The sequence below is a fragment of the Muscardinus avellanarius genome (assembly GCF_963383645.1).
Source record: "Muscardinus avellanarius genome assembly, chromosome: 7".
NCBI classification, from domain to species: domain Eukaryota; kingdom Metazoa; phylum Chordata; class Mammalia; order Rodentia; family Gliridae; genus Muscardinus; species Muscardinus avellanarius.
This window is the reverse complement of record NC_137793.1, coordinates 27,869,623-27,941,711: the sequence shown is the minus strand read 5'-3', so window position 1 is coordinate 27,941,711 and position 72,089 is coordinate 27,869,623. Positions and strand designations below refer to the sequence as shown.

At 47.2% G+C, this 72,089-nt stretch overlaps 3 protein-coding genes across 4 annotated transcripts; 2 read left to right on the top strand and 1 right to left on the bottom strand.

The window, feature by feature from the left end:
* Positions 1-17,319: 17,319 nt before the first annotated feature.
* Positions 17,320-54,976, bottom strand: SNAP47 (synaptosome associated protein 47; the record flags this gene model as incomplete). Its single annotated transcript, XM_080698663.1, has 4 exons — positions 17,320-17,469; positions 36,458-36,582; positions 44,733-45,223; positions 54,477-54,976. The coding sequence occupies 4 exons, from the start codon at positions 54,974-54,976 to the stop codon at positions 17,320-17,322; spliced, it is 1,266 nt and encodes a 421-aa protein (XP_080554789.1).
* LOC308265233 (speckle-type POZ protein-like) lies at positions 50,911-52,002 on the top strand (the record flags this gene model as incomplete). Its single annotated transcript, XM_080698830.1, has 1 exon — positions 50,911-52,002. One exon carries the CDS (start codon positions 50,911-50,913, stop codon positions 52,000-52,002), a length of 1,092 nt encoding a protein of 363 aa, XP_080554956.1.
* Positions 54,977-66,026: 11,050 nt separating the features above from the next.
* On the top strand, positions 66,027-71,275 carry JMJD4 (jumonji domain containing 4; the record flags this gene model as incomplete). 2 transcript variants are annotated; one of them, XM_080698829.1, is made up of 6 exons in its annotated part: positions 66,027-66,291; positions 66,857-67,022; positions 69,875-70,009; positions 70,185-70,416; positions 70,738-70,884; positions 70,976-71,275. In XM_080698829.1, 6 exons carry the CDS (start codon positions 66,027-66,029, stop codon positions 71,273-71,275), a joined length of 1,245 nt encoding a protein of 414 aa, XP_080554955.1. The 2 variants fall into 2 exon arrangements, with proteins under 2 accessions (XP_080554955.1, XP_080554954.1); XM_080698828.1 differs by having other exon boundaries at positions 70,149-70,416.
* Between the last annotated feature and the right edge of the window lie 814 nt (positions 71,276-72,089).

Sequence of the window (72,089 nt, the reverse complement as noted above, 5' to 3'; positions counted from 1 at the left end):
TGCTGTAGGAAAAGTGTTATGCAGGTGGGCTTCATCCTCCAAGTGGACATGAGATAGGCAGAGGGTCTGGGCGGGCTGTGCTGACCTCCCAGCCACTGGTTGGCACCTGTTCACTGCCAGAGGCCCTGCTGAACCTCCCTGCATCCAGCGAGGCAGGCAGGACCGGTAGGGCAATTCCCATAGGGCAATTTGTCAATCTCCAACAGCCACTGTGGCTGAAGTTCTTGGCTTCTGGTCCTCGGCTCACAGAGGGGCCATTTGGCTGTCCTGTCCCCTCCCTGCCCTACCAGTGACCACTGTCCCCCAAGGGCTGCACAGTGACATCGCCCCACCCCAGTCAGGGCTCCCGGTGAGCAGCAGGAGGAAGGGCTTGGTGGCCTGAAGACCTGGGCCAGAGGAACGCCCGCCAGCGCAGGTCAGCCAGAGGCCTCCTGGGCGGGACTGTTCCCAGCCTGGGGAGGAGGGCGGGCAACCAGCATGCTCGGAATGTTCCCCAGCATCCTGCCGCACCCCCAGCCCGGCAGGTCAGCCCCTAAAGGCCAGGCTCTCCCCAAGGGGACCCCAGGCAGGCGAGGCTGGCTCCTGTTGATGCTTGGTGAAGAATGCACTGGGGTTTTCCCAGGACAGCAGAGCTGGGATGGTGTGGAATGTGCAAAAGGAAATGCCCAACAGCCCCGCCACATGCTCAGGTGCTCGGCACACACACATGGGCACAGGTAGGAAGAGATTGAGCACGCACCTGTGCAGGTGGTGTGACGTGCTCAGTGATCATCCCTGACAATGATCTCTTTAGCACAGAGACCATTTCTGCACTGTTGTAGATGGAGCATCCAGCACTGTGCTCATGCCCCCCCACCCCACCCCATCACCACCACCACTGCACTGTGCCCGCAGTCCTGGTCCTTCCTCTCCTTCCCCTTCCTCCTCCTTCTCCTCCTCCTCCTCCTCCTCCTCCTCCTCCTCCTCCTCCTCCTGTCTTCCTCCTGCTGCATTGTGCCTGCAGCCCTGCTCCTCTCTCCTCTTCCTCCTGCTGCACCCCTGCACTGTGCCCACCTGGCTGGCTGTGGATTTTTCAGATATTGGACTTATTGGCAGTTTGATTTCATAATTTTGGGGGGAAGTCTGTTTCACAGCCAAAGCTAATGACGTGTAGCTTCTAAGCCGCAGGAGCTGGGTTTGAGATGTCTGTCACTAGACGGCCTTTGTGGGCTTCATTTTGGCATCAGGACCATCTGCGTCCTCTCATTGCCTCTGCCCTAGACGCCTCTGGTGCTGCTGGGTGAAGTTCCCCATTGTGGGGCTCACCTTGTTTGCCACAAACAGCATGTAGCTGCTGGACCTGGGCATCATTCTCTGTGTACTTAGCATGTCCAGGGGCACAGTAACGACCCCCTCCAGAGCCAGGCCAGCGGGTTGCTGCTCTCCCCTGCATCACGCTCCCTAGTTCTGGGCTCAGTGGACAGGGACAGGAAGGGGCCCAGGACCTGCAGGGTAACTAGTGTCTCCCAGAGGAGGACTCTGGACACGGGGGTGGGGAGGAGACAGTCCACAACCCGGCCTCAGTTTCCTCGTTGTAACCTGAGAGGACACAGTGGGTCTTCCCTGGGGAGGTCACGTGAGCCGGGACCATGTGGTCTTGTTCCCACAGATGCATCCCGCATGCCCCAGCACAAGGGGCATCTGGTCCTAATTATAGGGGCTCAGCTCTCCCTGGTCAAGTGAGCTTGTCAGGCAGAAGAGGAAACACGATCCCAGGCCCTTATCCCACATTCCAGCCCCCTACAGGAACAGGTAGTGGCTCCTCATTCTCCCTGGCCCTGAGGACAGGGGTCTCCCAGGAAGTGGTGGAGTGGGCCTCCCAGCAGGAGAGCAGTTTCTGGAGCTGTCCCACGGGCCCTGGGCTGGCCTGGCTTCCAGGGCCACTGGCACCTGGCTCCGGCCTCAGGAGGACGGGGCACTGCACTTCAAGAGCCCCTGATCCTAGCCCAGCAGGCTCTGAGGGATGCCTAAAATCTGCCACCCATTCCCTGGCCCTCCAGGACTTAACCTTCCCAATCCCCATGAGGGCCTGCCCAGCAGAAAGAGAGGGAGAATCCCCTACAACCTCTCTGCTCTGTCCTGGCCATGCACAGGGCGAACTCCTAGTGGTAAATGGTTGGTCTCTTTGGCTGGAGGCCTCACCTAGAATAATGAGGGCCCAGTGCCAACACCCATCCTGGTGCCCTGCCTGCCTCCTGTCTCCTCCCCACAGCCCTGTTGCGCCTTGACATCCTACAGGTAAAGTTAGGAGACATGGGAGAGACGTGCCCTCTGGCAGGCTGTTCCTGGACTGTGCCAGAGTCAGGCCCGTGCCATGTGCAGGCGTGAACCCTGTGTGTGTGTCAACTGCATGCGCAGTGGGGCAGGGCCTGTGCCTTTCCTAGGGGTGCCACAAGGGGACCAGGCCTACCAGGATCCCATCACAGACCTTACCTCATCCTAACTCCCTTCCAAAGGGCCCCTTCTACACACCACAATTGATTAAACTTCCACCTTCTTCAAGCCTCTCCCTTGGCATCAAATTCAACATAGGAGGCCTTGGAGGAAGCTCGAAGCACTTCCAAACCACGGCAGGGCCCACACCAGGGCTGGAGCTGTCAACAGCACTGATGTCCAGCACTGGGTCACACGGGGCCTCTGGATACAGGTGCCAGACAACGGCTCCTGCCCAAGCCAGCAGTGATGGCCCGTCTAAAGTCCAGCAGTGGCACAGGAGTGAGCTGGAGGTGGGGTGTGGGTGGGAGGCCCACCACATGTGGACCCAAAGTGTCAGGATCTTTTGTGACAATGGTCTTAGACCCCCAGGTGGGGAGGAGTGGCTGTAAGGCCAAGAGCTGGGACTCAGAAGGGCAGCTGTACCATGGAAACTTCCAGGAAAAGGAGGATTTCTGTACAGGTGGGCTCTGAACTCACGTGAGGGGCGGGAGCTGCCAGTGTGGGCTCCTGTTGATGAGCTGACAGGCACACTGTGTCCCTGAGACTGGATGGAACCATCCATTTACAAGGTTCTTTAAGGGCACAGTTTGGGAAACATAGTCCTGGGCCCCCCAGGACTGTCCTGGTTTTAGTACTAAAGTCCCACATCCTCGGAAACCCTTCTGGGTTGTGAAAAAGTCCACTGTGTGGGGATGAGTGCAGAAGACTGGGAAAAAGGAAAATAGTCCAAACAAGGGGCTGAGCAGTGCAGGTTTTAGCATTCAATAGACCTGGACTCACATACGCATGTAGACACACACATCCCAGTGTATGCACCTACCCGGCACACACACTGGCACTACAGCAGCATAGACATGCAAACACACACACCAGCAAACACCCGAGGACACATACAGCACAGCAGCACCGAGCACACACTTGCACACCCACACACAACTCACACCCTGGCCTATGCTCACCTTGTGGCTGAACACAGTCCCCTCCCAAGAGCGGCTTAAAGCCCTCTGGTGCTTTACCTGGCCACACCTCCTTTGCCCCCGGAGACAGCGCCCTGGGTGGGGCTTTGCGTGTCAGTGGAGTTGCCTGCGCAGACTCGCAGCAGGGCCCCGCAGGGGTGGGCTCCCTCCACCCAAGCCTCCGCCCTGGGCTGGGTTCCCCGGGGGTGGTCGGTCCGCCCCCTATCCGGCGGGAGCACCGCGCCGATCCCGCTCTGCTTCCCTGCCTATCCTCAGTACCCGCTCCCTCCCTCTGCACACTGAGCCAGGGCTGCCTGCCAGAGAGGGGGTCCCTGCGCTACGGAGGAGCCCGAACCCTGGCTGCCCACCGCCCACGGCGCGGCGTCCACTGGCCCTTGCTCCCCACAGCCCAAAGCCGTGCTGTCTCCCTGGGGGTGAGGGTTTGTGCAGGCCCTTGCATCTCTGAGCCAGTGTTGAGCCAGTGTAGGAGCAGACGCCTCCCCACAAAGAACTCGCCGAATCCTTCCCCATTTGCACATCCGGGCTGGGCTGTGTTTACATGGGCCTCGTTTTTTTTTTTTTTTTTTTTTTTAATCAGGCTCCAAACATAAGGAAGGAATTAATCTCTGAAGGAGGCATGGTTTCCAAATCTAAAGATTTTTGATTTGGATACAGAAAGGCGATGCTGACCGGCTCTTTTGAAATTGCGGACGCATTTATTTATTTGCTCAGGTTGCGTGCTGGCTGGGCGGCCTCTGGAGATGAACATCTGCTCCTGGTGAGAGCGGGGCTGGTGGTGCCCTGCGCGGGGGCGCTGCCTACGTACTGCGTTGCGCCCGGCAGTCTGGAGGTCTGTCTGTAGCGCTCGCTACTGGAACACTGTGGAATTGCAGCCTCACAGGCTTGCTGGGCCGGAGCCCCTTTTATTATGGTTTCCAGCTCTGCAGTTTTAGTGGACCAGTCTCTGGAAACGTGTGTGTGTGTGTGTGTGTGTGTGTGTGTGTGTGTGTGTGTGTGTGTGTGTGTGTGTGTGTGTGTGAGAGAGAGAGAGAGAAAGAGAGAGAGAGAGAGAGAGAGAGAGAGAGAGAGAGAAAGAAACTGAGGATGGAATCCAGTGCTCTATCTCCATCCTACATCTCCAGCCCTTTTTATTTTGAAACGGGGTCTCACTGAGTTGCTGAGGCTGGCCTTGAATCTGTGATCCTCCTGTCTAACCCTTCCAAGTACTGGGATTACAGGCAGGTGCCACGGCGCCCAGCTTATCTGAAAGTATTAAATGGGAACTTCAGAAGTGATTCTCAAATCTTAACTGCGCTCTTCTGAGTGGTGTGTTGTCCTGCCACCCTGGGGCAGGAGTCTCCCTCTGCAATATTCATGCCATATATGGAACCCACCTCCTAAGTCAAGTAGGAGCTGGTTATCAGATCACCCAGCAGGGTGTGTGTAAGATAAGCTAAAGAGAAGCCACAGAGTGCTTCCTTTAATTGAAAAGGTGGAAATATTTCAATTTAATAAGCAAAGGAAAAGCATGGGATATGAAATTGCTAAGATCTATCTAGGTTTTATTTTCTTCATCTGATTTATAAACTAAACATCATAGCATGTATGGGAGAACAGTCAGGCTAGGGTTTGGTACTATCTGAAATTTCAGGCATCTACTGGGGGTGTTGGAACATATCCCCTGCTGATAAGGGGGTATACTGTGGGGCGTTTCATAGCTAAGGAAAGCTAGCCTGGCAGGGAGCATCCCTGCCCCAGCTCCTCAAGTCTCCCCACCACATATGCACACCTCCGGGACACAGGGGAGCTTTTTCTTCCCCCAGACAGTCATCCTCCCTCTCCCAAATATAGCCAGGGACCTGGCCTCCTCCTGCCCTGGCCTGGCTCCTCCTTCATACAGCATGAGGGAGGTTGTGTCCAGTTCCTTCCTTACTGCTCTCCAACTATGCAGTGTGCGGAGAGCTGGGGCCAGGTGTGGATCCAAGTCCCTTGGTGCGGGAAGAGCCTGTGGGGTGGGCAGGGTGAGCTTACAGGGGCCTGGCCCTTCGTGTCTCCACCCCATCCCTGCTTCCTCTTCCCTTGGGACTGATGTGCCCACCAGGCAACCACACTCCTGCCCAGTGGGCCAAGCATGATGTCCTTTCTTGAACCAGCCTGCGTGTCGGGCAGGATTCCTGGCCCATAGCACAATCCCTCTGTCGCTTGCTGACTTGAGTGCTGTAAACACCATCTACCACAATATAAACCATTAAATTAAAAACATGCCTAACATGTGGAACAAATCCTGATGTCTCTGGATGGGCCATGTGTCCACCCGGCCCTTTTCAGTGTCAGTCAGCAGAGCAGGAAAGCCCTTCCTGTGTCTGGCACGAAGCACTGGCCCACTCTAGGTTGCTGGGCTGGCCACCATACTGCAGTCACCCAGAGCTCAGCTCCAAGGGAGGTGTGGTCAACTCATGGCAGGCTGAAGGGAGGGTTCACTGTGCTCACTGTGAACCTGCCATGATGGAGACAGAGGACATTTCTGAGCCCACCACCTCTGAGCAGCTCCCAAGACAGGAGCAGCCTTCAGGAAGGAAATAAAGATGAGGTTTTACCAGCACCTTTGTTGAAAAGCCTATCTTTTCACTTTTGTGTTGTCTCTGTATGTTCACCAAAGATCAGTTTACTGTATTCATATGGGTCTATTTCTAGACTCTTTATGATCCACTGCTCTATTATTTCATCAGTACTCCACTGTCCTGATTACTGTAGTTTTTTAGTAAATATTGAAGTTGGGTAGTGTCAGTCCTCCAACTTTGTGCTTCCTTAATATTGTGTTGGCTATTTTGGGTCTTTTGCCTTTCCATAAAAAATTAAAACTCCATATGTTGATCCTCAAAACCAACTTTCTCAATTTTTATTCAGATTGTATTGGGTGCATAGATCAAGTTGACAATATTGAGTCTTCCTATCCATGCCATATGTTTAGAGCTACTTTGAGTACCTCCATCAGTTTTGTAGTTTTCCTCATAAATATCATATATGCACTTGGCTAGGTTTATAGGTGAGTTTGAAGTGTTAATGTAAATGGCATTGTGCTTTTGACTAAATTTCCAATTTTCCATTGCTGGCATAGAGGAAAGTAATTGACTATTTTATATTAAGCTTATATGCTAAAATTTTATTAGTTTTTTTTTTTTTTGGTGTGTGTGTGTGTGTGTGTGTGTTACTAGGGGATTAAACCCAGGGGCTCTCTACCACTGAGCTACACATCAGCCCTTTTTATTTTTATTTTGGAACAGTGTCTTGCAAAGTTGTGATGGCCTTATAGATTGAGCTTCCCTCTGATTCTATCTTCTGGAAAAGATTACAGAATATTGGTATAATTTATTTATTAAATGTTTGGTAGAAGTCACCAGTGAACTTATCTGTACATGGTACTTTGTCATTGGGGAGGTTATTATTTATTCAATTTCTTTAATTAGATATAGGCCTATTCAAATTGTCTATTTGTTCTTAAGTGAGTTTTGGACAACTGTGTATTTTAAGCTATTGGTCTCTTTCATATAGGTTCTCATATAGGTTATCAGACTTAGAGCTGCTATGTGTGTGTGTGTGTGTGTGTGTGTATGTATATATATATATATATATATATATATATATATATATATATATATATATATTGGTATTGGGGATTGAACAAAGAGGCATTCTACCTCCAAGTTATACCCCCAACTCAATTTTATTTCTTATTTGGTAACAGGGTCTTACTAAATTGTGAAGGGCCTCACTAAATTGATGAGGCTGGCTTCAAATCTGCAATTCTCCTATTTCAGCGTCCCAAATACTGGGATTTCAAATGTATACCATCCACGCCCAGCTTATATTTTTAATATAAATATATTTATATTAAATTTATATTTATATTTATATTGGCTAGAGATTTATCAATTTTATTAATATTTCTTTCAAAAACCAGCTTTTGAGTTTGTTGACTTTCTATACTGATGTACATACCATTTCACTGATTTCTGCTCTAATTTTTACTATTTCTTTTCTTCTTTAATTTGGTATTAATTTGTTCTTTTTTCTGCTTTCCTAAGGTAGAATCTAATACTGTTTATTTATTTTTGCAGTACTGGGGATGGAACCCATGGGCATTCTACCTCTGAGCTACACCCCTAGCCCTATTTTTTATTTTGAAAAAAGGTCTCATGAAGTTGCAGGAGGCCTCACTAAGTAGCTGAGGCTGGCTGCAAACCGCAGTGCTTCTGCCCTAGCCCCTCAAGTACTGGAATTACACGCATGCACCACCACACCCAGCTATATTGTTGGTTTTAGATCTTCTCAAATACAATGCTATAAATTTTCCCTCTAAGCACTGCTTTTGCTAAATCCCACAAATTTTGATCAGGTATATTTTTATTTGTTTAATTCAAAAGTTTTACATTTCTCTTGAGAATTCTTTTTTTACTTGTATGTCATTTGAAAATATGTTGTTTAACCTTGAGGCAAGGCCGGTACTAGGGCCTCCGAAGCCAGGATAAGAGCCTGCCGAGGGGTTAGGCCGGTGCTGGGGCCAGCGAGGCTGGCATTGGAGCCTGCCGTGAGGCAAGGCCAGCATCGGAGCCTGCCGTGAGGCATGGCCAGTGCTGGGGCCTCCTAGGCCGGGAGCGGAAACTGCCGAGGGGTTAGGCCGGTGCTGGGGCCAACGAGGCCGGCATTGGAGCCTGCCGTGAGGCTAGGCCAGTGCTGGGGCCTCCGAGGCCGGGACTGGAATCCTGCTAAGGGGTTAGGCCGGTGCAGGGGCCAATGGCCAGCATCGGAGCCTGCCATGAGGCAAGGCCACTCCTGCGGCCTCCAAGGCCGGGACCGAAGCCAGCTGAGGGGCTAGGCCGGTGTAGGGGCCAGCGAGACCAGAACCGGGACCTCCCATGAGGCAAGGCCGCTGCTTGAGCCAGCGAGGTCTGGATCAGTCCACTGAGTAGCCAGGCCACTACTGGGGCCGTCAAGAGTGGGATCGGTACTTGCAACGCAGCATGCACAGAGAAATATTGCAGAAAATATAAATCAGACACTTCTCTTAATCAGCAATAACTAGGAGGAAAGGGGCAACAGGAAGAGGTTGAGCTATAGAAAGGGCCCTATAGTGAAGCAACTAATGTGACCAGAGGGTATGTAATAGTGGAGGGCGGAGCCTCTTTAAAACGCAGGAGGTGCATAAACAAATGTATCAAAGTTAATCACCAAAGAAGCGTGGGATGGAGGGAGGGGGGGATGGGATGGGGGCTGGAGGGCTAATTGGATAATGAGTGCTTGTATATCCTCTCAAGTCTTGTACTCCAATGTGATTGATATATGACTACAATGCACCAATTTAAAAAATAAATTAATTAATAAAAAAAGAAAATATGTTGTTTAATATCCAACCATTTTTGAACTTTCCAACTACCTTTGTTATTGATTTCTAATTTAATTCTATTGTGGTCTGAAAGCAGAAATTGTGAGTCTATTTTTTTCAATTTGTTGTGTTTTATGGTCCAGAATGTGGTCTGTCTTGGAGAATTCCATGTGAGCTAAAAAAAAAAAAAAGTAAAATCTGCTATTGTTGGATAAAGTTGTGGATAGATATAAAAAATCATATCCTGTTGCTGGGTGGTGCTATTCAGCTCAAATAAGTCCTTACTGTTTTTTGTCTGCTGGATCTGTCCATTTCTTTCTTTCTTTGTTTCTTTCTTTCTTTTTTTTTTTTTTTTTTTTTGGCAGTACTGGGGTCCCTGGAAGCCCTTCTACCTCCGGGCTACACTCCCAGACCTATTTTTATATTTTTTATTTGGAAACAGGGTCTCCTAAGCCAGCGCGTGTGGCTGGCTTCAAACCTGCGCGATCCTCCTGTCTCTGCCTCCCAAGCGTGGGGATTACAAGCGTGCTCCACCACGCCTGGCTGGATCTGTCCACTTCTGAAAGAAGATATTTAAGTCTTCTATTGTGATGCTGGATCCATTTATTTCTCTTTGCAGTTCTAGCTTCAGATATTTTAACACTCTATTGTTAGGCATATTTACATTACGGTTTGTTACATCTTCTTGGAGAATTGACCCCTTCATCATTCTGTAATTCCCCTCTATATCCCTTATCCCTTATAATGGTCCTTCTCTGAAGCCTGCTTTGTGTGAAATGAATAAAACTCCTTCTTTCTTCTGGCTAGTGCTATCATAGGGCATCATTATTCATTTGCTCTTAATCTATGCATGTCATTTTTAAAGTGGGCTTCTTGCAGGCAACATATAGTTGGGTATATTTTTAAATTCAATCTGACAATCTCTTAATGTATTTAGACTTATATTCAAAATGGTTATTGAATTTTTGTCATTGCTAAATTAGATTTACTTTTTTACAAAACAAACACTTTGCTTAAAGTCTGTTTCTGGTGAGCTTGCAAACATGGAACATAAAAGTCTTTTGAAATAGGTTCTTGGGAAGCCGGGCGTGGTGGCGCACGCTTGTAATCCCTGCGCTTGAGAGGCTGAGACAGGAGGATGGCACAGGTTCGAAGCCAGCCTCAGCTACTTAGTGAGGCTCTTGGCAACTTAGTGAGACCCTGTTTCCAAATAAAATATAAAATAGGTCTGGGAGTGTAGCCTGGAGGTAGAAGGCTTCTGGGTTCCACCCCCAGTACCACCAAAAAAAAAAAAAAAAGAAGAAAGAAATAGGTTCTTGGGTATAATAAAAAGTAGAAGACAAAAATTCCAAATTAAGGTACAAGCAGAGCTTTTTGAAAAGTAGTAACATTAATCCTTACATGTATGTTCCAATTTCCCTTACCCCATGATGTATGACATCATCAGTACACAATTGAGTTTAAGTTCAGCTACTGCAGCATTGGAGGCTAAAAGATTGCTGAGAACTTGTATGAAGATCAGCTTTTACCAGTATATCTTTTACAACTTGGTTGTTACCATGGAACATTGGTATAACTGGAAAAGGTTTCTCCAAAAAATACATTCCCAAAATTTTGTGGTGAGGTCAATATTTCTCTTAACATTAAAATTTCTGCACCATATACAGTTGAAAGGTCAACTCTCATCCACTGGTAAGTCTTTCTCTTCACACAGTTACTGAAACATTGGTGAATAAAGGTTTAGTCAACTGCATTGAGTACAAGCATGTGTTCCCGTTTGGGGAGAGATTCACTTCCATTTTTACCAGCACTTCAGACCTACTGCCTAAGGGGGTTCTGGTTGTTGATAGTTGGGTTGATATCATTGTATCTGTCACTTGTCATTGTTTTCAATTTGTTTCAGTGGTTCTTTGTTTCTATTTTTTGTCTTTCATTCTCTTTTTGGCTTTTGTGATTTTTTTTTTATGGTACTAGAGATTTAACGCAGGGACATTTTACCTATGAGCTACACCCTCAGTCCTATTTTATTTTTTAATTTGAAGCAATCTCATTAAGTTGTGAAGGGCCTCACTCAGTTGCTGAGGCTGGTCACAAACCTGTGATCCTCCTGTCTCAGCTTCCCACCTACTGGGATTACAATCATGCACCATCACGCCTGGCCCTTTGTGATTTTATTTTGTGGTACTAGGGATTGAACCCGGGGGAATTCTACCTCCAAGCTACATCCTCAGCCCTACTTTTATTTTTATGTTTAAGCAGGATCTCTTAAGGTTGATGAGAGTCTCACTAGTAGTTAAGGTTATCCTCCAACCTGCGATTCTCCCATCTCAGCTTTCCAAGTTCTAGGATTATAGGTGTGTGCAACAATGCCCAGCCTTTTGTTATTTTATTTTTTGTGATGTTGTGGATTGAATTCAGGGGCATTCTACTCTGAGCTACACTCTCAACCTTGTTTTGTTTTTGTTTTTTTCTTTCTCTCTCTCTCTTTCTTTCTTTCTTTCTTTCTTTCTTTCTTTCTTTCTTTCTTTCTTTCTTTTCTTTCCTTCTTTCTTTTTCTTTCATGAGTAACTGGGGGTTGATCCCAGGGGCATTCTAGCTCCGAGCTATATTTCCAGCCTCTCATTCTTAATTTTGAAACAGGGTCTCACTAAGTTGCAGATGGCCTCACTAAGTAACCGAGGCTGGCCACGAACCTGTGATCTTCCTGGTTCAGCCTTCCAAGTACTGGGATTACAAGTGTGTGCCACAATACTCAGCTTATTCTTTATTTAAAGAGTCTCATTAAGTTGTGGAAGGCCTCAATAAGTAGCTGAGGCTAATTGCAAACCTGTGATCCTCCTGTTGCAGCCTCCCATATCCTGGGATTATAAGCATGTGCCATCATGCCCAGGTCTTGTGATTTTAACTGAGCATTTTAATTCCATATTCTCTCCTTTCTTAGCCTATCAGTTATACTTTTTTTTTGGAGGGTGATACTGGGGATTAAATCCAGGTGAATTCTGAGCTATACCCCTGGCCATTTTTATTTCTTATTTTAAAACAGGGTCTCACCTAGTGGTTGTAGCTGTCCTTGAATTTACAATCCTCCTGTCTCAGCCACCTAAGTACTGGGATTAGAGGTGTGCGCCACCATGCCTGGCTTACTTCTTCTACTGCTTGCCCCAGAGTTTATAATATGCACTTACAAATAATCCAAATCTACTTTCAAATAACACTTTGCCACTTTGTGGGTAGTGTCACTGTCTTGTAATTACAAAATAATCCTAATTCTTCCCTTCCATCTATTGTATCATTGCTGTCATTTATTTTACACGTTATTTGCATTACTTTTTTTTTCTTTTGCAGTACTAGGGATTGAATACAAGGGCATTCTACCTTTGAGCTACACCCTCAGCCCTAATTTTTTTTAATTCTTTATTTTGAAACAAGGTCTCACTGAGTTGCAAAGGGTCTAAGGCTTTTCCCCTGTCTCAGCTTCTCAAATGCTGGGATTACAAACATGTGCCACCAGGCCTGGCTTCTCTGTTTTTTTCTTTTTCTTTTCTTTTCTTTTTTTTTTTTTTTTTTTTTTTTTTTTGCGGGTCTGGGGATGGAATCCAGGGGCATTCAACCTCCGAGCAACACCCCCTGCCCTATTTTTTTTTATTATTCTTTATTTTGAAACTGGGTCTCACTGAGTTGCAGAGGGCCTCACTAAGTAGCTGAGGCTGTCCGCAAACCGCGATCCTCCAGTCTCAGCCTCCCGAATGCTGGGATTACAAGTGTGTGCCACCACGCCCGGCTCTGGCTTCTCTGTTTCTGTTTGAGAATTTATTTCTTCTACATGATTGAAGGATAATTTCAGAGTACAGAGTTCTAGTTGGTGGGTTTTCCTTTTTCAGCACTTTTTAAGTATTTCACTCTACTCTCTCCTTGTTTTCATGGTTTCTGAGAAGTCATATGTAGTTCTTATACTGGTTACTCTAGGAAGAGTATTTTTTCCTCTGGCTTCTTTCAAGACTTTTAAAAACTATTTTTCTTGTATTTTATTTTTAAATGTGCTTGACCTAGGCATAGCTATTTGCATTTCTCCTGCTTCCTGTTCTCTGAGCTTCCTGGACTTGAGGTCTGGTATCTCATATTAACTTGGGGAAATTCCTAGTCATTATCACCTCAAATGTTTCTTCTACTTCCTTCTCTTTTTCTTCTTTTGGTATTCTCAGTATGTGTATATTATACTTTTATAATTGTCCCACAATTCTTGGGCATTCTGTTTTATCTTTTTTCCCCCTAGAATTTTCTCTTGGCTTTTTATTCTGGAAGTTTCTGTTGTCCTATCATCAAGCCCATAGTCCCAGTTTATTGAGGAGCCCATCAAAGGCATTCTTTATTTCTGCTACCATATTTTTGTTATCTCTAGCATTTATTTTTAATTATTTCATAGAATGTCCATCCTTCTGCTTCTATTATCCACAAGTTCTTGCATGCAAAGCACTTTTCCATGAAAGCCTTAGTACATTCAGCACAGTATTTTTTGAAAGTTCTTGTTTTGATGATTCCAACATTCTTGCTATATATGACTCTGGTTCTAAAGCTAGTTTAGTCTCTTTAGTCTGTACTTTTAATTTTTTAGTATGCCTTGTAGTTTTTTGTTGAAGGGTGGACATAATGTACAGAATAAAAGAAAGTGATGTAAATAGAACTTTAGTAATAACAGTGTTAAAGATGCAGAGAAGGAACTGTTCTATAGCCCTATGATTAGGTCTGGTCTTGATGAGTGTCCCTGGATGATAAACTTCATAAGTGCTTCTCAAGCACCTTCAACCTCTTTAGTAAGTCACGATGGCCCAGGCAGCTGGGTATGTCCCACTTCTCCCCCCACAAGTCAAGCACTAGTAAAATGGTTTCTCTTGAGGTCAGGACTTAAGAACAGAATGTTCTGGCATACTTCAAAAAGTGGCTACTTCCCTCTCTTGGAAGCTTATAGGATCTGTTACTGTGCCATTTCCTGTGAAAACATGGTGGAACTTCTGGAAACTCACAAGAGGCCAGGGTCCCATTTGACCATGTCTCTCACAGGTTTTATCTTTCAGGCTTGTGCACAATGAGCCTTCAGCAATTGCCACTCACAGTGCAGATTTTCCCTCCTAATCTGGCCTCTGTGGAGGATTCTATCATGGGTTTATGCTCTAGCAAGAGGAAATATCTGTATTTGCCATCTGTTGACCCAATTGTGGGAGCAGTGTTTGCCCTGGAGATATCCAGGAAGAGTTGATTTTTCACTATGTTCACATTTTTACTTCTTAAAAGGATAAAGGGATGATGGCAAGGCTCTCAAGAAATGATTGGAGAGGAAAAGTCTAGGAACTCTTTTATTCATTCATTCATTCATTCATTCATTGTACTGGGGATGGAACCCAGAGGCATTCTACCTCTGAGCTACACCCCCAGCCCTATTTAATTTGGAAACAGGGTCTCACTAAGTTGCTGAAAGCCTCACTAAGTAGCTGAGGCTGGCTTCGAACCTGTGCGATCCTCCTGTCTCAGCCTCCCAAGTGTGGGGATTACAAGCGTGTGCCACCACACCCGGCTCCCCAGCCCTATTTTTTTATTCTTTATTTTAAAACAGGTTCTCAGCTGGGTGTGGTGGCGCACGCTTGTAATTCCCACATTTGGGAGGCTGAGACAGGAGGATCGCACAGGTTCAAAGCCAGCCTCAGCTACTAAGTGAGGCTCTCAGCAACTTAGTGAGACCCTGTTTCCAAATAAAACATAAAATAGGTCTGGAAGTATAGCCCAGAGGTAGAAAGCCTCTCGGTTCCACCCCCAGAACCACAAAACAAAACAAAACAAAACAAAACAGGTTCTCACTGAGTTGCAGAGGGCCTCACTAAGTAGCTGAGGCTGTCCGCGAACCATGATCATCCTGTCTCAGTCTCCCAAATGCTGGGATTACAAGCATGTGCTTCCATGCCCAGCTTCAGAAATGCCTTTCTAAATTCCATTTTTTCTTTTTACAACAAAATGCCTGTCACTGTGATCATATGCCAATTTCTCTTGGTAGCAGACATGTTTTCTGGTTCCACAGGTCCATGCATGGAGAAGAGTTCTGACCCAAGAAAAGCAAACCCAATAAAGCCTCACAAGTACCAACTTGGAAGAACCAGATAATGAAGTCCTGTGGTCCATGCGGGAATAGAACCCAGGAGTCCTGCACCCCACTGTACAAGGCCCTATAACAGTGAAGGGACAGAGGACACAGCCCACCCCTCAGTCTGAGACTCCTCGAGAGTAAGAGGGCTTAAAAGAGCCCACCCCGCAGTGTGAGGTCTTGTGACAGTGAATTGACAAAGAATCTCCCGCCACAAGGTGTGGTCCAGTGACAGTAAGTTGTTAGGAGACGTAGGAGGTTCCTGACATCATGATTTGGATTTTGGCAATGGATGGAAGCCATCCAGGCAGGAGGAGCAGGCCAGGTGTGCACCCCCAGGCAGTGGGATGCCCATGGGGCTGAACTCTGTTCTTAGTCAGAAGCCAAGTGAGGCTTGGACCCAGTGTCAAGGTATTCTCTATCTGCTCAGTGCTCCACATTGCTAATGGTGAGTTACGGGTTCTGGCCACACAGGACATCATAGATATCTCTTGCTGTTCCCTCTTCCCCTAACCCCTGTACCCATCCCTACATAGCAGTCTTCCCACCTGCAAAATTTGACTCTGGAGGTGACTTCTCCCTGTGTCCACCCAGGACCTCACTGCTGCCTGTCGGGCAGTGTCCTCTGAGAAATGGGCTAATTGGGAAGACAGGCAGCATGTGAGTAATGTCTCATAAAGGAAACTGATATGCAATGGAGGCATAGAAGGGCCAATTTGAGCCTAATACCATAGTCTCTGGATATCTGCATCTTATGCTGCTGCAGGCTCTGCAGACTGGCTCTGTGCCACCTGGATCTCATTGGCCTGTAGTGAGAGGGGCTCCAAGTAAGGTCCTACCAGCCGTGGGGTCTGGGGTAGGTATACATCACCTGTCTCTCTTCTGTCAAAAGCACACAGAGCTCTCCTCTCAAACCAAGGTCTGTCATGCAAACAATACCAACATTCAACTAATAGAAATGCTGTATTCAACAAGGATTGGCCCAGGGAAAAAAACTGATTTCATAGAAGAGAGTGTAACAGTGGTCACTAGTGGCTTGGTGGGGAGGGGCGGGGAAGATGGAGGGAGGTTGGACAATGGAAACCAAAACAGAGCTAGAAAGGAGGATTAAGCCTGAGGGCCCCGCAGCACAGTAGGATGACTATAGTTCACAGCGGTTTATTATATATTTCATGAAAACTAGGAGAGAGGAGTTTGAAGCCTCCTGATACCAATAAATGGTTAAGTGTTTGAGAAGATGGAAATACTGACTGCCCTGATTCAATCATCACATCCAACACGTATTGAATTATCACACTATAGCCCACTGCTAAGTCAGCTTTCTGTGGCTGTGACAAAATACCTGAGGAAAACAACCTAAAGGGGGAAAGATTTATTTTGGCTTATGGTTTCAGAGGTTTCAATTCATGGTCAGCTGGTTCTGTTGCTTTTATTTCCAGGAAGGGGAGAAGGTAAAGTACAAGATGAACCCTTTCAGGGCATGCTTCCAATGACCCACTTCCTCCAACTGGACTCTGCCCTCTACGGTTTCCACCCCCTCCCAGAAGTTCATTCATTTATGACTCCATTAATGGATTAATCCATCAATGAGGTCAGAGCCCTCATGATCTAATCACTTCCCAAAAACCTTATTTCTGGACATCACTGCACTGGGGCCCAAACTGCAACACAAGAGCTGTTAGGGGACAGTTCAGATCTAAACGATAATACCACATACACACCCAATCATCATGTGCCCATTAATCCAGGAGTTGACCACAAAGGCTGCTGTGAGGGCCTCACTCACATAAGAACAAAGGCAAACTCAAAGTATTGCTTCTAAACCTTCAGAAACTAATACTTCTCTTTAATTTCCAGTCAGACCCGGGGCAGTAAAGACAAAATCCAGCACTGTTAGAAGTGCTGTCACGGTCGTTGCTCTGGGTGGGGCCAGGCAGGTATCTGCTGGAGGCCAGAGGGGACCCGGACTCTGTGGCACAGGGGAGACGAGCAGGACGGGCGGTATCTCATGTCACTGGTAGTGTGCCTGTGATGACTCGAGGACACAGCTGGAACGAGCAGTCACATTTCTTTCATGAAGACTTTCATCTTTCTCTAGCGCTTGATGAAAACGGTGAAAACTCAGGAGCGTTGTGTGGGACAGCTGGGCTGCAGCCATGTGCCCGGAGCCCTGAGCTGGGTCTTGGCCAGGCCAGGAAGGATGGCTACGCCATGGTGGCAGCCCCCACTCATGAGTTCAAGGCACCTAGGAGGCCCTTGTGCGCTCAGTGCCCCCTCCCTTTGCCGCCAGTCCTGGGAGCCTGGGAGCCTGCAGAGCCTCGGCAGCAGCAGACCCGCAGAGTGGCACCAGAAGTGGCAGCTCTCTGATCTGTGTCCTACCGGGTCAACTTTTTCATGCGCCGGTTGTGCTTGTCCACTGTCAGGGTTGTCCGGTCCACGGCTGTGGTGATGCCATCCAGGGCCTCACCCTGCCGCTGCAGCTCTGCCTCGCTGTCCAGCGCCAGTCCCTTCAGCTTGCTCAAGATCTGGGGAAAAGCACAAATAATGCACAAGTGGCTTTCCTGTTGCCAGAAACATGCTGCTTCTGCCACTGTTACAACCCCTCAGACAGCTGATGAGGCAGCCCGATGATGTTTTGACTTAGTGGGGACAGAGCCCAGAGGCCCGGTCTCTGGGCCTGGCCTCAGCACTAGGTACTTGACCCTGTGGTCCCAGGACACAGCGGCCTGCCAGCCGCTAGACACAGTAACTAGCCTGCGGGGCCTGCTCTGTGCAACCCACGCCTACTTCCTGCTGGGAAGTCACCATGTTCATTATCTATGTGCTCACATAGATGTGGGGAAACACAAGCCTGAAAAAGAAGAGCTGGCACTTCTCCACATGCATGGAAGGTGGCCCCCGTAAGCACAAATAGCACAACACTACAAACCTTAGCGTGTGCCTCACAGTGGCTCACCTTGTGGGGGACCACACACACAACGGGGGTCCCAAGCCTGAGATGGAGCCCCTCGCCTGGGCAGCACTGCCACCTCACATCCCAGTGATGCTGGTGTGGATGAACTGCCATGCTGCCTGCCATGCTAGGAGGGGGATGCCTGACACCGACGAGCGTGCTGCTGGTCTCTGTGGCTACTGTGTCACCCATTCTTTAGGAGGCATCCCTTCTGTTCCTCAAGAAGTTGGCTGTGAGCAGCCCTGTGCACCTCGTGCTCACCATCGCCTGGCTGCACAGAGGCCATGCCAGCAACTGAACCATACCTCTAGTCAGCCTCAGTCCCTGTGAGGTCAGGACAAAATCGCCTCAACACACCCCTCAGAATACAACCCCACTGGTAAGCTACTCATGCCCATAATCTGATGGCAACAGGAGCTGCGCAATTCAGCTGTGGGAGAAGCAGAGGCCAGCCATGCTGACCTGTGCAGAAAGGCACAGGGAACAGATGCTGGTGGGCATGTGCTTGGACTGATAAGGAGGGTGGCCAAGGCCAGTGGGGTCAGGCGAGGCTGGGTGGGCCTAGCTTTCCCGTGGCTCTGCACAGCCTGCATCCATGACTCATGTCTCAGTTCATGCAGTTTCATTTCATTGCAATTCTGTGAAGACTCATCACATTATGGAGCATTACTGTAACTATATGCTCACAGAATGCATAGGTTTAAAAACAATATGCTCGAACTGACAACAATAACAACCACCACCAAACAAAAACAAAACAAAACAAAAAAAAAAAACCACGCTGGGACCTGGGTGTGCTGGCACAGGTTTGTAATCCCAGCACCTGGAAGGCTGAGACAAGAGGACCGTGGTTTGTAGACAACCACAGCTACTTAGTGAGACCCTTTGCAACTCAGTGAGACCCGGTTTCAAAATAAAGAATAAAAAATAGGGCTGGGGCATAGCTCAGCATAGACTGCTCCTGGGTTCCATCGCCAGTACTGTAAAACAAACAAACAAAAAAACCCATGCTGGGCATGGTCACGCACGCTTGCAATTCCAGTACTTGGGAGGCTGAGACAGAAGAATTGCTGGTTTGAAAACAGCATCAACAGAAGCCGGGCGTGGTGGCGCAACGCTTGTAATCCCCGCACTTGGAGGCTAAGACAGGAGAATCACACGGGTTCGAAGCCAGCCTCAGTTACTTAGTGAGGCTCTCAGCAACTTAGTGAGACCCTGTTTCCAAATAAAATATAAAAAATGTCTGGGGGTATAGCCCGGAGGTAGAAAGCCTCTGGGTTCCACCCCCAGTACCACCAAAAAAAGAAAAAAAACCATAGAAAACAGCATCAACAACATAGTGAGATTCTCAGTAACCTAACGAGACCCTGTTTGGAAGAAGAAGAAAAAAAGAGCTGGGGGAATGGCTTAGAGGTAGATGCCTCTGGGTTCAATCCCAGTAGTGTGCATACACACATGCATGTACACACACACACACACACACACACACACACACACACACAGAGAGAAAACATTTCACAAGACACAGTAATGACAGATACTTGTGATAAACATGAACATCTGCTTTTAGGGCAAGTTTCAGATTGTGGGTGAGGGCTCAAGAGGACCCAAGATTCTGATTCATCAGGAGGGACCTTGGCCATACTCGCTGCCTCCCCACAGGCTGCCTGGTGGCAGGTTCACCTGCAGTGCCCGAGTGTTTCAGGGACCACCTGGACGGTGACTTCAGAGGGCCCCTACAGCTCATCTAGTAATGGCATTGTGCCTGAGACCTTTCCCAGGCTCTACCTGATGACACAGGTGGGAAAGCTCTGCATCCTGCAGGGACCTGGGGTGGGCCTCAAAAGTGCCACTGGTGTGCCTCAGGCTCAAACTATCACACTAGCAGGTGCCTGCAAGGACCTGGCAGGTGACCCAGCAGGAACTTGCAGAGACTCTAGCAGATGGTGTCCAGTTGCTCTGGGGTCAGATGCCTGGGGCTGGAATCTAGAATCATGAGGAACACGTTACTGACAGGCCTTGCCTGGCCTCCAGCAACAAGAAGACTTTAGCCCTGTGCTCTGCATCTGAGCAACAGGGAACAAAACAGAGGCAGAAGGGGCCCAGGACAGTAAGGCCCAACCTCTGCATGGCTGTATGAATTGAAGAGGCTCTGCTGGGTCACCACTGTGTCTCAGAGGAGCCCATCTTAACCCCGTGTATACAGCGGGAGTGCCAAGTCTGCTCGAGGGCACAAAGCAAGGCTGTGACCAAAGCAAGACAGCCCACCTTTCCCCACAGACACCGTGCCCAGGCTGGGCTCACTGTCACAAGGCAGATGAACACTGCTGATTGCAGGCAGCGGCCCCAGACAAGCCCTCCCGCTCCCTCTGGGAACTGGTGGAAACTCCATCAATTGAGTCATTACTTGGAAACTGGCTGCAGCTCTGGAAAGTATACTGTGGGGGTCAGCTAGCCCTGGGGGGTGGGCCGGATGACCTCATACAGTAGGCCTTTTCCATCTCCTATGCCTATGACCTCACATGGCGGATGCCCAGACTGCGCAGTAAAAGGAGAAAAATAAATCCCAGCCAGCAGCCGGGGTAGTTTGGTTCCTCCCTGCCACTTTCTCTGGTCAACAACTTCTTTCTCATTTACTTCCACTCCTGGTGTGGTAGGGAGGTCATCTTGCCAGGAACTGGCATACAATTATGGCCTTTGCCACCCAGTCGTATGTCATCTTACACCCAGACAAGGCCCCCCTGCCAGCCCACACACAGCCCCTGGGAGCACGTCTCTGCCGTCTCTAGGTCTTGTCAATCTCTTTGAAATGTAACTGAGTGTATGGCCTCATGGTATTGTTTTAGAAAGTGATGGGTCTCTACACAACAAGGTCCCATAAGATTAAACTGCCCAGTGACATCATGGCCATCATAGTTTTGAACATATAACCTCTACGTTCCCACAGTGATGCACTTCTCAGACCATGCCCCCATTCATAACAGATATGTGACTGTGTTTGAAGTAGAGATGTGTTTCTGGACCACAAGGCTCCAAATTGTACACTGTGACCTCTTTGCACTGGAGCTGAGAGCTGGGCCTCCAGCAATGCATTCATGCTGGAGGCCAAATCCCTTCCAGAACTCTGGCTCCACGGCCTCCAACCATGCATCCTGCGGGTCCTGCCACTCCGTAGCCACTTGCTTGTATTTAGTGGTGATTACCTTATGTCTAATAAGAATATGCGCGTAGAAATTAGTTCAAGGAGGAGGCAAGAGTAGTTAAAAAAAACAGTCAGATCCATGATCCAAATCCATGTCTATCAGCCGGGCGTGGTGGCGCACGCTTGTAATCCCCGTGCTTGGGAGGCGGAGACAGGAGGATCGCGCAGGTTCGAAGCCAGCCACGCTGGCTTAGGAGACTGTTTCCAAAAATAAAAAAGTATAAAATAGGTCTGGGAGTGTAGCCCGGAGGTAGAAGGGCTCCCAGGTACCCCAGTACCACCAAACAAACAAACAAAACAAAAAACAAATCCATGTCTATCATACTAGCACGAAGGTTTGATATCCATATTCTGAAAACCCAAAATCTGACAGTTTCTGACTGCTGCTAAAAATACCCACATATTAAAGAGTAAAAAAAATTGAATATATCCAAATTATTACATTTGAAAAAAAATCAATAAAAACAATGATTTACTGTGGGACATGGTGGCACATACTTGTAATCCCAGTACTTGGGAGGCTGAGACGGGGGGATCACAGGTTCAAAGCCAGCCTCAGCTACTTAGTGAGGCCCTCTGCAACTTAGTGAGACACTGTTTCAAAATTAAGAATAAAAAATAGGGCTGGGGGTATAGCTCAGAGGTAGAAGGCCCCTGGGTTCTATCCCTGGCACCACAAAAATAAGTAGATAGCTAGATAGCTAGATAGATAGGCAGGCAGGCCTATGTATGTAGCTGCGAGGTAAAATGCCCCTAGGTCCAATCACCAGTACCAAAACCCCCCCCAATGATTTATTATGTATATTTTAATATAATGAATATGTAGAATATGTACAAAGTCCCTATATGCCAGTTTGAGTATCAGTCAACACATATCTCGACCAGGACATCTAGGTGAACAGGAGCCATGTGTGAAACAGGACAGCAGGTCCACATGACCTCATCCCCAAGGACCATCTCTACCCCAGACCCTGTGGTCCTATACTTCCATGCCACCTTCCTGAAAGCCTAAACCAACTGCTTTTTCCCTATGTACAATGAAACTGTGCAAAAAGCAAAGAAATAATATGCACACATAGTTAATTGGTAGTCAAATCCAGCCTGATTGCCTATGAAAATTTGGGCATTTTATTGTATAAATTCTCAAAATACAGGCTGGTTGCCATTCAACTTTTGATTTGGAAAAAGTCTCGCCAATTTTTAAGCCTTAAAATATAGGACTCATTCCAAATAGTCTGTTAAGACTCTTGGCTTGCCTGACAAAATGTACTTGAAATCAACTAATACTGCAAAAATTGAAGAGAGATCTTTATAGTGATGAGGTCTGTAAATGAAAAGAATTACTGAGTTAACCTTCAAAGTACTAGCACCTCTGGAATACTGGTAGCCTTTTTCCTTTAAGAGAGGGATTGAAGTAATTAAGTAGCATCGTGTGCATTCCATATAACAAGATGGAAAGAATGGAACTCACAAAGCATAGCCAAACCTTAAAAACAGTTGTTCCCTCTATGGCCCAGGATGACAAGCTGTCTAGTCATCAGTGTACAATGCTGCCAGCCTCTGAAATATCCAGGGGCCTCTCTGATGAGCCTTTTCTGGCTGTGAGAAAAAGACCAGGCTCAAAAAGGATGCTTTCCCAAGTCCCTGCTACACAAATGAATAAACATAGTGACCAGGCAGTTTTACCTACATAGGAATTACGTGATTAAAAGTGCTTTTAGGAGTTTTAGGAGGAAAAAACACAGTCTACATGGCCCAGGCAAGACACAGAAACACGTGCATGTGTCTGGGAGAAGCATTCTGGAAAAAACCACAGGAACATGGAGGGCTCTTCCGCTGCAGGCAGTCACGAACGCCCTCACAGTGGGGAGCGCAGTGGGGAGCGGCCAGAGCCACTACTGCCCACCGAGGGTGTCGGGTTCCCTCAGTGTCTGTGGCCGGGAAGGGAACGAAGGGTTTGGTGACTCAGGCAGAAGCCAGACAGGAAGTGGAGACGAGACCTGAACAAACGAATGCAGGGAAGGAAGTAGACAGAGGGAACCAGCAGGCATGGCCCCAAGGTAGCATGAGGGCTGCTCTCCTCCACCCACCATGCCACTCTAAGGACCAGAGCTCCCAGGGGTGCTCTAGAACAAGAGCCTAGCTCAGAAGCCCACAATGGCCACTCTACCTGCACAAAGTCCCCGGACCCAGGAAGAGTGCTCCCAGTGCTGTGCACATGCCCTCGAGGGTAAGGGGAGCCGCACCACCAGAGCCCACCACATGCGCTGAGAGCGCCCAGCTGCACTGCCACAGCAGAACCTGGCTTGGGAGGGCGCCCTGTGCTGCCAAACCCTGCAACACACAGAATCTGAACGACGTCCTCCTCTCCCCCGTCGCACAGCCCCAGGCCTCAGGGTATGGCTGGGAATACTCAACACCTAAAGTGAGTCTTGCCTAGGCTGTCTGCCCTGAGCTGTATTACACTGACTCACTCAGAAACTGAGTTTTCTTGCAGTGAGAAATTAGCAACCATTTAAGAACAGAGCTGGGATAAATCAAGCTGTCTGCAACTCTGAATAGTTCTACCAGTCGGGGCCATTAACAGACTGTGGAGGTGAGGAGGGAAATGGGGCTGCAGGGACAGATCTGCAGGCTGCAATTTGTCATGTGTAGCACCCGCAGGCCACCCCAGACCTTGCCCCAGGGGCTGTCCATGAGAGTCTCCAAAGTGGTCTGGGGCCACAGGAATATGAGGCTCCCTCCTCAGGACACCCACGCTGCAGCGACTGGTGTCACCCGTGCCATTTCTGAGGGGGCTTAGAGACAGCAGAGGTCTTGAGGCTCTCTGGATCCTACATCTGGAAGCCAGGCACCAGTGACAGGTGGCCATTCTCACTCGAGGCCTGGACAGCGAGGCCCAGAGGCTGGCCTGGGTCACCCTATCCACCTGTGCAGCTCTCTGCTACCAGGCCACAAGCAGAGATTCATGCCCATGAAGAGAGCAAGATGTTTGAGAGAGAGCAATGAATATATGCTAAAGGAGGCATATGAAACTTTTATTTCTTATGGTACTAGAGTTTGAATCCAAGGGCATTCTACCTCTGAGCTATATGCACAACCCTATTATTTGTTTATTTATTTTGTGGTACTGGGATTAAACCCAGGGGATTCTACCTCTGAGCTACACCCCCAGCCCCATTTTATTATTTTTTAAAATTTGAAACAGGCTCTTTGTTAAGGTGCTGAGGGCTTGGCTAAATTGCCTAGGCTGGGTTCAAACCTGTGATCCTCCTGTCTCAGCCTCCCAATTATTGGAATTACAGGCATGGGCCACCATGCCTGACTCTATTTTTTTTTTTTATTTTTTATTTTTTGGTACTGGAGATCGAACCCAGAGGTATTCTACCTTCAAGTTATACCTCTAGACTGATTTTATTTCTTATTTAGAAATTGGTCTAAGTTAAAGAGGGCCTCACTAAATAGCCAAGGCTGGCTTTGAGCCTGCAATCCCCCTGTTTCAGCCTCCCAAGTACTGGGATTACAGGCTTGCACTACCAAGCCTGGCACACAGTACATTTTACTTGTTTGTTTATTTTACTTACTTACTTACTTACTGATTTATTTATTGGTACTGGGGATTGAACCTAGAGGCATTGTACCTCCAGGCTACATCTCCAGCCTGATTTTATTTCTTTTTTGGAAACAGGGTCTCACTGGGTTGCTGAGAGCCTCACTAAATTGCTGAAGCTGGCTTTGAACTTGTGATCCTCCTGTCTCAGCCTCCCAAGTACTGGGATTATAAGTGTATGCCACCACACCTGGCTCACATGGTACATTTAAATGGAGCACCACCAAAGGTTCATCTCACATGAGGAGATGTGCCCCAGTGGGACCCTCAAAACAGGAAACACAGCAGACATGCTAAACCCGGGCTCCTCAAGTTGACCAGAACCAATGACATGCAGGCATAGCCTGTGTTCTTAGCTAAACCTCCAGGAGCTTAAACCTCAGAAGCCCTTGCCTACCATCTCAGCACATGGTGCCCTCATGAGCTCACAGTCAACAGCCAACAGCACCCCAGCTTCACCTGCTCATTCATTTGTATGATTTGACAGCACCAAAAACCCAAAACCCATTTCCCAACCTAAATAAAAAATGGCACCACACTTGCAATGCATTTTTAAAAGTTAATAAAAGATGTCATAATGGATTAAATGTTTAGTTATGAGATCATTAAGGACACAGAGAACTTAAGTAACACTATAAATCCACTAGACCCACTTATAATCCCAGCATTTGGGAGCGTGAGACAGGAGGACCATGGTTCATGGACAGCCTCAGCTACTTAGTGAGGCACTTTGCAACTCAGTGAGATTCCTGTTTCAAAATAAAGAATAAAAAAATTGGGCTAGGGGTGTAGCTTGGAGGTAGAAGGGCTCTGGGTTGTCCCACCCCCAGTATCACAAAAAAACAAAACAAAACAAAACAAAAAACAAAAAACAAAACTAGGCCCAAGAGACATACATAGAGTACTCCACCCAAAATATGAGGAAACATACAGGTGTTCTCTAACTTAAGTCAGTGAGACAGCACCAGATCCCACAGGCTGAGGATTCAGTCCCTAAGACAGCCCCTACTTGAGATGCCAGTCTCAAGCCCCACTGTCTCACCTGTGCTGACCCACTGGCTGAAAAACCTGGATTCCCATGAGCCCTTCTTAGATTCGATTAGTTTGCTTGAATGACTCTCATAATATAGGGGAATACTAACATATTACTAGGGGAATACTAACATACTTACTAGCATATTATAAAGATATTACAGCTCAGCATGGTGGTGCCTGCCTGTAATCCCAGTCACTCTGGAGGCGGAGGTGGTAGAATTGCAAGTTAGAGGTTGACCTGAGCAATGAAACAAGATGCACTCTAGCCAAGTACGGTGGTACACACCCACAATCCCAGTACTTGGAAAGCTGAGACAGGAAGATCGCATATTTGAGGACAGCCTTAGCAACCTAGCAAGACCCTGTTTCAAAATAAAAAATAAAAAAGGGCTGGGAGTGTAGCTCAGAGGCAGAATATTCCTGGGTTCAATCCCCAGTAACAACAAAACCCAAAAAGATATAGTCTAAAAAAATAAGATAATCATTAAGGGTATAGACGAAGAAACGCATGGGGCCAGGTATGGGGAAGTATGTGGGGCTTCATGCCCTATCTGGTCAACATCCTCTGGGAAGCTCTGGAGACTTCATTACACAGGCAGGACTGATTCCATTGGCAGCCACTGGTGATCAGTTCAACCTTCAGCCCTCTCCCTCCCTGAAGGCCAACTAAAAGTCCCAACCCTCTAATCGTGCCTTCTTGTTTCAGTGTCCAGCCCCATCCTGAAGTGACTTGGGACTGTGGCCAGCAGGGGTCTCATTAGCATACAGAGTCCAGAGTGCTAACTTTTACCATGAAACCTTCACAACTCATTAGCAAGCAGAAGGGCATTTATCACTTCAGATGTTCCCAGGATCAGGACAACTGCCAGGAAACATGGAAGACCAATACCTTTCATAATACACAAGTAGGATGTCCATGCCTCAGGGCACACCACCTCTCCCACACACATCACACGCCAGGCAGTGAGTCCCAATAAACTCAGCCTGAAACAATAGGAAATATCTTCTCTGACCACGGTGGAAACAAACTAGAAAAATGGAAATGCAGAACATTCACAAATATGCAGAAATTAGACGGCATGTTCTTAACAAATGGAAGGAAATTAGTAAGTTCTCTGAGATAAATAAAGACAAAACTAACATACTATGCAATTCAAATCCATGTGAAAGTGATCTACAGAATCAATGTAATCCCTATCAAAATACCAATGACATTCTTCATAGACCTAGAAAAATTAGTCATGAATTTAATATGGAGAAACAAAAGACCCAGAATAGCCAAAGCGATTCTCAGTAATAAGAACCATGCAGGAGGCATCACAATTTCTGACTTCAAATTATACTGCAGTTATAATAATTAAAACAGCATGATATTGGCACCAAAACAGGAATATAGACCAATGGAACAGGATAGAAGATACAGGAAAAAAAAATACACACGTTTATAGTCAACTGATCTTCAACAAAAAGGGGCCAAATATATACGCTGGAGAAAAGACAGCCTTTTCAACAAATGGTGCTCTCCATTTGTAGAAAAATGGAACTAAATACTCATCTCTCACCCTGCACAGGAATTAACTCGAGATGGATCAAAGACCTGGAAGTTAGAACAGAGACTGTGAAGCTCTTATATAGGGCAAAGGTTACTACCTGTGCCAATATATAGGCACAGGTAGTAACTTCCTCAACAAGATCGCCAAAGGTCAGGAAATTAAAACAAGAATTAACACGTGTGATGGCATCAAACTAAAAAGTTTCTGTTCATCAAAGGAAAGCATCAAGATTCTAAAGAGAAAGCCTACAGAATGGGAGATCTTTACCAGCTATCCCTCTGATAGAGGGCTAATATCCAGAATATACAAAGAACTAAAAGACTTTACACTAGAAAAACAAATAATCCAATAAAAAATAGGCCACTGAATTGGACAGACACTTCACAAAAGTGGAAATGGACAATAGATGCTTGAAAAAAATGTTGAACATCATTAGCTATCAGGGAGAAGCAAATCAAAACTACACTGAGAGTCCATCTAACCTCAATCAGAATGGCAAGCATAAAGAAGTCAAATAAGCCGGGCATGGTGGCGCACGCTTGTAATCCCAGCATTCGGGAGGCTGAGACCGGAGGATCGCGGTTCGCGGACAGCCTCAGCTACTTAGTGAGGCCCTCTGCAACTCAGTGAGACCCGGTTTCAAAATAAAGAATAAAAAATAGGGCAGGAGGTGTAGCTCGGAGGTCGAATGCCCCTGGGTTCCATCCCCAGACCCGCAAAAAAAAAAAAAAAAAAGTCAAATAACAATAAATGCTGACAGGAATGTGGGGAAATAGGAACTCTTTACACTGTTGGAGGGATTTCAAACTATTTCAGCCACTATAGAGATCAGTGTGGAGATTCCTTAGAAAACTGGAAATGGATCTACCATATGATCTGACTATACACTACTGGGTATCTTTCCAAAGGGGTTGAAATCAGAGAACTAGACTAATATATGCATACCCATGTTCATAGTAGCACAATTCACAATAGCCAAATTATGGAACCATTCTAGGCATCCATCAACAGCTGAATGGATTACAAAATTATGGGAAATACACATAATGGAATTCTACTCAGCAATAAAGAACAAAATTACATCATTTGCAAGAATATGGAAGGACCTGGAGAACATATGTTAAGTGAGATTAGCCAGTCACAGAAAGAGAAGGGTCATATGTTTTCTCTAATATGTGCAAACCAGGGAGTAATTGGGACCAGAGGGGCTCTAGATAATGGAGGAGAAACTTCAGTGGAGCTAGGGAGGAAGGGTAGGGGAGGAGGAAGACTGAGGTTCATTAACAGAAAAACTACCATCAACTATGTGTATACATGTGAATATACCAAGGTCAATCTGGGTACTTGGTATTGGGAGGGAGGGAAATGGGGAGGCAGAGGGGGCACCAAGTACGATGTTCATGTATAACACTGTCAACATAATTTACATTATGATGCGAGACTGTAATGTACCTATAAAAGTTTAAAAAACATCCATGTGAGACTGAGCCTGGAGTATACGGGTTCAACCTTAGAAAATCAGTGTGACAGCCGGGTGTGGTGGCGCACACTTGTAATCCCCGTGCTTGGGAGGCCGAGACAGGAGGATTGCACAGGTTCTAAGCCAGCCTCAGCTACTCAGTGAGGCTCTCAGCAACTTAGTGAGACCCTGTTTCCAAATAAAAATATAAAATAGGTTTGAGAGTATAGCCCGGAGGTAGAAAGCTTCTGGGTTTCACCTCCAGTACCACCAAAAAAAAAAAAAAAAAAAAAATCAGTGTGACACATCACAGTAAAAGCAAGAGGAGAAAAGCCACAGGACACAGGATGGTTTTCACTGATAAAGCCTAGCATCCCCTCCTGATGGAAATAGAGGGAAACCAGGGATAGAGGGAACTTCTACAATATGCTGAAGGGCATTTGTGATAAGCACACACCTGAAAACTTTCCCAGGATCAGGACCCCAGCAGAGCAAATGCCTGTGGCCACCCCAACAACACAGTGCCTCCTAGCCCCCCGAAGCCAGAGCAATGGGCAGGAAAGAAAAAACCACAACAGAAAGGAGTCAGAGGTCTGTCTCTGTGTGGATGGTGAGCTCTGACTGCAGGAAACCCTGAGCTCCACAAAACAGCACCAGAACTATCGATGAATCAGTGTGGCTGGCAGGGCCAACATGGTGGCAGAGCTGCTTGTGTGTGGTGGCAACAAAGAAGAGGAGAAAGAGTTGAGAAAATAATTTCACTTACAATAGCATTCAAAAGAATCACAGTGAAGTTTCCCCAAGGAGGTGACAGATCTGCATACTGACAATAATAACACTGCTGAAAGAAGTCAGACCAAAATAAGGGAAAATGCTCCTGGGATGGAAAACTTCAAACTAGCAAGGCAGTTGTAGCTCCCAAAGTGAGCTACAGTTAGTGCGATCCCTACTAAAATTCCAGCTGCAGTTTCTAAAGCAAAATACAAAAGCTGATCCTCAAAGTCCTACAGAACTCTTAAGGGACTCAGAACAGCCAAAACAGTTTTGAAATACAATAACAAAATAGGAGGACTCACACTTCCCAGTTTCAAAGCTTACTACAGAGCTATAGTAATTAAAACTAGCCAAGAGAACACAATAAAGAGAAAAAACCAGCAACAAACCCATACTTCTGAAGCTAATGGTCTTTCAATGAGGCTATCAAGACTAACCCAATGGGTGAAGAATGGTGGGACTACCAGACAGGGAAAAAGATACCCACAGGCAGACAGTTGAGGGTGGACCCCCATTTTAATCCATAGACAAAATTGATCTCAAAATGGATTAACAACCTAGACATAAAAGCTAAAACTAAAGAACTCTTGGAAGAAAACACAGGGGTAAACTTTCATGGTTTGGATTTGACACTAGATTCTGAGATAGGTCACCAAAAGCACTAACAACAAAAGGACAGATAGTCAAGTGTGACAACACATGGCTACAATCCTAGTGCTTGGGGGGCTGAGATAGGAGGTCCTCAGGTTCTAGGCCATCACACAGTAAATTAACAAAATCTCATTTCAAAATAAAATAGGGCTGGAGTGTAGCTCAGGGACAGAATGTCCCTGGGTTCAATCCACAGTATGCTTCCCCCACTCACAAAAGAAAAAACAATAGCCAAACTGGGCTTCATCAGATTTTAAAACTTTCATGCACTTGTTTTATAAAGAATTTGAAGCTGGGCATGTTGGTGCATGCTTGTAATCCTACTACATGGGAAGCTGAGCCAGGAGAATCACAAGTTGGAGGACAGCCTCAGCAATGTACTAAGACTCTAGCAATCTAGCGAGACCCTATTTCAAAACAAAACAAGACAAAGCAAAACAATAAATAAATAAATAAATAAATAAATAAGAAGGGCTGGGGATTGGGGACGTAGCTCAGAGATAGAATGCCTTTGGGTCCAATTCCCAGTAAAACACACACACACACACACACACACACACACACACACACACACACACCAAAAGAATTTGATCTGGGGAGGGAATCAAAATCCTTGGAATTTCTCAAGTAACAGGAGTGTCTTTGTTTCTCAGGAGACCTGGGGCCACACCTGAGCTTGTGCTAGTGCAGTGCTGGCTCCAATGGAGAGGGCAAGAAGGCTCTACATAGGCCCTCCAGACCTCGCGCTGTGTCTCTTCATTTGGCTGCTTCTATTTGCACTCTTTATGATAAAGCTTAATCACTAGAATAATGCTTTCCCTGGGTCTATGAATCATTCTAATGAGGTATCAAGCCTGAATAAGCGGTGGAAACCCCCAGGTTTGTAGCCAGTTGGGCAGGAGTGTGAGTGGTCCTAGGGCCCAGCTACAGCTGTTTCAGGTGGGGCAGTCTCACTGGGAACTGTGATTTGTAACCTGTGGGGTCTGTGCTGATTCCAAGTGACTACTGCCAGAACAGAATGACAATAAACTAGTTGGTGCTGATGTCAGAATAGCATCAAAGGACAATAGCAAGAGAGTTAGAAGATGACTTTAGAGAAAGGTGGTCTCTTTATATCTATATCTAATAAGGGTATAACATCTAGGATATATAAAGAACTCCTCCCACTTAAAAAGATAAACTACCCAGTTAATAAATGGCCAAAGACTCAAATAAATGAATTTCCAAAGGAGGCCCTTGGTTCCATCCCAAATATCCCTTTTCCTCTTTCTTTTTCTCCCTCCCTCCTCTTCCTCCCTCCCTCCCTCCCTCCCTCTCTCTCTCTCTCTCTCTCTCTCTCTCTCTCCCTTTCTCTCTCTCTGCCTCCCACCCCCGTCTTTCACAAACACACACACACACACACACACACACACACACACACTCACGAAGCACATGAAGAGATATTCAACGTCATTAATCTTTAGGAAAATACACATCAAAACCACAATAAAACACCATTTCATACCAGTCAGGTTAACTATAATCATTTTTTTAAAAATAAGATGGAGGCCAGGCTTGGTGGCGCACGCTTGTAATCCCAGCATTTGGGAGGCTGAGACCTGGAGGATCGTGGTTCGTGGACAGCCTCAGCTACTTAGTGAGGCCCTCTGCAACTCAGTGAGACCCCGTTCCAAAATAAGTAATAAAAAATAGGGCAGGGGTATAGCTCGGGGGTCAAATGCCCCTGGGTTCCATCCCTAGACCCGCAAAAAATAATAATAATAATAATAACAATAATAATAATAAAATAAAAATAAGATGGATGCGGAGGTGGAGACAGGATTGTTGGGTTGAAGTCAGCCTCAGCAACTTAGGGAGACCCTGTTTCCAAATAAAAAACAAAAAGGGATGGGAGTATAGTCCAGAGGTAGAAGGCTCCTGGATTCTACTCCCAGTATATCACAAAGAAAAAAAGAAAAAAGAAAAATAAGTGTTGGTGAGACTGTAGAAAAACCAGACTCATCATGTGTACATGGTACAGCTGCTGCAGAAAAGTTTGATGGTTCATCAAAAGGCTAAGGATTGATTTATTATGTGAGGCAGAGATCTCACTCATTGGAAAAGAACTAAAAGCAGGGATTTAAAAGATACCCATATATGAATGTTCACAACAATACTATTCACAGTAGTTAAAACATGGGAACAACTCAAATGTCCATCAATAGATGATGACTAGATAAATAAACTGTACCGAACAACACAATCTTACTCAGGTATATAAAGGCAGGAAGCAGGGACACAGGCTACCACATAGCTAGCCTTGAAAACCAATGGAGTCGTCATAGGCTATCCTGTCAGGAATACTGCTGAACAAGTCACAATTAAAGTACATGTTGAGTGTCCTGGATTTAAAATATGCAGGACCAGAAGATTTGGGAATATATGCATAGACATAATGAGATATCTTGGCGCTGGGAGCCAAGTCCAAATGCAAAATTGATTTGCTTTGTATACACCTTATATATAGATATATCTGAAGGTAATCTTGTGTATTAGTGTATGCACACTACAGTATGCTTACACTTTGACTATTACCCACCCTGTGAGGTCAGGTGTAGAGTTTTCCACTTGTGGCATTATGTTGGTGTTCAAAGGACTCAGATTTGGGGACACTTCAGATTTTGGGGTTAGGGACACTTAGCCTGTGAATGAGCTATGTGGCTCAACTCAGTGCTAATATCTGAACTGGACTCAAAGCTATAAATAAAAAAAATTAGAAGCCCTTCAAACACCAATGTTCTGATCATGCCCCATGGTGAAGGAGGGGCTGGACAGCCTGGAAAGCCTTCAGAGGAAAGCTCCTGGTAGCGTGAGGAGGAAGCATGAGGAAAAGCAACAACTAAGGAGCCCTATCCCATACATTAAGAGATCCCGCCTGCCACGAGATACAGCCCCAACCCCTGGCTCGTGGGTAAACCCTGTGGGCAGGGACTATGTCTACCTCCCCTCTGCCTTCGAGGGCCAAGCAGCTTGGCAGTCCTGTCTGAGGGTGGGTCACATGTGGGCCTCTTTCCAAGGCACCTGTTCAAGCAGGACATGTGCTGGCTCCTCTACAGCTTGCACCAAGTCAGGCAGGCACGTAGCCAGGGGCAGTAATTCCTCAATTCTCAGGTTCACATGAGGCTCAAGGGCACTTTGACTACCATAATCTCACACAGACATGGTATACCAGAAATGGGTGAGGTTTTTCATGTGGGAAGAGGACACAGAAGGACTAAGGCAGGTTTAAACCTAGTACCAGGCAGCAGAACAGGCCAGGGAAGTGGGTACCGAAGATGATGAAATATGTTCTACACTTAAAAAAAAAAAAAAAAAAAGGCAAAGCCAGAGACAGACATGAATTTCTTGAGATAGGCAAAAACACTGTCCTCTGGGCCTATAGATACCCAGGCCCTGCACGAGCCTCCTCACAACCCCACTCCCCAGTGATATACGCTCACTGACTTTCTTTTTGAACTAACAGTTTTTCTTTTAACTTGTGTCTTGTGCCTGCTATTTATTACAATATGTAAAACAGGCAGATGAACCACCCAAAAGAGCATGATGGAGAACTCAAAGACATGGCCAACTGCTTCCAAGGACCCACAGGCGCTGTGAGGAGCCATGCCCTCCTGCCTGTGTACCCCATGGACCTGGCCTGCTTGGTTTCCACCAGCTGCTTCCCAGTGACAGGGGAGCAGGATGAAGAAACTCCAAACACAGAACAGGACAAAAAAGCAGAAATGAAGAGACCTCACGTGGATCTAAAACCCCTGCTCTGATGACAGGCAACAGACACCATTTCCAAGCCCCACATGGACCATGTGACTTTTGCAGATCCTGTAAACAAAGCACAGCAGCAGTTCTGTGGAGGAACAGATGCTGTGGCCAGGCGAGGGCATCTGCCAACCCACCAGGGGATCGGCTCCCCATGGCCTCCGGGCTTGTCCTCTCTGGCTGCAGTGATGTGTGGGCAATGGCTGCAGATTGTGGGGGACTTGTGGAACAGGAACAACAGGGCCCACTCCGTCCCCATGGGACCCCAGCCACCTCCCACAGCACCTCCAACTTCAACTAAATCACCAGGACACGTCTCAACGTAAAGGCCTTAATAGGCATCTGCAACCAAAACCACAGCTGGAGGGAGGAGGATTTCTTGCATTTTTGTTTTCCCCAGAAATTTAACTCATTCCTACTTATGCTTGAGCTTCAACTATACAGCTAAGAATTCTTCTCTAAATGTGAAACATGTGTTTTACCTCAAAAAGACCATCTCGTGTGAAACTAGGCTGTTCTCCTTGACCCATACACAGCCCTTGCTAGCCCCTGCTGGGACCCCCAGACTGGCCCATGGGATCCTCATCCTCTTCCTGCACTGCTGACCTTGGTGCCAGATGCCAGGGCCTGACACAGGGTGTGTACTGTTCTCAGGATTGGACACCTGGATACTGGTACTGCCACAAACCAGCACTGAGAAGCCCTCCCCTGCCTCAGCTCTCTGCATGTTCATCCTGACATTTCCCATTTCAATCCAACCCTGGCTGGGCAAAGGCAGGTCCATGGCACAGACTGGTAGAGAATGGACATCTGAAAGCAGGAACGGCCCTCTGAAACTACATGGCCACCATCAGACTTACTAGGTAAAGCTCCCATTTTCTCATCGGAAGGCATGGCTTCTGCTTCAGTCTCAGATACCATGGTAGGAAGCAGGAAGCACTCAGACTCCCCAAGGCCACATGCTCTCACCAGCTCTCAGAACAGGAAGAAGGCCGGGCGTGGTGGCGCACGCTTGTAATCCCCACGCTTGGGAGGCAGAGACAGGAGGATCATGCAGGTTCAAAGCCAGCCGCGCGCACTGGCTTAGGAGACCCTGTTTCCAAATAAAAATGTAAAAATAGGTCTGGGAGTGTAGCCCGGAGGTAGAAGGGCTTCCAAGAACCCCAGTACCACCAAAAAAAAAAAAAAAAAAAAGAACAGGAAGAAGCCTAAGAAGCCTGAGTGCCTGTGCCTGGGTATGCCAGAATCTCTCAAAATCCCATGCAAGACCCAGGCCCAGAAAGCTCCAAGATGGTCATTCCAAGTGCTCTGACAATGTGCTGGTGACAGCCAGCAAGCAGAATGTCTGTGTCTTGTGTCTAAAAGAAGCCAAGTCAGACCAGAGAGGAAGATGGCCAGTCATGTCCAATGCCAAGGAGGAAGAGGATGAACTCAAAGAAGTTTGTACCTATATGACACCTATGATAAGAATTAAGCTGGGTGTGGTGGCGCACGCTTGTAATCCCAACATTTGGGAAGCTGAGACTGGAGGATCGCGGTTCACAGACAGCCTCAGCTACTTAGTGAGGCTCTCTGTAACGTGGTGAAACCCTGTTTCAAAAGATAAAGAATAAAAAATAGGGCAGGGGATGTAGCTCAGAGGTCATATGCCCCTGGGTTCTACACACACACACACACACACACACACACACACACACACACACACAATATTAATTTTGGGGGGTTTTTGTGGGGAGGCACTAGGGATTGGGCCCAGGGCTAAATCTCCAGGCTATACCTCCAAGGCCTATTTTATTTTTCATTTTTCTGCAGAACTGAGGGGTTGAACACAGGGGCATTATACCTCTGAGCTATCCCCTCAGCCCTATTGTTTTATTCTCTTTATTTTGAAACAGGGTCTCACTAAGTAGCTGAGGCTGGCTGCAAACCTGTGATCCTCCTGCCTTGGCTTCCCAAGTACTAGGATTACAAGTATCTGCCACCACTCCTGGCTTTTATTTTTTATTTGTAAACAGGGTCTTGCTAAGTTGCTGAGAGCCTCACTAAATTGCTGAGGCTGGCTTCAAACCTACAGTTCTCCTGTCTCAGCCTCCCAAGTACTGGGATTACAAGTGTGTGCCACCATGCCTGGCCTACATTGAACATTTAAATTTCAATTTCTTGAGGAAAAGTGGTCAGCCATCCTCACGTGTGCACACAGTGCACTACATGCATAGTATACCTCCATATACATGCACTGCACGTGCATGCATAGTACACACATGTGTGCATGCACGCAACACATACAATTGGTGGAGGTGGTTGCCAGGGCAACTGTGTGCATGTTGTGCTAGTCTGCATGTTGAGGTGTAGCAAACCAGTGGCCAAACAGCTCCCTTTACTGAGAGGCCAGCATGAATGAGGAGGCAGGCAGGGGAGAGAGGAGGCACCTGGGGACAGGACTGCCATCCCTGGCCCACAGGAGCACTGGGGGCCCTTTACCTGCGTCAGCTCCTGGGCTTCCCCCTCCGACAGGAGCGGCTGGCTGCTCTGCAGCTGCAGTAGCCCTCCCTCGTGGCCTCCTGCAGGCAGCTCATGGTGCACGGCATGGCCCATCAGACCAGATGCTGGAACGGAAAGCTGAGGTCAGCGGTGGCATCTCTCGGAAGGCACAAACCACAGGCAAGCATTCAGAAACCCACACGGGATGTCCGAGACCGCACTCTGCCTGGCAGGGTGTTCCCGCATGGTATAGGTCTCCATTCCTAAACCCCCTCAAGCTGAGTACCCCACTGCAGGGCCCCCAAATTGTCTCACACCCATGGGATCTTGTAATGTTGTGAACACCCAAGAGCTAATTTTAAAACAATCTCTAAATAAAGGCCTTTATCCAAGAGTGGCCAAAAAAAAAAATTTTTTTTTTTGAGAAAAGACTGAAGATTTGGAGTTAAACACAAGAACCGTTGAACCATGGTGAAATGTACATAAAGCACACCACCAGGAAACTTCAGGGGCAGCTGGGCTATTCCACAGAACACTATGATTCCAGAGAGCACAGGAAATGGCCAACTATCGGTGCCAAGGAAAGTGTTGCGCCGAGGCAGGGGTGAGTCAGAACCACCCTGTGGTCAGGCAGGGCTGAATGGATGGGGCATGTTGGAGGCTTGGGGCTACCATGAGCCATGGGGCTCTCTGAACACCTGCTCACTGGGCGCTCACTAAAGACAAGGCAGCTGGCCATAAATAGTGCAGGAGGCACTCTGGAGTGTGACTCCTGGTGGTCGCCAACAGGTTGCCACCTGTCCTTTATTTAGAGAGCAGCTCCAACTGCAACCCCAGCACTTCACAGCCCAGATAAGTGCTGCAATTAAAGTCTGATCTTTGCTCTCCTCATACAGGCTGCCTCAGATATGGAGCAGTGGCTGAGTGCATTTATTAGGCTGGGGGGAAAGAGAAAGACTATGGGTCTGACAACCAACTCTCGGCAGCCCTCCCTCCTTGGTACACAGGGGCGAGGGGTAGGTGACCTCCGTGCCTTCCTCACAGCTGGACAAGGCACAGCACCATGGAAGCTGCTGCTAAACACATCAGAAAAAGGAAGCGTGTGTGTGTGTGTGTGTGAGAGAGAGAGAGAGAGAGAGAGAGAGAGAGAGAGAGTGTGTGTGTGTGTGTGTGTGTGTGTGTGTGTGAGTTCTGCTGGGTCTGAAGGGTAGGAGCCAAATGGGTCAGCCCCCAAGATACAACAGCCAATTTGGATTTCCCAGTCCTCTCGAGGAAGGACTAGGCGACTCCAGCACACATACAAAATCCCCTCCAGTCCTGTTACTTATTATAATAATCTTTACAAGGCAAGTTCCTTGAGAGTGCCAGGCTGAGCAGATAACTGGCCTCTCCTACCTGATGAGTACAGGCAGGAGTGAGGATGGCACACAAGAGGTCACCGGGAGACGGCCAGTGGAGGGGCCCACCCTCTGGAAAGGCAGGCTCCTCAGCCTCACACCATCCCGTGCATCTTGGAGTCTGGGCCCTATCTCACAAAAACAGCACTTTTAGAACACATCATTTGTATGGCTGCTTTCCATTCTCAAGAGAAAAACTCTGGTTGCAACCAGCCAAACTGATTTCACAACCTGTCTTTGCCACATGCTAATGCTGTAGATGCTATCTGCAAAGCTCCCTCTCAGCCTCTAGGGCCTGTTAATTAGCACTTCTGTGCCCAAGAACATCCTGAACATCCGCTGGGATCAGCTGCAGCCAGTAGTGGGGCGCTGCCAATTGGGCTGGAAGGAGGAACAGACACAAAGGGTGGGACACACCCACCTGCTGCCATGAACCCTAAGTGGTGGAGAGGGGAGAGTGCACACCAGTGCTCTTCCAGGCAGGCCACATCATGAAGGAAACCTCTGCCCTCCCAGTCTCAGACCCAGAGGACCCTGCCACCGTACACTGACCTCTACTGCCTGTGAGGCCTGCCCCAGGGTCTGGGCAACAATGGTCCACCCAGCCTGGCCAGCAATCAGCCTGCACTGTTTTGTAGTCTTCACACATCTGCACACACAGCGTTGGTGGTCCTGTGCTGGTCTGAGCTTTCCTCAGCACCTCTCCTCAGCAGAGCCCTGGTGCTGCTAATGTGGCTGGGGCTCCATCCAACACCTGAGGCAGCAGGGGAGACTGACTAAATTTCAACAGCCGGGACTCTGCTTGGACAACCCAAAGCCTAAAGTGGGAGCACTCTTCCTGGATATTTTCCAATTACCCACAAACGCAGTTAGGGATGTGTTCCACAGGTCTGGGGTCAGCTGGGAACTGGCTAAGCCAGAACCTCACCACCTCCAGGGCTGGTTGCTGACTTGGTCACACAGAGCTTTAAACACTTGAGAATTACAGCACAGGATGGTTTCCATCGCTTCAGTCTTAATAATCTCAGCTAAATAAAAGCACCAAAAATGGCTGCTGCTGAAAGGAGATGAGAGACGACTGCTCCTTTCAGAAACAGGAGGCCTAGGGAAGGCCCGATGAGGTCATGCTGACCCTGCGGAAGTCTCAGGGGGCTTCTGCAAGAAGCTCCTCCGCAGTTTGCCTGCTGCCAGAGGACTTCCTCTGCATGTGATGCTCAGAGCTCCACCTGTACAGCAGCTCAGAGGAGAGGCTGCCAGCACCCTACCTGGGCAGCCCTGCCCTCGGCCCCCTCTACTCACGGTGCCCTGGACTTTGAGGGCCTGGAAAACTGATATGTGGGTTAGAAAAACATAAAACGTAAAAATGCACATTCATTCACAAGGAAAAGGTAGGACGAGGAAGCTGAAACAGGAGTCCTACATGATTCCAATAGACAATTTTGCATTTCCAATGACAAAAATCTGTGGAGAATTGGGCACAGAGGCCTCCAGAGGGCTAAGATGCATGAGACCTGAGCAGCAGCTTCCTCTAACTAGGCCTCTGGCACCCAAGAGCACCACCACACTCAGCACAGGAATGCATGCTGAGGATCCCATCCTGGGACTCCCAAGAACTTTATGACGCACAGCATGGTACCTGCACTGCCAGGGACCCCCAAAGGGCTCTGATATGTAGTGTGCTGTACACCATCCCTAAGGGTCCTGTCCTGAGAGCCCCTGAGAACTTCACCATACATTGTGGTGCTTACAGCCCTGAGGACTTGGCCTCAGGACCCCTCAGGGCACTGCCATGCACACATGATGCGTGTATCCCTGCAACAGGGCACTGTCGTGACGCTGCACTGTCACAGTCCTTGGTGCGTCACTAGGACCCCAGCCTGGGACCTCCAGAGCTCCATCGTGTACAGCATGGTGCTTGTGTCCCCCAGGACCCCCTGAGACCCTCGACCTAAGTCAGAACTCTTCTGCCTCAGAGGATGGCTGGACAAATGGCCTGTGCAGACATCATTGTCCACCACCACTGTGCCCAGTGCTGCCTGGCTTGCCTGGTTCTGGGGACACCACGAGTGACAACAGGCAAGTGTCCTGGGGCAAGCAGAAATGCCTGGAGGGTCCTTGACCTCCATGCTGAGAAACCTCTCCGAGCAGGTGACAATAGCAAGCAGCAAAGACAGAATCAGCAAACAAATGACCCACAGAAAATGCTGTGCACGTTCCAGTCACAGATGTGAGAGGAGGGGACCTCCTTGCATGGCTGCCTTCCAAACCACACCCCAGGCAAACCACAAAAACACGTGGCATGAACCCCAGCAGAGGCCTCCTATGAGCCCACTAGTCCTCCTACAGGCTGTCAAGGGCACTGATGAGGCGTTAGCGGCAGTCAGAGCCAGGGTGCCCAGAGAGCCATGAGATCACGAGCCATAGAGCCCTGGGAACAGAAGAGGACACCAGGCAGAGGTGAGAGCACACGGGTGGGTGAGACACAGGCTCCAGTGGCTAGCATGTGCTCCCTGGCTGTGAGGGTGAAGCACACTGATGTCAGGTGCCAGTGATGGGGCAGATGTGGGGTTAGGGAATACAGGACTCTGCACAGTTGGGATTGAACATGCCTAACCTGAAAATCCAGAATCCATAATGCTCCAAATCTTGAAACATTCCGAGCACAAACATGATACCACAAGCGGAAAATTCCACGTGGAACTTTGTTTTATGCACAGAATTATGAAAAATATTGTATAAAATCACCCTCAGGCTGCAGAAGGTATACCTGAAACATGAGTGAATTTCATGTTTAGACTTGTGTCCTGTCCTCAAGTTATCCCACTACCTATATGCAAATATTCCAAATACCTAAAAAATTCAAAATCCGAAATACCTTGTGGTCCCAAGCATTTCAGATAAGAGATATTTGATCTGTACTATCTTCAGACCTTTTCTTACAATCTGAAATTTTTCTTTTTATTTTTGTGGTACTAGGGACAGAACCCACGGGCGTTCTACCTTTGTGCTACACCCTCAGCCCTATTTTTTATCCTTTATTTTGAAACAGGGTCTCACTGAGTTGCAGAGGGCCTTACCAAGTTGCTGAGGCTGGATGCAAACATGCGATCCTCCTGTCTCAGCCTCCCAAGCACTAGGATGACAAGCGTGTGCCACCATGCCCAGCTCTACTAACCTGAAACTTTTCTAAACTCAAAGGTAATTTTAAGGACGGTATTGAGAAGTGACAATCTGCAACTGCACTCAGTAGAGCAGAAGCTGCCTGACTCCCACTCTCTGGGCGCCTGCTTCAGAGGGTGGCAGTCTCTCCCATCTGCTGAAGCCTGGCTGCTCGTCCAGCTTCCTCCTGCAGTGCAACTCAGCTCCGCAGCACATGCTGTGAGCCTGCCCTCCTGTGGCCGCTCGCACACACTGCACCTCAGGGACTGTCCCACCCCGAGGCGGGTCAGGGTTTCCACCTCCACTGCCTCTGGCAGTGAAAGCAGAGACGCTGGACACGTGACAGCAGCACATGAAGATGAGGCCAGGAGGAAATCCTCACACCCGGTGTGGTCATCAACACTACAGTTTCCAGCAACTCAGAGGCTGTTTCCCCACAACGCTCAGCACACACAGACTTTCTGCACACTGACCCGGCAGGACTGGGATCCCAAACCCACAAGTTGTGATGTGCCATCCATGAGAAATGAGAACGGGAAGTGGGGATATAGGGCGGCCACACACGCACACACACACCACACACCCACATACCACACCCACACACAGAGCACACACATACCACACACCACATACACTACACACACACCCCCCACATACCACACACCACACGCACTACATACCCACTACACACACCACACCCACACACACCACACAAACACACAGAACACACACACATACCACACACATACCATATACCACATACACTACACACACATTACACACACAACATACACAACACACACAATACCATACACACACCACACCATATACACTACACACACTACACACACCACACCCATGCCCACCCCCTCACACCACACATACACTACACACACCCCACGCCCACACACACCACACATACACACACCACACCCACACCCACCACACATATACACACCATACAATACACACACCACACATACACATACACAGTACACATACACACCACACATACACATACCACACATCGTACATACACACATGTATGCATGCACACACCACACATACACATACACACACCACACATCACAATACACACACACACCACACACACACCACACACACATACATACACACCACACACACCATACATACACACCACACGCACACACACCATTTCCTCCTAAGCAGATTCAGGCACACTGGCACACTCTAAGGAATCCCAGGATGAAGAGTAAATTGACAAAATGAAAACCCTGTGTCACTCCACACATAGAAAAGCGCTTTCCTCTCACAAAGGAAAGGTCCCCAGAGACTCAATCAAACCCTATATTCTGCTACCAAGACAGTGATTGCAAAAACATCCTTGGACACGGTCCCCAATCATCTTCAGTGAGGGAGATCAGTCAATATCAGCTGGGGACAGCTCTGAGCAGTAGATCCGAAGGCACAGCTGTGGTGGAAGAATAAATCCACACTGGACCACAGTAGGTCTGTGCCCATGTGCAGGCTCTCCACACAAGGAGGCCTATAGTACATGGACCACACAGACCACAGAATGGGGCCCAACCTTACACAGGACCAGGTAAGAAGACTACATGCCTCTTCTCTGAAATCACACACGCCTAGTCAAACCACCTCAAGTCCCCATCCACTATGGCACTAAACACCTCCCCCGGACACCACCCCCTCCTCTCTGGAGCCGCACATGCCCAGTCACCTCCTCAGTCCCATCCACTAGGGCACGCCTCCCAGGACCTCCCCTCCCCCGGTCCCTGAAATCCCATATACCTGCATCAACTCTTTAGTCCTCTCTCCATGAGGACAGACCCACGCGTCCCACTTTCCTCAGCCTGGGTCTCACTGGGTACTCAGGGCAAGTGCCCTATGACAGGCAGGCAGGCAGGCAGGCAGGCAGGCAGGCAAGCAACTTATTTCTTCATATCAGAATATCCATGATCCTCTATGTTTCAGCATCACATGTGTTATGCCTTTGTCCACATCTCTTCCCCCTGTCTAGTCCTAATCCAGGAATGGCTCAGGATCATAGGAGATGAGCCATGCTATACATATTCTCCCACACTGGACCCCAGTGTTAGGCCCACTGAACCTCTCGCTCCACACAGCCCCACTGACAGCACCTGGAGAAAGCTGAAAACTCACAGCTCCGTGCTGCCACTTTTCCAAAGATGCAGACCCCAGGCCCACAAATACACATCTAGACTGTGGCTATGAAGACCAGTGTCAGCGCCAGGGTCCAGGTGGGCTGGGAGGGGCAAGGAGGGAGGGGCAAGGAGGGAAGGCCACCTGAGCAGGTGGGGGTCAGGCCAGAAGAGTCTGAGAGTACTGGTTCTTGAATCAGGCTGAGGCAAGAGAAGAGAGGATGGTGGACTTGTAGTGTTATTTTGCTCTGAAAGATTCATCAAAACACTTTACCATGGTTCCCATGTAATTTGAGCTGTCCTGCAAGGAATTATGTGCTAGGAGCTCAGTCCCCAGTGTAATCATGTTGGGAGGTAGCACCCAGTGGGGCCTTAGTCATTGGGATACATTTCTTATGAGACCCATGTTAGTTCCTGAGAGCTTAAATTGTTATAAAAGAGCAAGCCTAGCCCCTGATTCTCTCTGACTTCCGTCTCATCATGTAACTATTCCTCTTGCATGTGCTCCTGCCAAGAGCCCTCACTGGAGGCCAAACAGATGGGGCTGCCCAATCTTGCACTTTAAGCCTCCAAGTCTGTAAGCTAAGTAAATCTCTTTTCTTTATGTAGTACTCATCTTCTGGTATTTTACTGTAGCTACACAAAATGAACTAATAACACCCTTTCTGGCTATATTACTCAGCTTCCTGTCACTCAGGTGAAATACCTGATGCCACTGACTTAAAAAAGAAAGAAGGTTTAACTTGGCTTAGTTTTGGAGGTTCCCAGTCCAAGATTAGGGGCCCCACTGCTCTGGGCCTCTGGTGAGGCAGCATATCATGACAAGAGTACATGGAAGAGCAACACTCTCATCTCATCACAAGTCAGGAAGCCAAAAGGACACAGGAAGTGGTGGGGGTCCAACAGTGCCTGTGGAGGGCAGGCCCCGTGACCTAAGGACCTCACACTAGCACACCCAGGGATCAAGTCTTCATACATGGGCCTTTGGGGGACATTTCAGACCAAGATTTTAGCACTGACCAATTCTGAAATCCACGTATCTATAAAGTATGTGATACACCTTGCAATCTGAGATGCAAGGATGTCAAGCTGAGGAGAGTGCCCAGGCTGTCCGGGCTGGGAACCAGCAGTGGCTGGACGTGCTACACCTGTGCAGCCTCATTGTAGGTGTGCCAAGTGCGACTCTAGTTTTTTTTTTTGTTTGTTTGTTTGTGTTTTTTTGCGGGTCTAGGGATGGAACCCAGGGGCATTTGACCTCTGAGCTACACCCCCTGCCCTATTTTTTATTCTTTTTTTTTTTTTTTTTTTGTGGGTCTGGGGATGAACCCAGAGGCATTTGACCTCCGAGCTACACGCCCTGCCCAATTTTTTATTCTTTATTTTGAAACCGGGTCTCACTGAGTTGCAGAGAGCCTCACTAAGTAGCTGAGGCTGTCTGTGAACCGCGATCCTCCTGGTCTCAGCCTCCCGAATGCTGGGATTACAAGCGTGCGCCACCATGCCTGGCTATGACTCTAGTTTAAGACAGCAACACACACAGCCCTGCTGGCCACTTACCTGCCTGCCAGACAGAGAAGCTCCTCTCTGTGGAGGAAGATGCCCCTGTGCTTCTCAACATCAAGGCATCTTCCAGAAGCTCAATCTTCTTGCTGAACTGTACTTCTAAAACGGGAATGACCTCCGGCATCTTGGCAGATATAATTCGGTAAGCCACATCTGGCCTCCCGATTAACCGCTGGCGTATGCTGACTTCATAAGGCGAGTGAACCTTAATGTCATCTACGTCTTCTCTCTCAAACCTATGCAGGAGCAAAGAATTAGAGTCATGGATTTCCAAGCCGGAAACCAGGACAGTGAGCCTTCCTGGCTTAGTGTGAGCCTCTGCTCTTTGGGAAATAACAGCAGGGATTTTTATCACAATCCCTTCCTTTCCAAAAGGCTCACAATCAGCCACGGAGGCACTTTCCTTGGGCTTTGCTTCTGCTGGCATCTTCCAAAGCTTGGAGCTGAAGGGCCACCAGGAAGGGGACTCTAGTTCTGTCAGCAATCTAAAAGAGAAAAGAAAACACAGAAATCTGAATTAGCTATTTTAAAAGAATAATGAATTTTGTTTTTTGGAAGACTGTTCTAACCTTTGTAAAGGATGTTACACCTTGAATGTTTTTCACAAACAATAATAAAAAAGAAAGAACAGAGCTGTTACCTTCATATCTGGGGGGGGTGGACCTGAGGGTCAAGGCAGTGGACATCTGCCTACCTGCCAGCTAATCAGCAGCAAAGACACAAGAAACATGCATATATGACTGTGATATCAGTCTTCCCACACTATGCTGTCTTGATCTGGGAAACTTGGACTCAAAATCCAAGCTGACCTCAATCTCTAGACAGCTGTCTGATATAACTTTTTTCAGTATGGGAATGTTCTATGTCAGCACTGCCCAATACAGAAGTCACATGTGGTACTGATCAACTGAAATGAAGCCAATATAACTGAGGAATTGAATTCTGTGTGTGTGTGTGGGGGGGAGTGCTGGGGATTGAACCCAGGAGCATTCTATCTCTGAGCTACAACCCTAACCTGATTTTTTATTCTTTATTTTGAAACAGGTGTCACTAAGTTGTAGAAAGCCTCACTAAATAGCTGAGGCTGGCTTCGAACCTGAGATCTTCCTGTCACAGCCTCCCAAGTAATGGGATTACAAGCATACACCACCACACCTGGACTTATTTTATTTTTTTGAAATAGGGTCTTGCTAGGTTGCTGAGAATCTCACTAAGTTGCTAAGGCTACTCTTGAACTTACGATCCTCCTGTCTCAACCTCCCAAGTACTGGGATTACAGGTATATGCCAACACACCTGGTCTTAATTACATCTTAACATGGTTAGTGGGTACCAGACTGGACACAACTTGAAAGTAACCAACAAATATAGCTAAAGAGTCCACAGAAGAAAGAGAAATGGAGACAGAAAAGGAAAAGCAGAGGTAAAATGGGGAAAAAAAATAGGAAACAAACAGTGAGATGGCAGAATTGAACTGAACGATATTAATCTTTCTACCAAATGTAAATGGACTAGATGCTCTAATGAAAAGACATATTGTCAGCCAGGCATGGTGGTACACACTTGTAATCCCAGCATTTGGGAGACTGAGACAGGAGGATCATGGTTTGCGAACAGCCTCAGCTACTTAAGCCCTCTGCAACTCAGTGAGACCCTGTTTCAAAATAAAGAATAAAAAAATAGGACTGGGGTTGTAGCTCAGAGGTAGAATGCCCCTGGGTTTCATTCACATACCACAAAAAAATAAAGACATACTGTCAACATAGAGAAAGAAACAAGATCCAGCTATATCTTGTTTATAAGAGACATGCTATAAAATATGAAAACACAGATACATTGAAAGCAAAGGATTAGAAAGATTGAGCTATATATACCATGCTATAAGTAAGTGAGTGTTACTAGGATTAGTGAGGGGCATTGCGTGATAAAAGAATCAATTCTGAAAGCAAAAAAATTGACAAAACTAAAAAGAGAAACAATCACAGTCATAGATTTTAATCATTTCTCTCAACGACTGATAGATCAAGAAGAAAAAAATTCAGCAAGAATATAGAAATTTTGAACACTACTTAACCAGCTCAAACTGAATGAGTTATAGTTTTATAGAAATATCACCCCAAATTTGCTGAATGCACACTACTTTCAACTGAATTCAGAACATTCATGTAAAAGAATATAAGTCTCAATAGTAATGTGTTGGATGTGAGGGCAATCTGGATGCAACATCTGTCACCCCATTGATTGCCAGGGTTTCATCCCCAGACCCCCACCAAAAAAAAAATGAAAAAAGAAAGAAAAAAGAAAAAGAAAATGGTGGGACGCAAATCAAGAAGCCATTGGAGAGAAAATGATAGCTCTCAATGCATACATATGAATACTTTTTTAGGTTTAGAATCAGAAATCTAGACTTTTATCTCAAAGAGTCCTAAAACAAATAGAAAACTACATTCAAAGTTAAGTAGAAAAAGAGAAATATAGAAATCAACAAAATTGAAAATAGCTAGGTGTGGTGACATACATCTGTAATTTTAGAACTTGGGAGGCTAAGACAAGAGGACTGTAGGTTCAAGGCCAGTCTCAGCAACTTAGTGAGATCCTGTTTCAAAATAAAAAGGGCTTACGGGGATGAAGAAGGGAAAAAGGAGGACTGAGGAAGGGAACAGTTTAATGTTATATTCATACATGAAGGTATCACTACCAATCTCATTAACACAGATGAGGAGGAAAAAGGAGGGAGCAGTATGGGATATATACCAAGTGCCGTGTGCATGTATGCTTGTATCACTTTGCATTTCATCATAATGTATAAGTACAATGCACTAATAAAAGTATATACAATCACTCACACATGCAAACATGACTGGCCAGGAAGTTGGGTGTGGTGACACGCACTTGTAATCCTAGTACGTGGGAGGCTGAGACAGTAGGATTGCAGATTAGTGGCCAGCCTCAGCAACTTAATGAGGGGCAGGGGGTGTAGCTCAGAGGTAGAATGCCCCTGGGTTCAATTTCTAGTATCACCAAATAAATAAATAAATAAATAAATAAATAAATAAATAAATAGGGCAAGGGGCTGAGAGTATAGGTCAGAGGTAGAAGAATGCCCTAGATTCAGTTCTAAGTAAAAAAAAAAAAAAAAAAAAAAAAGGAGAGAGAAGAAGACATAGTCTTCCACAGAAAAAAGAGAAGAAAAGGAAACACAGTCTTCCCCAGGAGGGAAAAGTGATGGTTCCACTCCTGGGTATTTTTCCAAAGGAACTGGAGTCAGAATATTATAGTGATAGGCAATATAACATTATCCATGTTTATAGCAGTCCAATTTACCACAGCCAAATTATAGAACCAGCCTAGGCATCTGTCAACAGATGAATGGATTACAAAATTGTGGTATATACACACAATGGAATTTTACTCAGCCATAAAAAACAAAATTATGTCATTTGAAGAAAAATGGGTAGAAACAGAGAACATTATGCTAAGTGAGATTAGCCAGTCTCAGAAAATGAAGACCCATATGTCTTCTATCATATGTGGAAGCTAGAGAGAAATTTGGATAAAGGACTGGGGAGAAATGAGGAGGAATACCAGTAGAATTATGGTAGGGGATTTGGGCATAGAGGTGGAGAGAGGAAGGAGAAGACTTGATGAAGAAAATATTTCAAATAATGTTAAATACATATATAAAGTTATCAATGCCAATTTTAATAATAAGTACAAAAAGAGGGAATGGTGTGGAATCTGCAGAACGTACCAGGTACTATGTGTATGCATGATTCTACTGCTCTGAACCTCACTATAAGGTATTTGCAATGCACTAATAAAAGTATATTTAAAAAAAAGAAATTTCAGGCCAGCCATGGTGGCGCACACTTATAATCCCAGCACTTGTGAGGCTGAGACAGGAGGATCACAGTTCACAGCCAGCCTCAGCTACTTAGTGGGGCCCTTTGCAATTCAGTGAGACCCTGTTTCAAAATAAAGAATAAAAAATAGGACGGGGGTGTAACTCAGAGGTAGAATGCCCCTGAGTCCCATCCCTAATACCGCAAAAAAAGAGAAATTTTAACAAAGCCAAAGGTTAGTTCTTTGAAGTAATTTAAAAAATTAATGAGCCTGGGCGTGAGTTGGGTATGGTAGCATATGCCTATAATCCCAGTACTTGGGAGGCTTAGATAGGAGGATCACAGGTTCCAGGCCAGCTTCCATAACTTAGTGAGAATCTTACTTAGTGAGACCCTGTTTCAAAACAAAAAAGTAAAAAAGGTTGGAAGCTGGGGTTGTGGCTCAGAGGTAGAATGCCTCTGGGTTCAATCCCCAGTACCATGAAACCAACCAACCAACCAACCAACCAACCAGTAACAAGAAATGACCAAGGGGGAAAAAAAAGGGAGAAAATGCAAATCACAAAAATCAGGAATGAAAAGGATACATTATTACAGACCTTGAAAGGCTTATGGATATTACTTTCAACACCAATAAATTTGATAATTTATATGAAATGGACAAAACATTTAAAAAACCTAACTTTAGCCGGGTGTGGTGGCGTACGCTTGTAATCCTAGCATTTGGGAGGCTGAGACCGGAGGATTGCGGTTCGCGGACAGCCTCAGCTACTCAGTGAGGCCCTCTGCAACTCAGTGAGACTCGGTTTCAAATAAAAAAAAAAAAAAAAAAATAGGGCAGAGGGTGTAGCTCGGAGGTCGAATGCCCCAGGGTTCCATCCCCAGACCCGCAAAAAATAAAAAAATAAAAAAAATAAAAAACCTAACCTTCCTGAAAAGTATAAGAATATTTTATAAGTATATAAAATTAAGAATATGAATTACTTTACAAACAAATGAATCTGCAAAGATCTATGGCTAGATCTTTGCAGATATAAAATGGCCTGGGAGTATAGCCTGGAAGTAGAAAGCCTCTGGGTTCCACCCCCAGTACCACCAAAATAAAAAATAAATAAATTTAAAAAAAAATCTGGAAAGTCTCCATTTGATTTAGAAAGACAAGCAACACATGCTAAAACCAAGAATATATCGATGGCATGATTACTGGATAAGGGTTATTTATTTATTTACTTATTTATTTATTTTTGGTGGTACTGGGGTTCCTGGAAGCCCTTCTACCTCCAGGCTACACTCCCAGACCTGTTTTTTTTTTAATTTTTGGAAACAGGGTCTCTTAAGCCAGTGCGGCTGGCTTTGAACCTGCACGATCCTCCTGTCTCTGTCTCCCAAGCGCAGGGATTACAAGCATGCGCTACCACGCCCGGCCTGGATAAAGGTTTTAAAGCAGCCACCATAAAAATGTTACAACACGCACTTAGGAACATGCTCAAAACAAAATAAAACAGAAAGTCTTAACCAAGAAACAGAAGACATAAGAAAATACTGTGCAGAAATTTTAGAACTGAGAAATGCAATAACTGATATAAATCTGGATAGGGTCCAGGGATGGTGGTATGTGCTTATAATCCCAGTACTTAGGAGGCTAAGACAGGAGGATCGCAGGTTTGTGGTCAGCCTCAGTTACTTAATGAGGTTCTCCACAACTTAGTGAGACCCTGTTTCAAAAATAAAAATTAAAAAATAAGGCTGGGGGTGTAGCTCAGAGGTAGAATGCTCCTGGGTTCAAACCCCAGTAACACAAAAACACACTGGATAGGGAAAAACCCAGACTTGAGATGATACAGAAAAGAATAAGTAAAATCAAAGATTCAACAATGGAAACTTCCCAATCTGAACAATAGAGAGCAAATACTGAAAAAAAGGAATAAAATAATCAGAAATACATTTAAAGGTGAAAGACTTTTGCACTGAAAACTATAAAACACTGAGAAAGGGAGTCGGAACTCAGAAGCTGGAGCCCGGACGGGCCCGGGGCGGGTGGGGGGGTGCGCGGGGGCGGGAGCGGCGGAGGCGGCCGCCCCTGGCAGCGGGTTTGTTTATCCCGGGGAAGAAGTTTAGGGGCTGGAGAAAGGGAAGGAGGGCGGACCGGGGAGGAGGGATGCGGCTCGGCAGACGCAGCTGCCACAGGGACTCGCCGCCACTGCCTCGGTTCCCCGGGCCGCCGCCAAGGAGCCGCCGCAGGGCCTGCCCGCAGCCGCCCCGCACGTACGGATAAAGTACTCAATTGTGTGCGTTTCTGCATAAATCCTGAAAGACTGCAGCAAGGTGGCAATGTCTCGGGAACCCACTCCTCCTCTGCCTGTAGATATGTCCACTGGTCCTATTGCAGAAAGCTGGTGTTATACACAGGTTAAAGTAGTAAAATTTTCCTACATGTGGACCATTAATAACTTCAGTTTTTGTCGAGAAGAAATGGGTGAAGTGTTAAAAAGTTCAACATTTTCATCTGGCCCAAGTGACAAAATGAAATGGTGCCTGAGGGTAAACCCAAAGGGATTAGATGATGAAAGTAAAGACTACTTGTCCTTATATTTGGTTTTAGTCAGCTGCCCCAAAAGTGAAGTTCGAGCAAAATTTAAATTTTCCCTTCTGAACGCTAAAAGGGAAGAAACAAAAGCAACGGAAAGCCAAAGAGCATATCGATTTGTGCAAGGGAAGGACCGGGGATTTAAAAAATTCATTAGAAGGGATTTTTTGCTTGATGAAGCTAATGGTCTTTTACCAGATGACAAACTTACATTACTTTGCGAGGTGAGTGTGGTCCAAGATTCAGTAAACATATCAGGACATACTAATACAAATACCTTGAAGGTGCCTGAATGTCGACTAGCTGAAGATTTAGCTCGATCTCCGGTTTTTAATGCAATGTTTGAACATGAAATGGAAGAAAGCAAAAAGAATCGAGTGGAAATAAATGATTTAGACCCTGAGGTTTTTAAAGAAATGATGAGATTCGTTTACACAGGGAAAGCACCAAATCTTGATAAAATGGCTGACAACTTGTTGGCAGCTGCAGACAAATATGCACTGGAACGGCTGAAGGTCATGTGTGAAGAAGCTTTGTGTAGTAACCTCTCAGTAGAAAATGTTGCTGATACCCTTGTCCTTGCAGATTTGCACAGTGCAGAACAGTTGAAAGCACAAGCCATAGACTTTATTAATAGGTGCAGTGTACTTCGACAGCTTGGGTGTAAAGATGGGAAAAACTGGAACAGCAACCAAGCAACCGACATAATGGAAACATCAGGTTGGAAGTCCATGATTCAGTCTCACCCTCACTTAGTAGCAGAAGCCTTCCGAGCACTAGCATCTGCACAGTGTCCACAGTTCGGCATTCCACGCAAACATCTAAAGCAGTCTTGAAATCTTCCATGAACAGTAGAAAAATGGAATTGACTTTTACTCCTCCAGATCCAGAAGGATTCTAATCCACAAACAATAGCAAGAGTTGTTTCTGTTTTCTTGTCCACAGAACAGAAGCTGAAAAGAATATTGCTTGCATTTCAGGTGGAAAGTTTATGGTTTATACTTCAGCTTTAAATTAGACTGATTACTTCACTTCAAGGCCTTAAATTATCTTCAGTGACTTCTCTTGTTCATATAATACTTTTAATTTTTTTATTGTGCCTTGTCATTTTGACCAAGGCTATGCAGGATTGCACTAACTCCATAATGCAGTAATATTGATAACTGAAGATATTAAGTTTCAAAAGGATCTTCCATTATTTTGAAAAAAGGAAAAGAATTTTATAGGGTTTGTCCTATGCTATCTCAAAGTTTAAAACCGGGTTCTCCTTAAAAGCATTTTTATTGGAGACTACCAGTACTGTCTCCAGTCTAAGTTCTATAAATACAGGAGAACTTGCTTACCTTCAGGGTAAGTTTCGGCAATACACTGCTTCAATTCTAATTTATTTTTCATTTCAGGGGGCAAATATGCAATGAGTTGGCCCAGATTCTTAGTAAATTTGTCTGTCTGTATGTTAACTGTCCAAGAAACTGTGGGTTTATCCAAGTTTACAATGATTGAGAATTGATTAAGGTTAAGATTTCAATACGCATAAAGCATGTTTTATGCTGAAGTTTTTTTTTAAAATTTATGACCTACCGATATGAAGAATTCTATACATTTTCAAAGTACGAATGACCAAATGTAAATTTAATGAGTGGGCCAATTAAGAAAGATATATATGCACTTTTAATGTGTAACTTTTGTATGCTGAATGGTACATATATTTTTTGCTTTTGAGGGGATTAATAGGGTATAATTAATTGTGTTTTAACTTTTGAAAGAAATTTTTAAGACTGATGGAGGTAACATGTTTGTGGTAATAGGTAAGAAAATATCCTTCATTATAAGATAAATTGGTTTGGATTTCAGATATTCATTATTGAACTTAATTATTGTTTAATCACACTTTGAAAAAGACAACTGAACAATAAATGAATCCTGGACAGTCTCCTCTCCTTAAAAAAAATAAAAATAAATAAAAAATAAATAAAACACTGAGAAAGAGATAAAAAACACAAGTAAATGAATGGAGGTAAGGCAGGTATGGTAGAGGTGCACACTTTTAATCCCACTACTTAGGAGGCTGAGACAGAAGGATTGCAGGTTACTGGCCAGGCTCAGCTACTTAGTGAGGCCCTCCACAACTTAGTGAGATCCTGTTTCAAAATAAAGAATAAAAAAATATTGGCTGGGGATGTAGCTCAGAGGTAAAATGCCCTTGGGTTCAATCACTGGTTCCACCAAAAAATAAAAAAAAGAAGAAGTCCTATGTTCATAGATTGGAAGACTTAATATTGTTAAAATGTGCATACTATCCAAAGCAATCTACAAATATGATGCAATCCCATCAAATTACTAATGCCCCTTTTTATTTACTTTATTTTTTATTTTTGTGGTACTGGGGATGGAACCCAGGGGCATTCTACCTCTGAGCTACATCCCCAGCCCTATTTTATTATTATTATTATTATTATTATTATTAATTTTGAAACAGGGTCTCACTGAGTTGCAAAGGGCCTCACTAGGTAGCTAGGCTAGCTTGGAACTTGTGTGATCCTCCTGTCTCAGTCTCCCAAATGCTAGTATTACAAGTGTGCACCACCATGCCCAGCTTCCAATGCCCCTTTTTAAAATCAGATTTTAAATCCTAAATTCATAAGGAAACACAAAATACCACAAATAACCAAAACAATCTAAAAAAGAACAACAAAACTAGAAGAATTACATGCCTAAATCACAAAGTTATAGTACTCAAAACACCATGGACTGGCATAAATGCAAACATAAAGACATACAGAGCAGTGTGTATGGCAGCTTGGAACTGTTGCAATCTTCTTCTATCCTGGACCCTATTCAAAACTAGTAGCTTTTCAAATTACTTGGTAAACTGGCCAGAGTGGCATGAGGAATATATTGCCTAAAAAAATCCTAAGATGCAGCTGGGTGTGGTGACACATGCTTAAAGTTCTAGTGATGTGGGAGGCTAAGGCAGGAGGATTGCAAGTTTGAGGCTCAGCAACTTGGGCAATATATGTGGATATAGCTCAGTGGTAATCCTCAGGACATTTCCTGATCTCCAAATAGGAGCTATAGACACTGTAGGGGCAGGATGGCTCACTCATGCAGCTCCTCACAAAGACACTGGTCCCACTGCACCTCTATGAACTGACAGGTTCCAGAGGAAATCACAAGGAGACCCCATCAGTGCAGAGCCTTTCCATATACAAGGCTCTCTGTGATGTAAGGGGTACATAGCAGATGGATAACCTCATCTCAGGACGTTTCTTCCCCAAGCAAGGCAGAGCAGGTTTCAGAGTTCACCCACCTGTCAGCTACGTCCAGGTCTGACTCCATCTTCTCCAGGCCCTTCATGACACTGTCGAGCTGCTCGCCCTGGTGGTGCAGGACCTTTGCAGTATCTTCCAGGCGTCTCTGGGAACTGGCCATCAGTCCAGTCAGCTCTTGTCCCTTGGTTGTGGGGAAGGGCAACCCCACTGAAGCAGTGCAGGTCTGGGACAACAGCAGCTCCCTCCAGAAGTGCTCGATGATGTTGAAGACCACATTGCGACTGGGCCTCAAGGAGCTAAACCAGTGTTTGAGGTGGCCTTTCTCCAGCACGGTGATGGCACTGAAGATAAAATGTGAAGCCGCCTTCCTGATCTCAACAATGCTGGAGAGGGGCAGGCCAACCAGGACATCACCAGTTTTGTCTGCTGTGAACTTCAGTGAGTGGGGTGTCAAAGACAGTTTCCCAGGGACCCATCGCTTTTCCAAGTCCAAATAGTAGGAGCAGGGCCAAGAGTGGACACAAATGTCGCTGCTCATCTGTCTCTGGGTCTGCTATACTACTCCAAGGCTGTAGTGTTGCCTCTGAGAGAGATGAGACAGATTAGGCATGCAAGGCTGAAAACAGACCCATCTCTATAGTGTCTCTGAATAGAGACAGAAGGAAATCCCAGGCTGCTTTGGGTGCTTCTTGGCCACAAGAGGGTGGATGGAGCCAAAGCCTTCGCTTGGCAGGCACATAAACAAGGACAGAGAGGGATGAGTCAGAACCAAGATCCCCAAGCCTGGACCTGTGTGCATCCCCTCTGCTACAACTAGTTGAGATCTGCCCCTGTGCCAGCCAGGCACATACTCAGAAGGGAAGGCTGGAGGCCTTCCTCCAGGCCCTAATCTCGGTTCATTCATTCATTCATTCATTCATTCATTCATGGTATTGGGAATGAAGCCCAGGAACATTCTATTGCTGAGCTATATCCCAAACCCTTTTTATTTTTTATTTTGAGACAGGGTCTCTGTATTTGCAATATTCCTGCCTCCGCATCCTTGGCTGCTGGGATTATAGGCATGCACCACTGGGTCCAGCTTGTACACTGTACACAACTGTATAGACAAAACTATTCTACAAATATTTCCCTTCCTGGACACCAATCTCAGAAAGTTTTTTTATAACTATGGAGTCAAATATACATGTATGTGTTAGCATATAGTTTATGTAACCATATGCAATAAAGGTATGGTATCTGCAATCTCATATATATATATTTTTTTCTTTTTTTCTTTTACGGTACTGGGGATGGAACCCAGAGGCATTCTACCTCCGAGCTATACCTTCAGTCCTATTTTTTATTCTTTATTTTTAAACAGGGTGTCATTGAGTTGCAAAGGACCTCATTAAGTAGCTGAGGCTGTCCGTAAACCATGATCCTCCTGTCTCAGCCTCCCAAATGCTGATATTACAAGCATGCACTACCACACCTGGCAACTTCATATTTACATTGACATTTATCAAAGCAATCTGATAAGTCATGGACAACAGGTTTCAGTCAACCCTTTTAAACATGTTGTCCAACCCTCTCATTGTACAGATACAGAATATAAGAAAGGATGAGGGCTGAACGAGGTCCCACTATGAACCCTGTACTTCCTGGGCAGAAGTCAGGCCTACAGGTAACACCTAGCAAAGTGCTCTTCCAAGGGGACAGCAGTCCAACCGCAGTGTGGGACTTCTCCCACCTTTCCCTTCCATTTGTCCCTGCCACCTTCTCACATTGTCTTTGTCTCTCTGTCTCCATGTCTGTCTTTCTCACTGCCTCTTACTCATCCTGTTTTTGCCTTTCACTGTATCTATCTCTGATTCTGTGTCTGTCTGTCCATCTCTCTCTTTCTCTATCTCCCTGTCTCAGTCTGTCTCCCTGTCTCTCATTCATATATTCTCTCTCTCTCTCATATACAATATTATTATGACATGACTTCTCTTATGCCAGCAGGAGAACAAGTTGCTAGCATGATCATAAAATAATGAAAAGTGTGGTCTTTTCCATGGAACAGCTAAGGGACACTCGTTGGCCAACCAAGAGCTCTGTACACCCCTGATATGCACAAGCCATGTTGGGCAATAAATACAGGAGGCAACGCTGGCATAGTCCCTGACTCATGAGCATGGAGCCAACAGGAGTTATACTGCATTAAGGTGTGCAAGCAGAACAAGGCACACATAAGTGGGACCTGTGTCAACATGAGGTTTCTGAACAGACTCCAGTATCCTGGTGGGGTCCACCTAGGGACTGGGGCCAGAGGACTGGCATGCTCCCCTTGCCTGACTTAAGTGTTTCACACTATTGTTTCACACTATGTAGGGCAAAAGCATAGCGCTGTGAGGGTGCTGATGCTGACCACTCCTTCTGAACCACTATGAAGCTCTGTGGTGTCCCCAGCAAATGACCCAGGAATCCTACAGACCCTGCTTGGTTGTCACTACTCCCACCATATGTGGCTGCTTCTCTCCTACCAGGAGCAGACCTGTGTCTACACAGACCAACAGACCAGGATGAACTGAGATGACAGCTCAGTGGCTCAGGTTAAACAACCAGGTGAGGAGAAGCCTGGAGTCTGCTGCTTGCCGTGGTTTTTACCATCGAATAAGAGTTGGGCTCAGACAATGTGTGGCCACAGAAACAAGCAACCAAGTCAATGAGGAAGAGGAGCAGAGGAAGAAATTTTACTTGGAAGCACGCTCCATACACACAAAAGTTACATACACAGGTTAGAGCAAAGTGACAATTTCATTGTTAAATAAATTCAACTTCTCTGGTAATCCAGTTAAAGTACTTCAAAATACATCCTAGGTTTTCTCTTAACTACCACAAGGGCAGATATGTGCCTACCCCATCTGCTATCATTAGCCACATCTGCAAATCATTTCTCTACCAGCTACTAATACCTGAAATCAGGACATGCCCAAAAGAAATCTAACTTACTACATATGAGAATTTTGTCCTCATCACAAAATAAAATCAGATATAAAACTTAAAAGTAATATAAATTGTCAGGATAATCCTGGGCTGCTGAGGGGCAGACAGGGAGCCTGAGCCAGGCCTAAGAACCTGTCCTTGGCCATACAAAAGGGAACCTCCACATTAAAAACAAACAAAACACCTCACACTCTCGCTTTGAGAGAGAGCCAGGAAGGTTATGGCCTGATGTCACTGGAAAACTGAGGGAGGTTTTCTCAGCTGTGAGAGACATTTGTCCTGTACAGAAGGCTGGCCTTGTCTCTCTCTCTCTGAGGGAGGGCACACAGCAGGGCCACACTGAAGTATCCAGTAGCAGAAGCCTTTCCCATGTGATGGTATCTCCCAACACCTGGGTACTGCAGTAACTCCAAGCAACCGATCCCCAAACTGGGAGGCATACCTTAAGAGACAGGTGCTGGGGTCTTCAGCGCCACAAGCAACCTGACTATGCTCCAGTAAATCCAGTATATCTGAGCCATGTGTAGGACCATGGACAGTCTCTGGTGTTCACATCTTGTAATAAGGGGCAGAGGTCAGTCAGCTCAGTCAGCTTCATTAAATAGGCAGGGCTGATTCCATCATGGGCCTTAGGTGATCAGCTCAACCTTCAGTCCCTCTCTTTTCCCTGGAGGCTGAGGTGGGGCTGAAAGTTCCAAACCTCTGATCCTGCCTTGGTGTTTCAGTGACAGCCCCATCCTGAAGCTACCTGGGGCTTGAGACAGGAGGGGGGGGGGTCTCATTAACATATATAGAGACATTTATGACTTCAGATATCTCAAGGATTTCAGGAGTCACATGCCAGGAAATAGGATGAAAACTAAGCACATATTTCACACTATCACACTGCTAGTCAGGGCATAGAAAGTACATTTGTATTAACACTACTGGGCCCAGTGTGGTGGCGCATGCCTGTAATCCCTGTACTTGGGAAGCTGTGACAGGAGGGTTGCAGGTTTGAGTACAGCCTCAGCAACTAGTAAGACTCTCATCAATCTAGTAAGACCCTGTTTCCAAATAAGAAATAAAGCCGGGCGTGGTGGCGCACGCTTGTAATCCCCGCGCTTGGGAGGCTGAGACAGGAGAATCGCACAGGTTCGAAGTCAGCCTCAACTACTTAGTGAGGCTCTCAGCAACTTAGTGAGACCCTGTTTCCAAATAAAATATAATAGGTCTGGGAGAATAGCCCGGAGGTAGAAAGCCTCTGGGTTCCACCCCAAGTGCCACCGAAAAAAAAAATAAAAAAAAACAAATAAGAAATAAAATTGGGCTGGAAGTGTTGCTCAAGGTAGAATGCCTCTGGGGAAAACAACAACAACAGCAACAACAGCAGCAACAACAACAAAACTACCTGACCCCAAGTAACTGTTTCTGAGCATACAACACAGGGGATACTCCATTATGCACAAATTCCCTAAAGAACCACCTGGCCTGGCATCCAGCATGAGAGGAAGCACACTGTGGTTCCAGCTGCAGTTCCTCCAGCTCCACCACAAACTTTATGACTCTGGAAAAGTTACCTCACCTTTTGGACCTTGGTTTACTCTTTGGTAAAATTAACTAAAAAAATCTCAGAACACTAGTTCTACGATACTCTAAAAAGAAAAGGACAGAAAGACAAAAGATGAAGAGGTGAACAATCAAAACACTGTCATGACACTGTAGATAATGAAGATGAGAAAAATATTCAAGTTTGACACACCAAGGAAGAAGCAAAAGAAGAAACATGTGGCCACAACTTTTCCTACCACACATTTCCAGGGCACCTTTCCCAGAAAACCAAAGTAAATGGTCATTAAGTGGAAAGATGGAAGTAAGAAAACATTCCCACCACGTACTGGAAGCCCTCCATACATGTATGGAACCTCCGCATCCTTCCTGCTCACCTCCTGCCCCTGCTGACACCCAATCCCAGGCAGAGTCCTAGGGAAGGATCCCTGATTCACTCTTAGGCCAGGCCTTCCTCCCAGGTTCTCTCCACTCCTCCCCCCCCCAGCATCATGGACTTCATCTTTCTGTACCAGGTGCTGCACACATAGTCTATTAAGGGGCCAGGTGGCAAGTACTGTAGGCCTTATAGTTATGGTCTATCACAACCACTCAATTCTGCCACTGTGGAGTGGAACCAGCTACAGATAATATAGCAACCAAGGGATATGACTGTCCCAATAAAACTTCAATTATAAAGACATGGCAGTCAGATGTGGCTCGCAGGCTGTAGTTTGTCAACCCCTGTCCTAGGTCAACTCATCAGTTTATAAACCTGATCTAAGGTCTCCAAGGTCACACTAAGCCTGCCCTTAGAATGCTGCTGTTCTTCCCAGGTCTGCCCTGCTCTGACATTCACTACTTCCTGTCCTAACTCCAACAATACCTCCAGACACAGGGCTTCATCTCCAACACTTCCCTGACATCTCCGCCAGTACTCACACTGTGAGGCAAGGCCCACCAGCCCTGGGGTCCCTGCACTGAAGTTTCCTGGGCAGCACACTAGTGGTCGCAGGTCTCCATGCTGCATGGCACTTGTTCTCAGTGTCCTTGGTTGGTTCTACCACTCTATATCTGCTTAACCTGACATGGCCTTGCCCTAGTATGAAATCATTTCTTCCTAAAAGAGTCAAGAGTACCATGGCAGTTAATACCATCTTAAGACTGACCCTACCCAACTATGGAGCTTTCCAGACACCTGGTTGCTGGCTGGGAATCTCTTCCTACAGCGAACAGCCATCTCCTGTCTGACTAGCACCACTGTGTGCGCCTCTCCTCAACAGAGCCTCTGCTGGACCCAAGAGTTTTCCTAGGTTCTCTCTTCCTCATCTTCCTAAACAACCCATGAGCAAGTCCTGGCAGCTGTCCATTGCTGTCTATCTCCACCCCCATCTCATCCCCCACCTGAACTCACCTCAGCTGACTCCCTAACTTTACCCTACTCCTACCACCTATTCTCTACCCAACAACCAATTAGGTAGTCATAAAACAGAATTTAAAAATGTCACTCTGGTAGGGTGTGGTGGTGCACACTTGCAATCCCAGTACTTGGGAGGCTGAAATAGGAGGACTGTAGGTTCAAGGACAGCCTTAGCAAGTAGTAAGACTCTCATCAACCCAGTGAGACCCTGTTTCAAAATAAAAATTTTAAAAATAGGGCTGGAGGTGTAGCTCAGAGGTAGAATGCATCTGGGTTCAGTCCCTAGTACTCCCCCTCCCCAAATGTTGCTCTTCAGCCAAAACCCTTTCCATTGTCGGGCAAAGGATGTAGCTTAGTGCGTAGAGCAACTGCCTATAAGGAGCCCCGGGTTCAATCCCCAGCAGCCCATGATCACAAACAACTCACAAATACCCTTCTCAAAGTACTTAGAGTAATGAACACCTCCTCACCTCTGCTTGGGGGTTCTGTAGCTTCACCCTGCTTCCCTTTCCTCTCCATCCTGTCTCAGGGCTCCCTACTGCTCTTCTCCAGGGACTCTGAAAGACACTTTGGACTTCAGGCCTTTGCTGAAGGGGCACCCTTGCCCTTAAGGCACTATCACTCAACATAGCACCCACACGCCAGAGCCTGTTCCCATGTTTACACAGCTATCAGCTTAGTCTGCATACCAGAGAAAGCGACCACAAGAGAGAGCCACGTGCATAAGTCTCAAACACCACAGTCCCCCAGGCCTATGTGCTGAGTGGGTCACGTCACACTCAAGGAGATAAGAACTGTGTCCACTACCCCACGCTGCCTGGCTTTCTCGCCATTCTCTATTCCTGGAGTCCTTATTTGGTGCCTGCCTGCTGCAAGCTGGAACCTGCTCCATCAGTGCAGTGAGGAGGTGGACCCGCAGACCTGCACAAGTACCAGAGGAGGTCACGGCAGGGAGCCCTTGGTGTCGGAGGCTAATCCACCTGAGTGACGCTCTTGGGGAATAAGTCCTTGGTCCCACAGCTGGCATTACGAACACACTGTGATGGGCATAATGGATCTCTTTCAGCATTTCCATCACACATGTGCCCAAGTGAGGCTCAATAGCAAGTAAACACCTTATTTTTAGTTAATTTCCAAAGTAACAGAACAAGCAATATTTTGCACACCTTCCACTACCTCCACACTTCAGGACTGAGAGGCCGAACAGTGGGGCAGTGTGTGTGGCGGGGGCGGCATGGCTGGCTTTTTCCATTACCTGCCCTCCCATCTGCAGCAGACCCTCTTTCCACTCCCTCAGGGGTTCCCACTCCACCCTGGAAGGCTGTCCTACTGTCTGAGGGCGTTTCATCCCAACACCGAGGCCTATTCACAGGGCATGCGCTAGCTTTTCAGAGAACTGACTGCACACTGTTCCCACTGCATTTCCTCCAAAGTGCTAACTTCAGTCTTCTTCCTGTTGTTTTCTTTTGGGGTGGTCCCACCCAAGAGGCTCGGATTCTGTAGGTCTGAGTGAGGCCAGAGGATGTGCATCATTTGCCAGTTCCCAGCTATGCCAGGGGCCCTCAGTGACATACACCTGCGTTCTCTTCAACCCTACATGTACAGCAGTACTGACACTAACACCAGAGGGCCACCATGTGGGTAAGGGGAAATACAGCACCAAATATCTGGCCCAAGAGCTCAATGTCCCTCCCACATTCAGTGTTAAAGGTTCATTTACCCCAAGAGCTCTTGGGAAGTGTAGGAACCTGCTAGTCCTGACCTCCTCTTTCTCATGGAACTTGGTTTCAGCCAGAGCTACAGGAATTTGTCCTGAGCAATGCTCATCTTTCATACTGTTAGAAAAATAAACTGCCTGTCTTACCTCTGTCATACCACAGTCAACAGAGGAGACTTCTGTGATCCCAAAAGGTGTGAGGATTTCTCCCCACCAGCTAACAAGCAATTCTACAGCAGTGGCATCCTCTAATCCAGTTCAGTTCTGACACTGCCTGCCTGGAAACAGCGCCAGACCCCACAGGCTGAAGGCTCAGTCCCCAAGACTGCCCCTTTAGATGCCAGTCACAAGCCCCAAACTTATGTTTACTAGTTTATCATAAAGGATATTACAAAGGATGCAGATGAAGAGATGAACAGGGCCAGGTATAGGGAAAGAGCCCAAGCTTCCATGCTCTTCCTTGGTACCCTCTAGGAACCTTCATGTGTTCAGCTACCAGGAAGCTCTGGGAAGCTAGGAGGCTTCATTACATAGGCAGGACTGATTCCATCATGAGCCATAGGTGATCAGCTCAGCCTTCAGCCCCTCTCTCCTCCCTGGAGGCTGAGGTGAGTCTGAAAAGTTCCTACTCTCATATCCTGCCTTGGTCTTTTAGTGACCAGTCCCATCCTGAAGCTTCTTGGGGCTGCTGGCCAGCAGGGGGCTCGTTAGCATACAGAAAGACTTTTATTGCTTCAGATATTTCAAGGATTTTAGGAGTTGTTTGCTAGGTAAAAGGATGAAAATAAAACATATTTCACAACATAACATTATGCCTATGTAGAAAGAAGAGAGACTGGAAAGAGAAAAAGGATGAGCCAGGTGTGGTGGCACACACTTATAACCCCAGCACTTGGGAGGCTGAGACAGGAGCATCGCACAGGTTTGAAGCCAGCCTCAGCTACTTACTATGGCTCTCAGCAATTTAGTGAGACCCTATTTTTAAATAAAATATAAAATAGGTATGGGAGTATAGCCTGGAAGTAGAAAAGGCCCTGGGTTTCGCCCCCAGTCCCACAAAAAATAAAAAGGAAGGAGAAAGAGGGAATAAATGAGCAAATAAAGCCTGAAAAAATAAATTTTAATAAAATAAATAATTTTTTTGGAGACTGGGGATGAAACCCAGAGGCATTCTACCTCCAAGCTATACTCCCAGCCTTATTTTATTATGAAATGGTCTCACTAAGTTGCAGAAGGCTTCACTAAGTTGCTGATGCTGGCTGTGGACCTGCAATCTTCCTATCTCAGCCTCCCGAGTACTGGGATTACAAGTATGTGTCGCCATGCCTGGCTCTTAACTAAATTTTTAAAGTAAATTTAATATTTTCTGGCTCTGTCCAAGAAAATTAAAAAATGGTCATTTGTGGATGGGCTTATAGGTGAGTCTTTCTTTCCATTTCAACTTCTCCCTGCATTCCCATTTTTTACCATGACCTAGACCACGATAAAAAAATTCACACCTTGCCCACAGAAGTCACAATCAGGCCCATCAGAAAAGGGGTTATTGCCAGGCGTGGCGGCACACGCTTGTAATCCCTGCACTTGGGAGGCAGAGACAGGAGGATCACACAGGCTCGAAGCCAGCCGCGCTGGCTTAAGAGACACTGTTTCCAATTAAAAATATTTAAAAAAAAGTCTGGGAGTGTAGCCCAGGGGTAGAAGGGCTTCCAGGAACCCCCGTACCACCAAAAAAAAAAAAATAATAATAATAATAATAATAATAATAAATAAAAGAAAGAAAAAAAAAGAAAAAAAAGAAAAGGGGTCACTGAATACTGGCTATCACATAATCTCCCCCAAACAACTCTCTACTTCCAGTGTCTGCCCCTTCTCTCTTCCCACCCCACTCTACCTGTGTGAGAATATAATTAGATCTTTTCTATCAAAGGAATAGCTTGACATAAGCTCCATTTTGTAACTTTGTATGCTATCAGTTTTTTTTGGTAAAGTCAGCATTTCTTGGAAATTGCAAGTGCCAACCGCTTCCCCCGGCATCCCCTCTAGCCAACGGAGTGAAGATTGAGGGTATGCTCCCACCAATGAGAGTATAACACAGGAGCATCAAGTTAGAAATAAAAGACCCATCAGGTTTCTGCCATTTGTTCTTGAACACCTGACTTTACTGGTGGCAGGAGTGTGTGTGTGTGTGTGTGTGTGTGTGTGTGTGTGTGTGTGTGTGAGATTGGGGACCTCCTACCTCCGGGCTACATACCCAGCCTATTTTATTTTTTATTTGGAAACAGGGTCTCGCTAAGTTGTTAACTTCAAACCTGCAATCCTCCTGTCTCAGCCTCCCAACTACTGGGATTACAGGAATGCAACACCACACCTGGCTGGCAGGATCCCTCTTGGCAAAAAGTAAAATTGCCTTGCTGAGCCACTTTTGAACATGTGTCTTTTCTTATAATGCCATGGAATTTTTTTTCTAACACCTGGACCTCAGATTGTCCCAAAACTCACTTTCCTCTCATCCTCTCTCTTCTGATCTACCGTGTTGCTTCTACTTAAGCATCACACTCTTTGGAAAGGACCCCCCTCTCAAATTATTCTTCCCAGGCTCAGAGCCCCAACATCTCCTCCAAATCATCCATTTCACACCTCACCATCCTCTCCAAATCCTACCACCCCCTTGAATCGGGGACCCCCATGAAAAACAGCATGCTTTAGGATTAAGAGTAGAAACTCCGAGGGAGGAATCAGACAATCTGAGGCACGATGAGGACAGGGGCAGGTACATTCCTGGGCTTCTACTCATGGCTTGTTAGATATTCAAAGCATGGTGTGTGTGTGTGCTTTTCCTGCTCTCCCACCTCAACTCATAGCTTGTTGACTATTAGGAGCTTGGTATATGCCTCTCCTGACCCCTCACTCACTCTTGTCTTATTGGCCTCAAAAACTCAGGTATAACATTAAAGCCAGGACACATTCACCATGACTTTCCAAGAACAACATAGAATAAAACTTTTGAGGAGTCACCAAATCAGCAAATTCCCAGACCCTAACTTCTAAGATTTCATTTCTTCCACTCCCCACCTGTGTGTACACTTAATAACTTCAGCAATTCACCCTTACCTAAGGCAGAGATGTTGATGCATGATAGGGCTTTGATATGAGATGATGTATTTAGCCCAAGGATGAGCAGCTAACTACCCCTCTCTCAAGGTTAAATTGCCAGCCATATAAAAATGCCCTTCAAAATGTACCTAAAGCCAAGTAACCTCCCTAAACTCTAACCCACCCCAACTACTATCTCACACGAATAAAACTAGATCTCCTCTTTGTCCTGGGAGGAAGCTAGACGCTCTCCTTTGGACGCGGCGTCTCTTTCGAAGCAGCAGCTCTAACAAAAGCCTCTCCTGTTTGATCACTGGCCGGACTCGTTTAAGTTTCCACCCTGGTCAAATCACCAAGTCCAAATTCCCTTTTCTAGCATCGCCTTCAGGACCCGCCTGCCCTTGGCTTCCGGATCCTTCCCACTCCCGCCATCAGCTCCAGCTCCCATCTCCACATCCCCCGTCCTCTTGACTCGCTACCCTCGGGACTTGGGAAGAGGGACTCACACCATCACCCCTCAGCCAGGGTGGTGGGTGTCTCGAGACTCGGCGCGAAGAGCTGGAGCACTGCCCTGCCACCGGCCGCGGCCCAGCTCACCTGAGGCCGGGGCGCGCAGGCGGGCCCCTGCTTGACAACCGGACCGGGACGCCGCGGCCGGTCAGCTGCGCGGCGAGAACTCTTGCGCCTGCGCAAGGGGCGGGGCCGCGTAGGGCGCATGCGTGCGTGCCTGGCGTTCTCTGCTGGAGTTCCGGCTGGAATGCGGCACAACTGTGTTCTGGTTCCGGGCACTCCAGAGTGATTTTGGAGTGGGGAGCCGAGCCTGGGCCCCCGGAGACGGCCTCCCTATCCCAGGCTCAGCGGATGGACCGAGAGACCCGCGCCTTCGCCGAGCAGCACTTTCGGGACCTAAAGGGACAAGTCCTCGGCGGCGGCGGGCAGGCGCCCAGCGGCGTAGCCTTCATCAAAGAGCCTGACACCTTCTCCTACACCGACTTTGTGAAAGGCTTCCTGCTGCCCAACCTGCCCTGTGTGTTCTCCAGCGCCTTCACCCAGGGCTGGGGCAGCCGGCGGCACTGGGTAACTCCTGAGGGGAAGCCCGACTTCGAGTATCTGCTGCGGAAGTACGGTGAGGAGGGGCGCAGACGCCTGGGACACTGGCGGTCCGGAGATGTAGAAAAGACCCCACTCCCCCAGGGGGAACAGGAGGATCCAGGCCCCAGAGACAGCCAGGGAAGAACAGGGGTACCCAGACCCACGGATAGGTCAGGGCTGACCCACTGAGGGCCTAGACGCCCAAGACAACCATGGGGACTCAGGGAGTACCTAGACCCCCAGGACAGATGGAGGACAGAGGATGTATCCCAGACCTGCAGCAGGACAGGTAGGTGGAGCAGCATGGAGCCCACAAATCTCTTACCCTCTGTGAGACAGAAAAGGCACATGGATGGCCTAGACTCTAGGACAGAGAATGTCAGGAAAGAGCTCAGGCTCCCAGGGGCATATGGGACAGAGAGGGATACCACAGGAACATGTCCAGACGCCCTGACCCAGGGCAGGACTGTGGAATGGCATCCTGGATGGTAGGGAAGCAAGGCATGTTTAATCTTTCAAAGAACTCGCCTACAGCTCTGTGGGGGTGGGGGGACCACAGGGAGGGCTCTCTGCCAGGTCTGTGCCTACTTTCACTTCAGGAGATGTGGTTGTACCAGTTGCCAACTGCGGGGTCCAGGAATACAACTCAAACCCCAAAGAGCACATGCCTCTCCGAGACTACATCAGCTACTGGAAGGAGTACATCCAGAGGGGCTACTCCTCCCCTCGGGGCTGTCTGTACCTCAAAGACTGGCACCTGTGCAGGTAATTGGGTGGGAGAAGCTTGCCTTCTCTAGAGGAGCCAATCTTGAGGCCTTTCTGGAAGGGTGCCTACTGTGCACAGATGAGCCCCTGTTTCTCAAGGAGCCCCAATTGGTGTCTCTACTGTGGTAGGAGGGTTGCTCTTTGGGAAGATCAACACTTTGCCAGGCTTCTGTGGTGTTGGCCACCACAAAGAATGTGAGTTTCTTGGAGGTGCAGGGCTGTGGTCTCACCCCTCTTCTGTATTGTTGGCCCAGATTTGTCTCAGATCCCCTGGAACTGGCCTCTTCCCCACCCCACTGAGGAGGTCAGACCTCTTTCCTCCTGCCTGGGCTATACTAGGGCCTCCTGACCTCCTCCTTCCCGTTGCTGGCATCTCCAAAGGGCAGGTGGCCTTTCTAGTACCTTAAAAGTCTAAAAGTCTACCCTAAGCACCCCCCCACCCTGGTCAGTCCCCACCTACCAGATATAGTCCCTCACTTGGGATAGTTCAAATTCAAAAACTTGAGGTTTTTTGTTTTTTTTTTAATTTCTGTGATGGTGCAAAAGTACTCTGCATTCAGCAGAAACTGCCCTTGGAATTTTGAGTGCTGCTCTTTTCCTGGATTAGCGATGTCATCTGATCCTCCCCTGATGCTGGGCAGTGACAGCAGCCTCAGTTCCTAGTCAGCCCCATGGTTCTGACGGGAAACCACCTCACTCTAACAGCTATATTGCTAAGTTATCGTGTTTAGTCAGCTGGGTATATTGCTTTTTTTTTTTTTTTCCTTTCTTTTTCTTTTCTTTTTCTGCTGGGGATTGAATCCAGAGCCTCCCACATGCCAAACACACACTATTAATAGATTTTTAATTTATGGTATTTTCAACATGAACATGTCAGAATTTAAGCCCATGTGATCTGAGAGGCATATGCTCTTCCTTACAGAGGCTTTGCCCATCCCCAAGACCCAGCCTACATGCTGTATACTTAGGAAAGCTCAACCACGCCTCTCTGAGGCCATTCAGGATTGTGTGTTTCCTCTGCCAGATTGCCTTCCATAAGGACAGACTGTGCTGTTCAGACCTCTAGCACTGATACAGTATAGGGCTTAGATACTGTTGAGTGAACCAGAGAATAAGCAAACCTCTGTATCACTCAGATGAAAACTAAAGCTCAGAGAGGTAGAGCATGGTAAAATTCAGGCCCTGAGTGCAGTTCCCACAAACAGCCCAGAATCATGAAAAGCACCAGCCCCCAGCTCACCCCACCACACTGCTGCTTGTGTGGCACAGAGAACTGGCCTAGGTCAGACTGGCCCTCTGGCACTGCCTAATCCAGCAGCAGAGACAGACACAAAGACCCTGTCACTGTTGTGCACTGTGGTTTGGGGTTTTAGGTAAACAAGTATTTGTTTTTGGTATGAGTTATTCCCAAATATTGCATGGAACATACTTCTGCTAGAAAATTGTATATTTGAAATTTGGTTTTTAACTGTGTGTCCACAGTTAGTCAGCCACAGAGGAAGTGATACCTGCACAGTTTTATTTGAGTGAATAGGAATTTGCAAGGTGCTCAAAGGCAGGCCAAGCACAGGGGCTCTAACAGTGTTTTGCGACTCACAAGTGGTTTGTTGCTGCTATGGTACTGCCCTATCCCTTTCTCTGACTAGGAGTTACATATGCATGAATACAAAGCATTCCAGCGCAGCACTGGTTGAATTCCCTGGGGCTGGTGTAATGTGTTCCTGTTAAGAATGTGCATGGGCAGCCTTTATGAGAGGGCCCATACCCTGGAGCCTGTTAGGCAGAGTTAAGTTCTCTGGTGTTGGTAAAAAAGTAAAGGAAGAGCTGGGTATGGTAGCACATGCCTGTAAACCCAGTACTCAGAAGGCTGAGATATGAGGATTGCAGGTTCAGGCCCAGCCTCTGCAACTTTACAAGATCCTGTTTCAAAATTAGGAATTAAGAAAAGAGCTGAGAGCCGGGCATGGTGGTGCAAGCCAGGAGTGGTGGCGCACATGCCCTGCTTGTAATCCCAGCATTCGGGAGTCTGAGACAGGAGGATCACAGTTCGCAGACAGCCTCAGCTACTCAGTGAGGTCCTCTGCAACTTAGTGAGACCCTGTTTCAAAATAAAGATTAAAAAAATAGGAAAGGGGGTATGCCTCGGAGGTTAAATGCCCGTGGGTTCCATCCCCAGACCCGCAAAAAAAAAGAAAAAAAAAGAAAAGAAAAGAAAAGGACTGAGGGTATAGTTCAGCGGTAGAATGCCTCTAGGTTCAATCCCAAGTACCAAAAAAAAAAAAAAGAAAGAAAGAAAGAAAGAAAGAGAAGCCGGGCGTGATGGCGCACGCTTGTAATCCCTGCGCTTGGGAGGCTGAGACAGGAGGATCGCACAGGTTCGAAGCCAGCCTCAGCTACTGAGTGAGGCTCTCAGCAACTTAGTGACACCCTGTTTCCAAATAAAATGTAAAATAGGTCTGGGAGTATAGCCCGGAGGTAGAAAGCCCCTGGGTTCCACCCCAGTACCACCAAAAAGAAAAAGAAAAAGAAAAAAAAGTGAAGAGGCCCGCAGTTCAGGAACCATATGATGCCCACCATTTGTTCAGAACCCTCAGCACAGCCAGAAGCCAGGTTCCTGGGGCTGTGGGAAAATGGTCATTCCTGCATGGACTGGTTCTGCCAGGTCACGGGCCACCCCAAAGCCTTCCGTGCTCCTGATTCTGGTGTCAGCAATTTGGAGAGGCTCAGCTCAGGTTGCAGCTGTCATATAGCTCTACTAGGGCTGGGTTGTCCTAGGTGGCCCCTCAGTGTAGGTGTGGGGGGGCCTACTGGGCAGGTACAGTGTTCCTACACTGCCTTCTGGCTCTCCACAGGGACGCCTCTGCACAGGATTTGGAGGAGGTGTTCACCCTGCCTGTGTACTTCTCCTCTGATTGGCTGAATGAGTTCTGGGATGCCCTGGACGTGGATGACTACCGCTTTGTTTATGCGGGGCCCCAGGGCACTTGGTAATGTCATGCAGGGTCTTGGGCACCTGGTGAGGGGTGGCATGGGAGAAGTGGCCACCCACCTGTGCTTGGAGGCCCATCAGAAGAAGCAAGGAGCACCCTGGAATTCGCAGGCATGAACCAGGAACTCTTGCCGCAGGTCTCCATTCCACGCTGACATCTTCCGCTCCTTCAGCTGGTCAGTCAACATCTGTGGGAGGAAGAAGTGGTTGTTCTTCCCACCAGGACACGAGGACGCCCTGCGGGACCGCCATGGCAGCCTGCCCTATGATGTAACCTCCCCCAGGCTTCTGGATGCTTCCCTCTACCCTGCACTCCAGGATAGCCATCCTCCCCTGGAGGTCACACAGGAGGCTGGTGAGATGGTGTTCGTGCCCAGTGGTTGGCACCACCAAGTGCACAACCTGGTAAGGCAGTAGTGCTGAGGCTTTCTGTGCCCAGATCCCTGTCCAGCTGTCTCTCTGCAGAAGAAAGACAGAGTGTGCCTCTCTTTGTCATCCCAGTGGAGAGCCAGGGTAGAGGGTACTCATAGCCCCTCGCCTTCCTCCCTGCCCGGTCCATCCTGGACCCTACACTGCTGGAGCACATGCTGTGCTGGCACCTGGGGAGGTGGGAGTGCCCTTTCCCAGCTGAGCCCCTGGCCCAGGGCACTGGCCAAGCATGGGACTTGCTCAGTGGGCAGGGATGGATCCCACTGTAGGCTCTGCCAACCTGTACCTGCCCTCCAGGAAGACACCATCTCCATCAACCACAACTGGGTGAACGGCTACAACCTGGCCAATATGTGGCACTTCCTGCAGCAGGAGCTCCGGGCAGTGCAGCAGGAAGTCTGCGAGTGGAGGGACTCCATGCCTGACTGGCACCACCACTGCCAGGTGGGCACCCAGGGGAGGAGGGGTGAGAGCAGACACCAGGGCAGGCTGTGGCTCTGACCATGAAGCTCACTGTCCTCTCCTTCTGGCTTAGGTCATCATGAGAGCCTGCTCAGGGATCAATTTTGAAGAATTTTACCACTTCCTCAAGGTCATTGCGGAGAAGAGGCTCCTTGTCCTGGGGCGGGGGCCGGAGGGGGTGCTGGTGGATGCTGTAGGCTTGGGGCTGGGCCTCCAGCAGGCTGCATTTGATGCCGGCCGCCTTGCAGAGGTGCTGGCCTCTGTGATTGCACACCCTGACTTCCAGAGAGTGGACACTAGCACGTTCTCACCACGGCCGGAGGAGCTGCTTCAGCAGCTAAAGGATGCAGTGGTTGCTGCTGAGGCCCTTTAGTGCCCTGGGAGATCACAACAGGGAGGCGGACCCTTCCAGTCTAGGACATGCTCCTGCAGGTCTGACGTGGTTCTGCCCATCCATGGCTCTGACCTAAGGGTCCAGGCCATGGATCTCAGGGAAGAGCCCAGCCAGAAGGTGTCTAGGTTAAAGGGTGTCTATCGATCTAACTTGCAGCAAACCTACCAGGGTTTTAGGACTTGGGTGGTGGCCATGTGACCAGATGTCCTTGGAGCCCCCAGCCTCCACTTGTGAAAGCCAGGACTCCCAAGTGGTGCGTGACCTAAGTACCTGCCTCAGGGGCTCCTCTATGTGGTCTGTCTTCAATTACAGGGGCACATGTAGACACCCCTGGTCCTTGTCCTCTGACTCTGCCTTGTCTCCCAGCACCAGCTGGGCCTTTATGGCAAGTTAAAGCCAGCTTGGTAAGCCAGTCAATTTCTTCATGTCTGGAGACAAGGCTAAGTGACTGAGAAAGCCAGGCACTGGCCCAGTCAGGAGCAGGACAGAGGAGATGATGCTGGAGGAAGGTCTTCCTCCTCAGAGGCATCCCTGAGGGGCCTGGGCTTTGGTGCCTGCCATGGCAGGGCGAGGGCCCCGCAACCAATCAGTGGCCACCTTTCTAGTCTGTAAGGCTGGCGCTCCTGTTTTTCTCCCAGCCCTGGTGGGGCAGTGTTGCTCTGTCTAGCACACTCACTGTGGCAGCAGGTGTCCTGTGTCTGGGGGATGTGGGGAATATAAGCCATCCCCTGCCTGTCCCCCACACAGGGCCCCATGGCACCCTGCATCTTTGGCACCTGTGTGCCACCTTGGT